The sequence below is a fragment of the Osmerus mordax genome, chromosome 19 (assembly GCF_038355195.1).
Source record: "Osmerus mordax isolate fOsmMor3 chromosome 19, fOsmMor3.pri, whole genome shotgun sequence".
In the NCBI taxonomy this organism is placed as follows: Eukaryota; Metazoa; Chordata; class Actinopteri; order Osmeriformes; family Osmeridae; genus Osmerus; species Osmerus mordax.
In genome coordinates, this window is record NC_090068.1 from 6,962,075 (window position 1) to 7,034,163 (window position 72,089).

General features: G+C 43.3%; 1 protein-coding gene across 1 annotated transcript; it reads left to right on the forward strand.

Moving 5' to 3' along the window:
• Positions 1-14,363: 14,363 nt before the first annotated feature.
• Positions 14,364-46,459, forward strand: gabrg2 (gamma-aminobutyric acid type A receptor subunit gamma2). Its single transcript, XM_067257762.1, has 10 exons — positions 14,364-14,718; positions 19,053-19,195; positions 21,388-21,455; positions 24,319-24,539; positions 25,331-25,413; positions 27,053-27,190; positions 35,998-36,150; positions 38,209-38,414; positions 40,174-40,197; positions 42,586-46,459. Exons 1-10 carry the CDS (start codon positions 14,603-14,605, stop codon positions 42,862-42,864), a joined length of 1,431 nt encoding a protein of 476 aa, XP_067113863.1. The 5' UTR covers positions 14,364-14,602; the 3' UTR covers positions 42,865-46,459.
• The last annotated feature ends 25,630 nt before the right edge of the window (positions 46,460-72,089 follow it).

A 72,089-nucleotide genomic window follows, 5' to 3' on the forward strand; every position in this document is an offset into this window, starting at 1 on the left:
CAGATATGCTTAACACATAGAACTATGCCATCAATGTGGCTTGTTAAAAGGCTGCCTTCTGGAACACATTTGGGTAGCTCATTTACGGAGGATACATACAGATTATTTGTTTTGATTTTTCAGTTAATAAGATATTGATTGAGAAGAAAGGATCTTAGATAAATCCCAGCTATTCAGCTTAGAAGATCCATTCTGTCTAAAGAAATAGGAGTAATTGTTTTGGACATGCTATGGTGAACCAGTTATGCCTCAGAAGCATGGACAGTACATCCACAGAACTATGATCGACAATATCCATTAGTTCTCTTTTAGTAGAAAGCTGCATATTTGGATAGATGAGTTGCATGCAGTGCATTGGTCCAAAATGCATATGGAAAGCTTTGAGTTATTCTACCTTTTAGTAGGTCAGAGATGGCTGAAGGACAGAGACAAGTGCTTGATCATCTCTGTGACTCTAGCCAGCAGTAACAAACCATTAACAGGAACATGTATTTTACATGCCATCCGTTCCCTTTGTCACATATTTAGGGAATCAAATAAATTGGTGACGATGTTGAATACTGACTTTCTGAAAAAGACACACAAATATAAGGCAGCCCCATCTGCTGTTTTGCAGCTATGTGACTTCATCCTTTGTTAGGTCTGCCTCCTCTGGCAGAATGAACATGGTTCCCTCACTATGTCACTTCACATCAGGGTCCTTAGAGAGCTTCTGCCAGAGCCTACCTGAACAGGCCTCGTGTCCCTCTGAGAGTCCTGGTCCAGCCCTGACTCCCTGCTGATCACATCCAAGCAGCCTGACAAGGACAAGCCGGGGGAAAGGAAACAAAGAAAAGGGGAAAAAGCGGGGAGGGAAACAGGCGAGTCAGTCACACACAGGTCAGGAGACGTTGGTCCTTTGTCCTTGGGTCACACAAATGCAAGTTAACCCCTTTGTGACGGGGTTAAGCTGGACGTACAGTACGGAGCCGAGCGCTGTGCTGCCATCTGGGTGCTTGGAGATCGCGGAGAGAGAGAGAGACAAAGGGCGAGAGAGGATGATCGTGGGGGGTGGAGTGGAGGGGGGGGGGGGGGGGGGGAAAGACACTGGAAAGAGAGGCTGAAAGAAGACAGGGAAAGATAGATACGTTTTTTACAGCAGGAACGACTGGGCAGAGACTGCAAGAGGGACATGAGCAGTTTGCTTAATCACCAGCATTTTCGTAAAGGACCTCCCCATCTGCATTACTCTCTGTGCAAACACATTAGCAGAATAAATGGGTTGAGACAGAGCACTTTTAGAGGAGAGCGGGCTAGTTTCCCAATCTGGGGGAAATCATTAGCTTTTGCCACATTTGTTCCTGCTTTAGTCTCCCTTTACTATCCCCTTTAAGATCAAAATGAGTTGGTTTAGAGACCAAGTGTCTTGTCTTTTTTTTTTGGGGGGGGGGGGGACGAATGTGTGCTATACTTGGTGACCTTCTACATGCTGTGGTTTCTACGGCCATATTGACTGTGTGCCGTGTTATTCAGTTGGAGTGGAGAATGTCTTGGGACACATCAGCGACCCCCTCGTGATGCAGGATCTCTGTGTTGACTTCCCCCTAGAAAGTGGAAGCTGCAACATGGTTCCCCTCTCCCCTTTAACCCTTTAGAGCTGCATACAAACGTGTCGAGAACTGAGAACTAATAATAGGAATTAAGATTTTTGTCCGGGAGCTTCTTTATAATCGGTAGACAAGGCGAGACTGTTACTGTGGCTCCTGGATCAAGATATTTCCCCTCTAGTACTGGGAGAAAGGCCAGCGAGCAGGCTTGGAAGTCATCAAAAGCACATAAAAGAGACAGTTCCACAGGATTACCAAGGAGATGGGTTCGACGTGATAAAAGCCTCATAGTTTAGGGATAGAGAGAGTGATAATCTTCACAGTAATTAAAAGAATATGACAGAATTTGAAACAGTGCAAGTTCCACGGTATTATGTACCCATTAAACATGTGTGCCCAGCCTCCACGCTGCATACACCAGCTGTATGTACTAGAAACACTCACTTACTGTGATTCAGCCCCCATCTGTTCCTAGATGGAGCATCTTGTGTGAGTTGGGTTATGTCCGGATGTGGTTGATTAGCCCTGATGCCGGCCTCAACCTATAATAACAGAGCCTCTTCTCTGGTCCCCTCCTCCTTCTCCTCCGGGCCGACGGTAAAGATGGTCAGGAGTGGGAGGGAAAACTCTGAGTCAGCCAGAATCCCCACAGCTCCCTCTCTCCCCCGCTCCACCCTTCCACATCCTTCCTCTGACAGACTAATAAGGCCGTAATTAACACCTGGACACTGACAAACCTGATAAACGGTAAACAAAAAAAAGAGATTGCTTTGGGAAAATAGGGGCTTGTTTTCCTCTCCGCTGACTAACACCTGCATATTAAGAGCTGTCGTTGTGTGAAAAAGAAAGAGAGATACATACGATACATTCAGAAAGGAGAAGTGTCCCCGTCTCTTAATTCTCCCAGTCTCGCGGCTTTGTGTCAGAGACAGAAACTAGAGGACAGGAATACTTCTGGCACAGGCACAGATATTTTGAGAAAGCGTTAACGGTTGTTCATCCCTGGCACAAGTAGAACAAAGTCTTGAATGTTGCATGTGAGCCTGACTTCTCCCCAGTAACTTTCCTCAGTCTTTGTATTTTTTCTGCATTAAGGCATCTATCTACATGTATATCCATAATTGGTCAGATTATTATAATATGAGTATGGGAGAGAGGGCCTCCTGTCCTCTGTTTCAGGGCGTCGGGAACCACTAATTGCCCTGTGTGTCCTTTAGCAAATGTCTTCAATGTTGAAGCTGTCTACCGCTTGATCTTGTCTTTTTAAATTTGCACATCTGCGACAAGTGTGCTCATCAGTGCTCTGATTGTTCTGTGAAGAACCATCTCTCCTCAACGAGTTCAAAGGAATCGGGGAGAAATACCAAAATAAGGAGATGTATAAAACATGGGGGACCGGGTTTGGGATTAATATGGGCTTTCCAAAGGCTAGCCTGGAACATGCTGATGAAGAGGGAGATATCGAACAGGGACGAAATCCTCAGTTTAATCTGCCGTCTTGGGTGGCTTTTTGCAAGGCTTGAATGGATGTACTTCTAGGGCTCATTGAGGTGTCCAATCGGAAGACATTGATCAGACCTTCACTTTCTGATTGGCACCTTGCCCTTCCTGTTTGCTGATGGACAATAGCCATACCATGGGCATCCAGGTCTTCGCGGCCTTGACGCAGTCCACCAAGTTACAAGGCTTTTCACTTATCCTGCTTGTGAAGTCCTGAAGCTTGAGAATCTGTCAACACTTAGGGTGACCCTCCTGAATGCGTCTTGATCTAGCCGCTCTGCCCCCAGGCTCAGAAGGGTCCTTCGGTAGGGTCGGGAGACCAGTTCCTCAGGGTAGACGCCACGCCACCCCTCGCTGGTCGTCCCGATTCGGCTCATCGACTCGTTCCGAGTTTCGCCATCTTTTGAGTAGAAAAGGGAGAGTATTGCTTTTCTGCCTTCGGGGCCTCAGATGGAGAGGTGCGTAGAAACTGTTCCATTATCCTCGATCTTCTTTGTTTCCACTATGTGTAGCTGCTGCCAGTTGAAGCATGAATTTGATTGTTGTGGACAGGCTCACCTACAGTAGGACAGGCCATGGAGGATGTGTGGTGCAGTAGGGGTCTGAGTAGTGATACAAGACCTCAGGTCACAGTATCATTAGTGTCTGCAATGTTAAGAATTTCACCGATTTACATAGCGGACGTAAACAGGATACCGCAGGCAAAAGAGCTTAGCCCGCAGGCTGTTTTACATAACCAGCAACTCAAATACTCCATGGGAGACACATAGTGAAATGCTTCTCTAAATGGACTTCCCACAACATTCCTGAACTTTCCATGGAATCAAAATTGGCTAATGAGGGTAAAATGTGCCGACAGCGGGACTCCTCAGTGGACAGAAGAGGGGTGGAAAAAGCCGAGAGGCCGGAATGATGTCATCAGCAAATTGTCTGTCCTTGCTGCTTCTCATTACGGCACACTACAGGCCTGTCTTTGCATCTTTCTCTCTGTCGCCCTCTTTTTTGCTGGCTCGCTTTTTACTTGGCCACAGATTTGCTCTCTGAAGATCCCCCTTAAGTTTGTCCAGTCAGTGAACCATTGATCTCTGGCGGTTATGGCGTTAGTCATTGACTTTTGCTTCCTTGGAGAGAAGGGCTGTGCTACGGGAGGGGTGGGGGGGGGGGGGGGGGGTAGAAGGGGTAAAGAGCCAAGAAAGGCTTAGTGAGAAGCACTTGATGTCCTTGGTAAAACATGGATGAGTCCCATGGGACTGATCTTTGACCTCGGTTCAACCTTCTGTGGTTGAAAATGTATATAGATTACATGTGTCTCCACAACAACATGCATGTGAGTGTAGGAGGGAGAACGAGAGTAGGTTGTCATGTTTTCCCTGTAGTGTGTGTGTGTGTGTGTGTGTTGCTAATCATCGTCAGTTGTTTTGTTGTCCCTCCTTGTGTGTGGGATCGTGCTGGCAGAGATGTCGCCATTTTCATAAGCCTTTGCCTTTGTGCCTTTATAAATGGGTAAGGTGAGAATGGCGACGAGTGATTTGGCTGTCGGGAGTACAGGAGCGCACTGAGAGGGATAGACTGGTGGTGGGGGACCTTCACTTTGGTGCTGCTTCCATCTCCTTTGTGTCTCCAGCAGATCTTCCAGGCGTCTGTCCCCGGGAGACCATATGACACATCACAGCGGAGGAGGAACACGGACGCGCTTCTGTGATTAGAGACGGGAAAATTCAGTTATCCAGGCTCACCAGCTCCTCCCCTTGTCTGCTCTCTCTCCTTCTCAATCCCCGTTTTATATCTCCTCTGGCTTTCTTATCTTTTTCGCTCACTCTCTCTCTAGTTTCTCTTGTCTCTCGTTCTACATTTATCTCTCTCTTTTTTTCTCTCTCTCTCTCTCTCTCTCTCTCTCTCTCTCTCTCTCTCTCTCTCTCTCTCTCTCTCTCTCTCTCTCTCTCTCTCTCTCTCTCTCTCTCTCTCTCTCTCTCGCTCTCTCTCTGATATATAAATTTCATTGAATTAATTAAACACCCTGCTGTCATCGTACATAAAGCAACTTTAATGAGCAACACCTACACCTTTTTTGCTGGCTGGCTTATATAACAGACTTATGTAACATAATTAAAAGTTGCTATTTTCGAACCTTGCAATAAATATATTTACTTTTCTGTTGCCAACTGTGAGTCTCAATTCAGACGTCTTAAGCCTCTTTTATTGCTTGACTATCAGCATGGTGAGGATAATTTTTAGTTGACATCACAGAAACACCCCCTTCTTTAAATTGGGAGTGAGGCCTTATCAAGGGAAGAAACATGTTTTCTTCCGTTTACAAAACCCTTAATTTTGTTCAATAGTTTTTGGAGTGTTGTGTAGGTATGGAGTGGCACTATTTACAGTCCGACAGACAGCACTGTGTAACATAATTACAAATTGCAGATGTGTGCCTTAATTGGGTGCATACCTGACTGTCTTAGTCCCTGGGGAAGTTTACCCTCAGGGGAGAAACCCTGAGAGCGGCCCCTGCTTCAGACAGGGTTCAACAGTGGACACAGAGACCAACACCTGGGCAGTGGTCCAACCCAGAGTCTGGCATGGTTAACTTGGCTTCACCTTGGCCAGTGCACGGTACCAGCACAGCTGAGGGCTGTGTATCTATCGCTCTGCTGTAAATCACCATGCTAAGCTACAAGCACTGCGATCTAACCTTACCCTCACCTGGCTTATTCCCTCTCACAAGGTTTTTAACACATAAACAATATATCACTCCCACTAGGGGCTTTTCCAGGTTTGATTCACGTTCAGCCTTCTTGGACTCTCTGGATCGTCAAATGCAGGATTGTGAAAATGCTCCCTTCTGCTTACCCACATATCTCAATGCCCCCAGAATGATGGCATGTTATTTAACTAAGCTTCTCTGTTATAAGCTTGCTCTATTATGAGAAAAAGCTGCTTGTTAAGGCAAAATCTGTAATGTGATCATCAGAGCATAGCATTCACCCTCTGTTTAACCCTGAGTTATGTATTACAACAACAAGGACACATCTGCATTTTCAGCTGGAACAACATGTTTTTTATATTATATTAGTATTATATTATGCTGACATACAGTAATGGTTATACATTGTAGTTCAATTGTTTTAAATGACTGTAACATCCGATCTAAAATTTGCTTTGCATCAGATCATATTGGGTTGAGTCATGTGGTGGGCTTTTCAATTAGCAATCATCATCGCAGATTCCGACTTCCTAGAGTACCAGCCAATACAAGGAGAGCAAAAGCATAACCTGGTGATCAATTGGTGGCAGACTTGTGTCACGATTTGTTTTGTTTTTCTCTTCAGGTAAAGTATCACACAGGAAAAGCATATATTTTTCAAGTCAAGTGTGATGAGGTGCAGCCCATTTGACGGCAGATGAACATGGAACGATCGCCTGGTGAGAAACAGAGAGCGCAGACATCAGTCTGTGGCAGCATGAGGTCAGCTGATTAGCTTATCTGCATGCAGATTAAATCACTCCTGCTGTTGTTCTGAACTTCCTCCGGTCCTCTCGGCACATGCCTATCTCAAAAACATTAGTGGAAGCACTTGTAAACTGCTGTATATAACATCATAGAATATGAAAGGAATCGAAAAAACTATATATAGACATGGTGAAGCCAACAATGGACAAACTGGTAAAACAATAGATTTGGGGGAAACGAAAAAGTGATAGAAAAGGAAGTGTCTGAGAGAAAAGGGACAGAGAGAGAGAGAAGAGAGAGGAGAGAGAGAGAGAGAGAGAGAGAGGAGAGAGAGAGAGAGAGAGAGAGAGAGAGAGAGAGAGAGAGAGAGAGAGAGAGAGAGAGAGAGAGAGAGAGAGAGAGAGAGAGAGAGAGAGAGAGAGAGAGAGAGAGAGAGAGAGAGAGAGAGAGAGAGAGAGAGAGAGAGAGAGGAGGAAGCCGACTTTAGAGAGAAGGAGGGACAAGTTGAACAGAAAGGAGAACCTCAGCATCCTTTCCATAATTCATCAGCTCATCTCACTGCAGAGCCCAACAGGGGGAGATGTTGCGATGTTTGGCTGTGTTGCACACGTACCACACATAAGGTACACATACCAGCTAATACTGTCACACCAGCCAGGGCAGCAGAGGATGGTAAAAGACTGCAAAGCATGTGAACTCCCAAGGTGGCGGACGAACAAAGCCTCTGTTTCTGCCTCTGCCTTAGTCTCTGCCTCTGCCTGCACCCCCCCCCCCCCCCCCCCCCCCCCACCCACCCCCCACCCCCACCCTTCACTGTATCGGATTGGACACAGATAGAGCTGTTCCGCCCCTTGAAATGCCTCCTTCTCTGGGACTGCCTGACATTTAGGTGCTTCTAGCCTGGATTGAGGTTTGTTCTTCGGTTCTGGCCATGGGTGTCTGAGATTTCCTTTGAAACTGGATATTCATATTTCAAAAAAACACAACAAAACCATTAAGTTCGAAGGAGATATTTAATAAATAAATACTGCATTCAGTAATGAAAAACAAATGTTTTTTTTTTTTTTCGAATCATGAAAAACTAATCATGTCTGGGAGAGGGGTTATTGTGAGGTGATATGAAGTCTTATTTTCTGTTAAATTATTAACACGCGACCGGTTGCCATGCACCAAGGGAGTCAACTATTACTCATTGGCACTGCAGTGTTAAACCTCTCAGCATAGAATGATCATGCTGTACATCAACAATGTGGTTGACCAGTGATATATTTTAGGGAGTCAGGTGGCTGAGCGGTGAGGGAATCGGGCTAGTAATCCGAAGGTTGCCAGTTCAATTCCCGGTCATGCCAACTGATGTTGTGTCCCTGGGCAAGGCACTTCACCCTACTTGCCTCAGGGGAATGTCCCTGTACTTACTGTAAGTCACTCTGGATAAGAGCGTCTGCTAAATGACTAAATGTAAATGAATATACTAAATAATGTAATACTTAATTTGGCTAAAATGCATTACCTCTATTTTGGTGCCATGTTAGTTATTTGTTAACATGGACTCCTTTGGGATTTTTTCCATGCTGCAATGACTGGTAGGAATTGAGGAAAAGCTAAATTGTGTGAGTGAAAGATAACGATTTACACAATAATGGTTTGGGACCCTGCCTTTAACACCGGCACAGTATAGCGTTTAAGGTCAAAGACTTCAGCCAAAGGGAAAGGGACTATTCTATTCCGTTTTCTACTTCTGTATTATGTTCCTTTGTGTACATTGGGATACAGTTGGAGTGTGTTCTCAGGCTGTGGGTCTGTTGGGGCTAAGGCTACGGCAGGTTGACCTGTGATTGACAGCAGATCAGATAGGAGGCTGACAGGGAAGGCGAGGGGCATTGCTATCTCCTGGCTTCTTCACCGCCAACTCTGACTCTCCGCCTGGCCCTGTCCGGCCTACTGAGAGGTGCACACTCACCCCTCACGCGCCCCAGTGGGTGGGGAGAGGTGGGGTAATCCAATATGGCTTTGAACGCTGTCCAGAAAAGACATTAGAAAGTTCTTACCTAAATCTATTACGCTTTATCGAGACTGTTAGCTTTCCGCCCCAATTGAATAAAAGGAGCGGGTAATTGTTCTCACGTAAGATAAACAGCCATCCTACCTGTCTGAGATGGAAAATGGTTGAGAGGATGACTTAAGCTAAGGCGTGGATCCATTATGGGGGGGGGGGGGGGGGGGGGGGTTATCTAATGTGGAGGGGAAGCTACATCTTCCACAACCAGCCACACTTTTCAGCCAGACAGAGACATAGTAAATTGGACCTGATGCATATTTGATCAACTCTGACAGACAAATCACAATCTAATATACACTGCAACCTGCCTGCTTTATTTCTCATTCGACACAAGTGTGAAAAATGACTGTACAGTTCAGACATATTACTCAAGCTACGGTGAAATTGACCTCTACATGCTAGCGAAGGAGCGATGTGTAATCGAAAAGATCCCTTAATGAACAATTTTCCTTTGTGATAGGTCTCTCAGGCGTGATATTATACTGCATGTGGTTTATGGAACTGTTACAGACCAACCGAGTCATAAAACACTAGAGCAACATCATCTGCAATTTACTTGTTAAAAGGCTTGTTCTCACACTGAATGGTATAAGGAACTTGGGTCTATGAAGTCTGAATCTGTAGGCCTGCCTCACGCTGAGCTCACGACTGAATTAGACTCACAACACCAGAGTGGATTTGCCAAAACAGACAGTCAGTCGTGTCTTGCACAACATAACACGGTTTGTCATCAACCTTTTGATGTGAGGCCATTCAGTAGACATTGTGACCGTTTTTTTTGCTGGCTGTCTTGCCATTAGGGCTGAATACGGCATAATAACCGCCTTCACTTTGACTCTGGTCTCCCTGCCGGTGACAGGACTGTTGGTGGAGGTGTCGACTCGGAGCCTTTACCTACGTGTGGCTGTCTTCGCCCCAGCACTGCAGCCCCGCCACAGCGTTGGCCCAGCTGGCAGGCTGTGTGGAGCCCAGGGGATGCCGCCCCTCGACAAGCCTCCTCCGGCTGCATCTCTCACGGGGTCTTTGATGGTCGCTGAGTGTGGGAGCGAAGCCTAACCTTTCCCCCAGCTCCTGTGCACATGGTGGGAAAGAGCCAGAGCATATTTACCAAGCATGACACATACACACGTTAGCACCTACCCCAGTGGAACTGTGCTGGTTAACACTTGATATTGTTCATTCTCACTCTTTTCAAAAAGGGCCCAAGTGTGATATTCTTATGTTCCAGCTGATGGTTGAGACATGGAAAGGCTTGCTATTGAACTGTATTTAACGGTTGTAATTCATGGGGCCGCCGTTGCTATTGCCTACGGACGATTTATAGAATGCACAGTTTGTACAATTACCAATAATAGTCATATCGATAAGTTTACATGCCGTAATCATTTATTCATTGTCATTCAGGCGTTCCAAATCAATATTACATTACTCACATTGCAGCATGTTATGAACAAAGCCCTAACCTTCACATTAGACATAACAGAACTTTCACTCTTGCACTCCTACCGCAATTTACCGTATCATGTAAATACTTTTGAAAATGATGTTTATAATAAAATGTATTCATTTAAGTACATTGGGTATCATGTGCTTTATGGAGTCAGGGAGCTGAGCGGTTAGGGGATCGGGCTGGTAATCAGAAGGTTGCTGGTTCGATTCCCAGCCGTGCAAATTATGTTGTGTCCTTGTGCAAGGCACTTCACCCTACTTGCCTTGGGGGATTGTCCCTATACTTACTGTAAGTCACTCTGGATAAGAGTGTCTGCTAAATGTAAATGTCTAAATGTATTCACCATTCACAACTTTCTTTGGGCTACGGAGAAGTCCTGGCCAGCTGTTCTGATGTCCATTTGAATAACACACTCCCTACTGAGGGCATATGAGGCCTTGGAAGAATATCTAAGCTGAAAGGAGAAATTCCCCGTGATCTACCTTTGGGAAGGGAGATTATACCTGCTTAACATCAAGCAGTCAAACACTGTATGAGAGCAGCAATGAAATCAGCCTGCTGACGTTTCCTATAATCACAAGTGAGAGGTTAGGAGCAGAAGAACACCATTGCTCACTCACAAAGCATAGGAGAAAGTTGCAAGCCTGGCAGAAACAGACAGGCTGAAGCAATAACATTGGCACAGTCAGAAGTGGACATGCACTGAGAGGGTGTACATTGACTTTTATTGTATCAAGGTATACTGGCTCACAACAGTATTGTCCAGTGGCTTGATGACAAGTTCTATTTCCACACTGGTGTGCAGTTTTCTTATTGCTTTGAGGTAAACCATGGCTGACAGATTGGACATGGTCCAGTGACTCTTGGACCACAGACCCATGTACAGGAAGAAGAACTGGGGAGGCTTACTGGTTTATGTGGACATTTCATTATCGAGGCCTTCACTGGTGACACTGGGCTTCCTCCACCCCTCGGTACCTGCGAGGAGAACATATGGGTTATGTCACCCCACCCCTTATCTGTCCCTCTTCAAACTGAGGAACTAAAGACATTTATCTGTGTTTCAGGTGACAACCGTCATTTCCGGATTATACATGTAATGTCATTCACTTGTCAAAGGACAAGTGAATGACAAGGGGCAATAAATCCCAAACTGGAATGGGAGGTGTGCAGTACTTGGCAGGTAGAGTGAGTCTCGTATCAGCTGCCGTGGAGGAGTCTGTGGAGAGGCAGAGCAGCAGGTGCATGCGTGAGGAGAGCACAGGTGCACACCCTCCAAGGGAAGAGTTTACAGCCACCTCCTGATGAAAACCTCTCTGACAGCATGCGACACACGTTCCAACCCCCCTTGTTCTTGTTGTTGCTTTATTTGATTGAGTGGCTTGTGGGACATTTGTTCTCATTACATTAATTTGAATACTTTATTCATTTTAATACTATATTAGTTTCTAATTTTCTGAAAATAGCGTATCTTTTATGGCACTGGTAATGACAACATGCATGTTGTGTCGGATTTGTACAGGTGACCTACACCTCTGTAGAATATTTACTGTACAATATTTAAGCTGGAATCTTGTGGGACTTCACACACAGAATCCAAATATAAATCATAAATAGAATTCTTAAATAAGAACTCCAAATTGTGAGCACTCAGTCAGCATAATGTTAACCTATTAGCATATCGAGAACTGATCTATACGTTAATGATGACTGAAATGGGTTACCCTATAATAAGCTGTTTGGTTGCATGGCCAATGAAAATGCTTTTGGAAGCAAGTCTGTTCTATGGAGTTTGACTGAAAAATGATGTCCCTGTCATAACTGCTGACTCTCTGTTTCTCTCAAAGCTCTTTGTTCCTCATGTCAATCTACCAGGGAAAAATTAGTGGTTAATGTAAGGTTGAGATAATGGCCAAAATCCCATCTTTAATCTCCAAAGAAACTGATAAATCCATTAAATGGATTTGCAATCTGTCTTTAACTTAAGAGGCAGGCCTTCAAAGGAATGGATCTTACACAATTCAAGTAGAACACTACCGTACATAGTTTGATTGAAATTGTATTATCTTAGTACCGGATTTATGTCACTGTACTACACTCCAGTGTTGATTTAACCATTTGTTGCAATGGAAACAGATTTGTCTTCGGCAGTGTGGTTGTATCTAAGGGGAAACTCCCTGCCTTAGAGCAGCTAGCATAGCACAAGCACATACAATAACAAGGCAGGGAATATAGAATAAAATACCCCCCGGAAGACAGGAATAATTAAAAACTTAAATTGATCTGCAGTATGTCATAGTTATACACCTCATTTGTTTGCAATACTTTTTACACTTCCACTATTTTCATAAATACATTTAATTGAATTATTACATTGTTGACGTTGACAAAAAGAAAATCTGCATACCCTAACCTTGCCATCATAGTTGGAAAGGTAAAAAAATGTTTGATATTATATATTTTGTGTGATTTGGAAGTGACTACTCTTACTGACCTTATGAAACAATCTGAGTCATACCTACTGGCATAATCAGTATAATACAATTATTTGCCTGCATGTACAAATACACTTAAAAAGATATACTGTGTGTGCGCATGAAAAATGAATTAAAGTGTAATCTGATTTGACTACAAGCATTGCCTGAGACTATTTTTGAATTTAGTGATGAAATTGCAATGATTTTCCAGGTCAGTGATCAAGTAAAAGTTTTGTTTCTACATATACACACAGTGTGATGTTTTTGTTATGATTAACCTGAACATAGCCACTAGACATCCGTGTGGATGTCAGACCGCTGAAACATAATATAAAACTCTTTAACATCTCACATGTTGCGTACTTAGTGGAAATGACATTGTGGACAGCGCTCAAGGCAATACAGGGAAATTGTGTTAAAACCATTTATTGGGCCAAAATAATTTTGAAAAAAGACTGATTTAATCTAAGGGGCTTCCTGGAAATGATATTTTATGCCCCAATAGTTTCTGCATAATCTTTCATTTTCCTGGAGTGGTTGTATACCTTTCAGCATCACTAGTTCTGACATTGTTGACAAACAAAATCACTCAATCTTTCATGAATGCAGGGCTGACAGCTTTGGATAGGACATCCCATTGTATTTACTCAGAACAAATACTAATGGTTAAAGCTTGATACCCACATCTCTCTCAACCTTTGGTCTGAATTACCTTATTTATGAAATAGGTATTTGGTTCTTTGTAATTCTTGTATTATTGGGGAAAAACCTCACAACATTTAAGCTGCTTGTAGCTAAATTTGATACAGTTCCTTATAACTACACATAAATGTGGGAAAAATACCTCCCAGTTCAACGTATAGGCAGCAGGACATTAGAGAGTAAACCAAACCCCAAGGGATATCAAAGAATTCATCACATCCTTCAAAGCATTGTAGTAAATCAGTGAAGTTGGGGGCACGTGACACCCTGATGACATCACGAACATGCATATTCTTTTGTGTGTGTGTTTTTTTCTCGGGATTTGCGTTTTTATGTATGAATGTGTCCCAGTTAGGAATTACTGAGATGGTAAACCATGTTAAAGAAAAACACACTTGCCCGTAAATTACTTAAATGCGCAGCATTAATAACAAGTAGACTTGCGAGGATTTCAAGAACACTTGCGAGGATCTTAAGGAACAAATAGAAAACAGTAAGTGCGGTGCCAGAAGACAACAAACTTAACTAGGTTTTTTAAAGATAATTTTTCAGAAAGTGATAGTTTTCTTTATAACTGTCTGATGACTGAGATTAAATGTAACCTATGCGTGAACCAGCGTCCATTTTTGACATGAACACATTTTCGTCATACCGAAGCCTCCGACGCAGTTCCTGACGAGACCACCGTTACCACAGGCTAAAAATCTGGGGGAGCTGTCCTGTGTGCTGAACAGACGTGCTACATTGTGGGTGCTGTCCGTGGTGCTGACGAGTAGCCTACGCTCTGCCGCATCACTCATTTGAGTAAAGATGACATTTGCCGCCTATCATGTGCAATAGCCTACAAGCCTGTCAAATAATTAAAACCGGTTAGAGTGCAACTAAATCAGTAGCCTATAAACCCCATAGGACCTTGGCATACATCTTATCGATTACCTTCAATCAGGACATCACACATGACACTCACTTCAGAGTGATTTTATAAAAAAAAAAAACATAAACCTGAACTTTATATGTTTCCTTAGCTATGCTTCCGCTTGGTGAAACCACGCATGTGTTGCTCCGTGCTGCAGCAACGTGCATCAGTTCCTCTTTGACCCCAGAGTTAATCTGCATTCAGACTGGGCACCAATGTATTTGTCAATTGTTGGATTTTATATTATTCGGGGGCTTCAGTGCCCATTTAGTTTAATTGGATGATAAAATCTGAAAGTCGTTTTTGTCAGTAATAGCGATATTGTGTCATTTTCCTCAGTACCACCGCAGGTCTACATTTTCCAAAGCGAATGCTAACGGGACCCGCTATGCTATGTGCGTATCGTAGGGAGGATACAGAGTAAATAGAGAGACACGTCCGTCTGCAATAAAGAAGAAAAGAAGATGGTGATCACTGCTTCTCTAAATTTAGCATATATATGCTCGACAGTGATGGCGAAGCCTTCGTTCCCTGTTAAACTCTTTCTTTGGGTGTTTTTACTCGCCAATCTCCCTACAAGGTAAGTGGAAAATGTTCAAGATATATTTTATTCCTGTCACTACATTGTCAAAATCCAGCGTTTTGGCACACTTGCTACTTCAAAGAAAACAGGCAATATTCTAAATAATTTTCTACATATAGGTACAATGTTTAATAATAATAATTGTCCTGTTTGTACTCGCTAGTCTTTGAGTTAAAATAAATCTGCTTGTTGGGTTGGCGCGTAACAGAACCGAGTCTCGATTTGGCTACGTGTAATGGAATGCATTTCACACATCTATCAGTTGACAGGTTGAATATGTGATGCTGTCTTAATCTCCAAGTCTGTTTTGTTGATTATAACTCCACATATCTCTTTTCATTTATATTTTGTAAGAGTATCACAGAAAGCAGTGGATCCCTTGCAGCTAAAGATGACGTTCAGATGGCTAATGATTAGGTTATAGCATAGCTAATTACATGGCTGGAAAAGGAAATTATATGTAGTCTTGTTTCAATGAAATTTGTGTTTATGGTAGCTGATGCCCATACGGGTTTTGTAATTATGTTTACTATGTGCATGCGTTATTCGACAAGCGAAGGCTTTCCTTAGATACAAAGCCTCTTAGGCTACCTAACGGTTTGCGAGTGTTTGATGTTGGTGTAGGACTACATCATGTAGAATTTAAACGATAACGGTTTATCTTTATTAAGCCATCCTTAAACCCATTATAGTTGGTTTAAGATATTTTCATCCCGATAGCTAATGTGAAGCACAATGTTTCAAAATGGCAGACACCGAAATTTAGTCACACAGAAACAGTTCAATTGTCACAAAAAAAAACACACACAATAAGGTAACACATGGACACGTTCTCTAGAATACCCATGGTGAATCATTTACATCGTTTGAGCTAATCAAACCGATGCTTGATTTTCTAGCTACTCAAATCTGTGGAGAGAACATTTTCAATAATACGCTTGTCACGAAAAGGCAGCCATTGCACCAAGAAAATATGAATACTTGAGAAGGAAGCGGATGGTTTAAGGGCTCCCATCGTTTCCGTCTTGTGCTGCCTAAGGGTGAAAAATGGAGGCTGATAAATCAGACTTCATTCAATCAGCATCGTATAGAACACGGCCAAGGAGTGCTCTGGCCTACATTGAAATATCTGCATGGTACTTGCTGCTGCATTCACACAAGTGTCAGTCTTCTTAGCTGCGTACAGCTTGTTTGTTAAGAGTTGTACTGAGAATCATGCGCGGTGCTTCTGAAACCTCTCAGGTTTCAGAAGCACCTCAGCTTGTGTGTCTGGTCAATTTCCTGTTAGACTATGGCCATTTTTATGATACAAGCCAACATTAATTATTTACACAATGACAGCTGGGAATGTTTTCCTCCTGAGTAATTGTCATATTGTCATGTTTATGACCCAAAGGCATCAAAAACATTCCTAGTTCTGGGAGAGGACTACCACTGGGACAGAGCTATACGAATGGTCCTGATAAGGCATGTTACATGGACCCCCGAGTTAGTTTTACAATAATTCCGAAGTTGGACCTGAGGGATTGGCATACATCATGATATTACATTCCACGTCCACGGGGCATAAGATACTTGCTATCAGATATCTCAGTATAGCTATGCCTGTGTTAGCCTGTAGGTAACATGTTAATCCTGACAGATTCACCGGCTATAGAAGAGCCTCAAGAGTTTCCTATATTCAAACAGCAAGACAATTTTTTTTAAGGCCAGCTCACCATCATGTTTAGGTGATAGTCAGGTGGCTGAGCAATGAGGGAATCGGATTAGTAATCCGAAGGTTGTCAGTTCGATTCCCGGTCATGCCAACTGACGTTGTGTCCTTGGGCAAGGCACTTCACCCCACTTGCCTCGGGGGAATGTCCCTGTACTTACTGTAAGTCGCTCTGGATAAGAGCGTCTGCTAAATGACTAAAATGTAAAATGTAGGTGAACTGAGGATACATAAGATCAGACTCCCATTGCCTTGCCTAAAGACCTCAGATGAAGTAAACAGCTTTGTTGTTGTGAGTATTAGTTCACTTCCTCATCAGTTACAGGTATGTTTCCATATATATTATCCCACAATGTGCAAATTAGCTGTCGGTGCTTGTTATCCATTGGCAGAATGGTACATTATTTTTAGATCTGGTTCTATCAGGCCAGATCCTATTTAGCACCTTAAGCCTCAACACTTCCTAAATAGAGCTGTTTTTCAGCTGCTAACAAGAATGGACTAATTAAGAACACACACCAACACAGGTCAGGTGATCTATCACTAATCGTTCAGCCTGAGGCTTAGTGACGTGGAGAAGGAGGCAGCCATTTCACAAAACATCAGCGACCCTGCGCCATCTCTCTCTCGATATGAGGCAGAACAAACAGTGAGGCAATTTCCAGCGGAGTTTAGTCTCATTTCTATGGTAACAGGTGAAACGTATGAGGCCCGCCATGCGCACGAACACCCATGAACATTCGCTGGGTGTTGGGCTTGTCCAGATGAATGCCTTGTGAGATGTTTATATTTGTATTACCAGGGCCCTGCATATGTAGGAGTAGGAAAGGGGAGGTTGGAGGACTGGGTTTTCATTTGCCAGAACTGCACACACAGGGAAAGGATAGCTCATGGGAACGTGACATGATAACTGGAAGAACACAACCAATCACAATCTCCACCGTCATTATCCTCAGTGAAGAACCAGTCAGGGGGAATATATAAAACGGTATGGTCGCCCTTTTTAGCCGGATTGAGAAGACTAACAAAACACTGTGTATAAGGTTCACAGTGATGGTTTAAGCGACAGAGCCATCGATACATAATTACAAATGTACGGCGTGAGAGACAGATGTCGAAATGGGTCCGGTCCACTTGTGGTCTTGTGAGACCTTCCAGCTGGAGTATCTCCTCAATGGAGACGCGACGATGCTCCTGCTCTTCAGTGCTCTCCAGCATCAGACTCCAGCATGGACTCTCTCCACAGGCCCTACTCAGACTCAAATAGCAGCTGAAACCTCAGCTAGGACAGCTCCATATTTCTCTAAAGAGAATGGATCCACACAGAAAGAAAACCATGTGCAGTACTGGGATACGAAGCACCCTGAATGCAACACCCTTTATAGGTTCTGCAATCAGTAGACTACATCAGAGGGTCCATACACATTGTTTCAAGGCATCATAGAGATTCTAAAGAGATCCACCTGAATTGTATGATAAAGTTTTAATGTGGGGGTGGGTGGTAACGTGAAGCATTGCAGCCTAGAGCACTTACTGCACAGCCTGAGGAAAATGGATGGCCCAAACACAGTGTCCTGCACCATACCTAAGTGCATGGAAAACCCATTAGGAAGGCACTGGCTGTTGTCTTTTGTTTTTGCACCATAGACATATATCTCTCTCTTTACCCACTCAATATGTATACTCTCTCTCTCTCTCTCTCTCTCGCCCTCTCTCTCTCCCTCTCTCTGTCTTTCATTCTATCTCTGTTGAAAAGATGTTCCAATAGCTGGCTCCTCTCAAGGTTGCGCTTTTATACATGTTTCTGGTTCCATGGTTACTGAACTCTGCAGGCTTCCAAACTGTGAGCATGTGAGTTCAGACACAATCATTCAGTCATGCAGCATTCTATTTCCTCTGGCCTTTAACGGCATCGTTGACACGGAATATACTCTAATATTGTTTATATCCTCACATGGTTTGTTTTGTTGCCACCAGCCCTTTTCACATAAAGATCCCCATATACAGAAATGCCCCATTATTGAGGAGTCCTGCCTCCCAGTCCCATTGCAGGAAAATATATATAATTTTTACTTGAGTATTATTGACTTGTATTGCTTTGGAGTTGTGGTAAAGATATGTATCGCTGTAAGATGCTCCTAATGCGTTTAAACGTTTTCCTTAGGTACTGTCAGACAGATCATGGAGACCCAATTCTCCAAAACACATTACAGACCAGGTCTACCTCGAGCAGCTGTTATGATCTCCTCATTGGCATATCATAATGGTCAGGCCCAATGTTATTCTCCCAACCTGGGTCTAAGAGGGTAAATCCTCTTTGGTAGTTGTTGCTCCGGTGTTAGACAGTGATAATGTCCCAAATGTCATCTCTGTTCAGGGCTTCACATAGAAATAGGTCCCTCCCTGCTGGAGGTCTGCCCTTTATCCAGTTCCTCTCTTTCTCTTTGATTTCTAACAGCAGGCAACATACATTAAGAATGGAGCCAAATGTGTCACTTGGTTTCCCTAGAATGGCCTGGATGTCTTTACTCCATGTCTTCTATATTTGTGATCCGCAAAGTCAGGCTCAGATGGTTCAAATGTCCTCAGTTTGTTTTGATTTTTTTTTTTTTCTCAGCTCCTTCCAAACCGAAAACGATGACGACGAGGTGGCGAACAAAACGTGGGTGTTGACTCCTAAAGTGTACGAGAGTGACGTCACCCACATCCTAAACAGCCTACTGGACGGCTACGACAACAAACTGCGGCCAGACATAGGCGGTAGGTGTCATCCCAACTCTCACCCATTGGCCTTCTGCTGCTCACACACACCAAGCCGTCGATCTCGTCACGACATCGTCGCGATCTACATCGACATGCGAAACAGGCTCACCACCGAACACCGTCATTTCAAACAGGCTGTTCAGACTGGAATACTGAAATGAAGCTTGCCTCATAGATGTATAGGGCCAACATAAACTGCATCTTGCCATTGTTGTAGCCGGGCAGCAACAGTAGTACTGTGGGAACAGCAATGAAACCTTGACTAGACTGGTAATCCATCATGGGTCTATTTGCCCTGTCCGTCAGAGTGCTGCTGTGAGCCAACTATACAGCTAGCAGAGCAGCTTTTTCCCTCCACATTGACTGGCAGCTGGGCTGGGCACCCACGGTCATGATGACAGTAGGAGCCGGGAAAGCTGGTAGATCTACCACCAGCTGTAGATCTGCAGAGGAGAAGAGGATCAAGTTGCCTTATCGATATTGGTCTCAGATCAGATTGGACTTGGAATGGTTCAGGTGCAGTTCTTTGAGGGGTGGAACTCAGCGTGTCTCTCTTTACCTTAGCACTTAGCAGCTGCCTTCTTCTGACCACTGTTCTGTCTTCTGTTGCACTCTTGCCGTCTTCCCAGTGGTTGCCAAGTCACAAAGATACTGAAAGTCTACATTTAGCTGGGTGTAGCAGCTAACTAGTAGTCGTTGTAACTGGGACGTTTTCCTCCAAGTACTGAAAGTAGGTTCTAGCACAGATATTTCGACACATTTCATTTGAAGTCGGTTGTGCAGCTCATTCAACTTTAATGCAGCTGCAGTGTAGAGTAAGTGAGGGAGCACACACAAGGGAAAGACATTGCCTTTCTTTGATTTATGGAAACTCAAAAACCAAGGCTGCGTATTTGTTCTGTTGTCATGTAGGTAAAAGGGAGTGTTGTGCTTCTTTGCAAGTGTGGATAAGATGCAGTATAGAAAGTGAAATGAGATGAGGGAATCAATTCATATTCTGTCAGATTTTATTTCATGGTTTACAAGTCATTGCATCTTTGATGAGTGTCTTCATCATAGTAATAGTTTTTGTTTTATGCAACTGTATTATGAAACACTCCCCCCCCCAAAATTGTGGACAGTTTCTGTGGAAAGGTTTTATTAATGTATTTTGTTTGATAAAAAATGCTTTTACCATCTGGCATTATAGAAAGGGCCTCGCTCTAAGTAGTTATTTTTGGAATGCCAAGTTTGAATTTAAAAATAGTGAATTTGGTGATGTGTCCTGATGTGTTGTGATTTGGTAACGTGTCACACATTTTGATGTTTTATATCATGTATTATCTTTTAATCTATGCTTTAGGATATATTATTCATGGACTAATATAGTTTATGCATTTAATGCCGTGTCATGGGATCCTCTCTAGGAAAAAAAGGGCTTTAATTGACAGAGAGAGTTTTGTGATGACAGATCAAGCATAAGCCAGTTGGACTGTTGTGTATCTCTTTGCGATGACATGCAAAGAGGATGTAAACCCATTCACCCTTGACATCCTGCATAGACAGAGACCGGATCATCTCTGTGAGGTCCCAACCTGTCTTTAGGCACACTGTAACACATACTTTAGGCACACTGTAACACATACAGCACACAGCCCAGAACCACACCGAACTCTGGACTTTGACACTGAACTCGCATGACTGAAAGGACGTGACAGAGTGTGGCGTCGTCCTTCTGACACCAAGCTGTCTACCTTTTAGGCTATATTTCTCCTGACATCCACCCCCATCATCACAGGGCTGCTCAAGAGGACTGGCCTAGTGTGGGACATGAATAGATGGCTAGACTACGTTTCCCAGGAGCCCTTTTGCTCCATGCTCAAGCATCTTCAGTCTGAGGGGATTTCTTTTTTATTACCTGACTGGTATCAAGTTTTCTTGCTCTCAGAAAGACCTCTGTCTACACCACATGACTAATTACCAAAAGGCTATTCGAAAACAACCAAAGTCCAGAAATGCATTGACTCCAACTTTAATTGGATTAGTGAACGTGACTCACAGTAACAGGCATTATGTGATGAACAAATATGCCAATAAATGAGTTTGAATGTCATGGTTCACGTTTAATTACAGTTCAATTAAAAGTTAATTTGGTTATACCCCACCAAACGTGTCATGACACTGTTATGTTTTTTATCTTTATTCTCCAGTCAAACCGACAGTGATCCACACAGACATGTTTGTGAACAGCATTGGGCCTGTAAATGCCATCAACATGGTAAGTATCATACAGTCCATCACAATCCTTATTTCATTTTTCCAGTTGCAACAAGTTGAAACAAATGAACTTTTCCTTTGTTATCATCAGTCACCCGACTGTCAGAATATTTTCTTCCAGACATTTAAAGTCTAATGGTGTGAAACAATACTACCCAGAGTGGATGATCAGCTTCATTACAAATGACATGTGCATTATTGATAAATGACTTGGTGCAATGCATGACATAATCACATTAGCTCTCCCAAAGACTAGATTGTTGAGTAAATCGAACAATTTTCAAAAATAATTAAATCCTTAGTGTCCTTAAAGGCTAAATCATGCTTTTTTGCTGTATTCCCATGGCTACTGTTGTTGGACAAGCCTCCAAATTGTACTGTGATGCAATCGAGGACTATACAGACTGAATAAGCCATTCGAAGATGGTTGTTTCTATTTGTAGACAGAGTACAGGAGTTAAGCTGTACAGGCTGTAAAAATAGGACAGGATGGGTAGAGTGAGATTAGTGGACTGGATTGCTTAGAGAGCCTGCAGCCACTGTGCCCCATTGTACTACTGCTAAAATCCCTGCTGAGGTTCCAATGCCATGGTAATTCAGTCCAACAATCTGCATCTCCATCATGGGAGGACACCAGAGCACAGAGAGAGACAAAGTATCAACTCTGTGTCTGTCATCGCGGGGGGAAGAGACAGTCAGTATTTTGATCTGCTTGGGAATAATTACCTTGGGCTTCTATGGCAACCAGCACTGATCTGTATTTACGTGTGTGTGCGTGTGTATGCGTGCGTGCGTGCATGCGTGTTTGTTTGTGTGAATGTGTAGGGGTTTATTGATTGCTTTCATTCAAATGTAATCAGTGCCGTGGATACAGTACAGTTTTCTTTAAGATAAATCACAGTAGGTGTCTGTCGTGTCGTTCAGTCAAGACAATCACGTATTAGATATGAGCATTTATTCATAACCATGACATGGCAAATAGGTTTGACTTTGGCGGAGTGGATGATCGAAGAGAACCGCACCATGCCTCCTTGAATGCGCAAATACATACATGACATATGAAGTAGGGAGCAATAGAGATATCATCCCCCTGATGGATAGAACATACAGACAACATGGGGGAGAAGGGGATGGTGGAGGGCGGCAGCAGCACCGATCATACAACAACCGGGGTGAGTGTGTGCGTATCCGCACGGCCTTTCAATGCCGTCTTATCGGACGTGGCCCAATGGGCTTGTGCTGCTCACACAGGTGTGGTAATGAGCGGATGACACGCGCTGCCCGATTGTCCTCCCTGAACTAGCGTCGCTCATGAAGGGTGCACAAGAGGATTATGGGAATGGACTAGTGATATGGGGGACACAAGTACACACCGTTGTGAATAGTGATCTATTCTATTCTAATATTCATATTCTAACTTTCATGATCATGGTATCATACTTTTGCTTTAAGATCTTAGACATGGACAGCTCTCTTACTATACTGTTGTTAAGTTGACATAAAGTTATGCTAAAAGATGCACTGTCAAACAGTACATAATAACATCATGTCATTAAATATTCATAGTAAAGTGTTTCTGAAGGTACTGCAGTGATATGAGTATTTTGCCATTCATGTCAGTATCGGTAAAATAAGGTAAGCTTCATTTATAAGCTTTCTGTGAAAAGAACAGAGAGAGAAAGAGAGATTAAAGAGGGACATGAGTTGAATTGGACATTTGATTTGGTAAGGCTCCCTGAGAGGAAAAGGCACGGGTGCTAATTTGTTTGGCTGCCCAAGGGAAACATGTGCCCGTTGAATTGGCATAAATGTGCTGGATGGCAGTGTTGTTGTTTTATCTCACTTATGACTCTTAGGTACGGATTTGGGCTTCATTGTAGGGCTAAGCTTTGTCGAAAAGTTAATGCCTCAGTGCCCTCTCACACACAAATCCCCAGATTTCTCTCTTCCCTTGCTTCACAATCAACCTCAGGCTCTCGTGGCTCCAGAAAGCAGAACGAAATAAAGAAAGTCAAGCTCAAATCACCAAACACCTCTCTTCTTCTGCTGTCCTGTCTTTCTTTCGATGTCTCTCTTCCCGTTTTTGTTCGTTCTGTCTGTTATTTCTCCCTCTTCGCCATCTGTCTCTCCATTCTTTTTCGAACTCCCCCATACTTCAACGCAGCCTCGCTTTTGATCGCAGTGGTCCCTCTCTCCTCCCAGTCCTCTCCTGCGTAGGTCTTCCTTCCCCTGGGTATTCCTCATCCTGTCTGTCGGATCAGGAGTAGTGGATAGTGGGCTTTTGTTAAGAGTGAGGATGAGGCCCCTCCGTGCGAGGTTAAGAGGTCAGATAATGCTTCTGCTAAACACCATTTTCAGGGTGAGGGCCTCAATATTGTCTAGTTCCACTGGGCTATTTCATGGATACAAAGGATTCACAGCATGGGAGACGTTCATTTTGCTTTGAGGAAGTGCCTTGCCAACATACCCAGCATTTTGTTTCAGCATAGCAATAAAACTGCACTCAGAACGAAGAGTTTCCATAAAACCACCAGAGTGATTTATATTCATGGCTCTGAAGCCCAACCTTTTCAGTTTCAACGGTCTCAGGGCACTAAGATTTGATGAAGGCTACTCTGCGTTAGTGTTTCGCATTGTTACATTTCCATGCATGTCGGAAGCGACTGGCGAGATTAGCATAGCACATGGACGTCCCCTGCCTGAGTTCGAACGTATGCTTTCCAGACATGGAAAGCCTTTACCGCTCTGTCAAAACAGTGGCGCTTTGGTGACATGGCTTCAGATCTGGGCCCACCTTTCTACTAAATCACGTGATCAAATGTTGATCAGGTTGTCAACACAAAGCCTCTTCTCTCTTTCTGCAGGAGTACACCATTGACATCTTCTTTGCGCAGACCTGGTATGACCGGAGGTTGAAGTTCAACAGCACCATGAAGGTGCTGCGCCTCAACAGCAACATGGTGGGCAAGATCTGGATCCCAGACACGTTCTTCCGCAATTCCAAGAAAGCAGACGCCCACTGGATCACCACACCCAACCGCATGCTGCGCATCTGGAACGATGGACGGATATTGTACACACTGAGGTGAGACCAGCGAGGAAAGGGAGTCAGGTGGCTGAGTGGTTAGAGAATCGGGCTAGCAAACAGAAGGTCGCCGGTTCGATTCCGGCCGTGTCAAAATGACGTGGTGTCCTTGGGCAAGGTATTTCACCCTACTTACCTCGGGGGGAATGTCCCTGTACTTACTGTAAGTTGCTCTGGGTAAGAGCGTTTGCTAAATGACTAAATGTAAAGGGACAGTCATTGAATGGCTCGGTTGAACAGGTATTGAACATTGGACGTTCAATGGTGATAAGATACATATCGACCGATAATGTAAATGTGTCCTGACCTGACCTCACTTAGGAAATACAGCTGGGTCTAGCTTGTTAATTTGCCTTTCTTTTCCCCTCTTGGTTAGGAGTTTTAGTCAGGCAGGATGACGTGGTGGTCTCTACCACAGCGGGACATCCAGGATGAGCCCTAGTTAGCTCTCACTCGTCTCAACTAATGAGAGGTTGAACTCTGTTGGACTCAATCAAACAGTGATTGATGTTCTCCCAGAATGCTGCTACACTTCATTAATTCAATGCAAAACTCCAACCAAACCCTGGGCTAATTGCGGCACTGCGATGCTAAGTGGAACGATACATGACAATAGGAAGAGCATAGATGGGTAATGTTATTGTACTCCGTTTGCCGTTAATTAAGGATGTTTAATGACTTTGACTTGAAATCCAGTGAACGGTTAAGATAAGACCACTGAAAACGAAGCCACACGGGTTTTGATCCACGGTGACGAGCACAGTAGATGTAAATGGGTTTTCTTTCTGCAGGTTGACTATTGATGCAGAGTGCCAGCTTAAACTGAACAACTTTCCAATGGATGAGCACTCCTGTCCCCTGGAGTTTTCAAGCTGTAAGTCTAGCCATATGCTCTCCCTACCCCACTATCTTCATCATTCTGTCTGTCACACTCTCACACAACCGCACGCTTTCACACCTACACACGCTCACACGCCCGCACACACACACACACACAGGCGCCGATTTCGCACTTTGCTCCACCGTCACTGCTTCCATCGAGAACAAGCACCTCATGGCGATGAAGACATCATGCAAAGCATACACGCTTTCCCCTCTGCTTCTCCTCCAGTCCTAATTTCAACAGGCAAAACGACAGTTAGAATAATATAATGGTTCTTTTTTTCTCAAGCGACCCACAGAACAGACCACAGCCGGAGAAATCAATAGGCCAATAGGCTATTATGCTAATGAGCGCTACCAGAGAGATCACAGATGTATCATGGGATATTCTCCAGAGAAAAGTTCCTAAATAGCTCCCGAGAAACAATAAAAGAAAGAAAGAGGTTATAAAGGTCTAAAACAGAAGGGACCAAAAAAATAAACACATTTAATATTGATGAAAGCCACAGATGCTTCCAGCGCTCGGAAACCAGTTGATGTGCTTGAGCTTCCCTAAGTAGGAACAGATGACATGGCGGATTTCTCAGCACATGCAGAGCATTTCTGAGCCATTATTTTGCAATGGTTGCAAAATCTACAAATGCAATGTCCACCCATTGAATCTCTTTGTCTGATAACAGTCAGATTCACAAAATCTGACATTTAATCCATTGCGAGTATGAGTTTGAGAAAACAAGCCAAAGGCCAAATAAATGTATCTTGTCAGTAAAGAATAATGACAATATTTGAACATCCTTACTGAGGATTTTCTACGTAACTGGAATCCGCAACTGGTTCTGTGACACTTAACACTTCTAATTAAAAAACTAAGCTCACATGCCCTAGATCTGATAGCGGCACAAAACTAGCAGATGCTAGGTCTGAAATCAATTTGAAATGCAAGACTACAAACATTTCCCTCTGACACGGAAAATCTGAATCAACTCTGTTTCCTGATATTATAACCACCATAAGAAACAGCTGGCCTTAATGTGTACAGTATATAAAGACAAGAACCTTCCACCCAATGTGCTTCAGGCAGTTTCGATTTGCCAAATGTCCCAAAATAATTAAAAATAATATTCAAGTTACAGTAGACAGTGCTGAGGAAAGTTCAAGCACATCAGACTCTCCACTTAACACCCATGCACGGCTGAGCTCTTCTCTGGACACAAATCAAGAGAGACTGGACTCAGTGTTGTTCATTATTACCATTATATCAAGCTTCCAATCCCCCTTCATATTCCAGTCCACTTAAACTTCCCTTGCCCTAATCCATTGCCATTTGACTGATAATGAAGTGCAAAATATTACACATCACCTGTAGGACACTTTATTATCGTATGGCTTCAAAACGGAAGGGTATTTGTGGCAGAACAGCAAATATGCTTTGCAGATAGTCATCATTCAGACACTGGATGCATAGTGGATTAAAGCCGACAAATGAGAACAGCGTATAGATGCTTCACGACATTCCCAGCAGATTTAGTGTGAGCCAAACGGTTGACCGAAAGAACCCTCTCTCCTAGTTCGGACTCGTTCTCTGTCCCCTTCTCAGTCTGATCTCCACCTGTGACCCTCTCCCTCTGCAGACGGCTATCCCAAGGAGGAGATCATCTACAAGTGGAAGAGGAGCTCTGTGGAGGTCGGGGACATCCGCTCCTGGAGGCTCTACCAGTTCTCCTTCGTCGGCCTGAGGAACACATCTGAGGTTGTGAGGACCGTGTCAGGTAGGCTTGCTCCGCTCGTCCGCTCGTCAAAAAGGCTTTTTGGATGCACCACCTCCTCCAGCAGTTAACTGCATATTAGATTAGTCCGCTGTGGTTTTATCCCAAGTATAATGTGTATTGTAATACCACATTATATTGATATATAAAAATTAAATTATGTGTCATTGTAGTCTCTTTTCTAGGACAGAAAACACACCCCGGTGATTTTTTATAATTGTGGCAAATCGATTTCAGAAACACAATACAAATGCATGCAAGCACTATATGGTGTCTACAGTACCATTGAGTAAAGAAAGGAAGGGAACTGAGCTCCTTAGGAAACTGCTTAGCTTGTTTAACACTGTTGAACATTAAACATCAACTGTGTTTTGAGTAGTGCAAATGTGTGGTGGCATGAAAACGCCACGTGAAAAGCAATATATGGGAGTCAGGTGGCTGAGCGGTGAGGGAGTCGGGCTAGTAATCCGAAGGTCATGCCAACTGACGTTGTGTCCTTGGGCAAGGTACTTCACCCTACTTGCCTCGGGGGAATGTCCCTGTACTTACTGTAAGTCGCTCTGGATAAGAGTGTCTGCTAAATGACTAAATGTAAATGTAAATATATGGTTTGTGAGTAACACCCAATAGAACTGCATTGATCACAGAGCTTGCCAGTGGGTTCCTAGTTATACTGTGCTTACTGTTTCTCTGAGCCTGTGCCGAGTGCCAGGTTGTACTGAGGGGGCAAGTGATATCAAAGTGAGCTATGGTGTTGCTGTGGTATTTAGATAATGCCGGTGCGCAGTCTGGGATCTCTTGTTGGGTTTGTCGGTAGGTTTTGGCCAAAATAAGATACAGTTCCATCTCATATGTTGGCTTTGCCAGGTGTGTGGTTAAAATCTTCAAACAAAACAAAATGTATCCTTGAAAATAAGAAGGTTGTGTCATATATCTTACTTCATGGTTTTTAAAATACATGAAACATTTAGTATGCTAGTATTGTATTTGAATTGACAGCGTCAGTGGATAAGTGCTTATTAGAGAAAACACTCAACTTTACCATCATCATTAATATGGCAATGTTCTCTTTGGCTCCTGAAAAGATAAGAACATTTAATACAATTTATAGAGATATCCGATTCATTTTCATTACCCAGTTAAACAGATATTGATCGAAGAGAAAGGATCTTGGATAAATCCCAGCCACTTAGCAGATTCATCCAGTGTAAAGAAACGTAGGTAATTCTAGGAGACAATTATTGTATTACCGGTAATTATTTAACAAATAAAATATTTTAATGCAAGACTATATTGCAAAGAAAGCATTATTCACATTGCAATGTAAAAATTCCCCCATAAGTACCTATTCAAAAAAGTTTTTTTCTTATTTCTTTTTTTCCCTTGGTATAATGTCTCATTGCTGTAGCTTACTGTAATAAATAGATTTTATGTAACACCACTACATGCATTTTGATGTCATAAGACTTAAACATAGATCTTATATACAGTACATCTTCAAAGCAGAACAGATTTAAGCCAGTATTCTTTTATTTTTCTCCACATCAGAGTAGAGCTATTTCATGGTATCATTTGAACGCACTAAGCTGGCCTGAAATCTTTGAGGTGGAGGTTCTTCACAGCTGGCATTCTAACCCTGTGTCATGTCACTAAAGGCATACAGTCATACAAAAAGAGTCTTTGATTTGCCATTTTGTGGTTTTCTTGCTCGAGTTCAAATACTGACAGCATGACACTGTTTATTTTGGTAGCCAGTTAACAAACTAGAGCTGGATCGCTTTTGCACGCACCACTGCTCCAACATCTGTTTGGTTATTACTGCTTACACACTAGCCTCAGATCCCAATGGTTAGCACAGATTTGAAGTTAGTGGAGCCCAACCGGGGTAAGATTGAACAACATGACACACAGAACAGCAATAACCCTCCACAGAAAGATAGGAAACGGGACTGGACTACAGTGTGGTGTCACAGAAACAAAAAAAACAAAGCAAGTGACGCTTCACTTTTGTCATTGGACTGCTACAAATTGGCATTGTACGTGGTGGTGTATTACGTGCGGAAAAACTCGTATCGATGGTAAAACTTCTGAGGAATCTGACTTGGAATGGTTAGCCTGCATACTGTACTTACTGGGTCCTGACGTGTTATATTTAAATGTACTCTGCATTACACCAATTCACTTTGTGATTTCTTCTAAATTGGACTGAATTGGGCCGATGAATAGTGACTGAAAGAAGAAAAAAAATTGAGTGAAAGAATAATGCTGCGCCATCTGTTCTGTCGCTGTAATGCCGCTTTTCACAGAGAGCGCACGTCTGCTTGTATTGGATGTTCCTCCTCTGGCAACGTGAACAAGATTAGTTCCTCACTATGTCACTTCACATCAGGGTCCTTAGAGAGCTTCTGCCAGAGCCTACCTGAACAGGCCTCGTGTCCCTCTGAGAGTCCTGGTCCAGCCCTGACTCCCTGCTGATCACATCCAAGCAGCCTGACAAGGACAAGCCGGGGGAAAGGAAACAAAGAAAAGGGGAAAAAGGGGGGAGGGAAACAGGCGAGTCAGTCACACACAGGTCAGGAGACGTTGGTCCTTTGTCCTTGGGTCACACGAATGCAAGTTAACCCCTTTGTGACGGGGTTAAGCTGGACGTACAGTACGGAGCCGAGCGCTGTGCTGCCATCTGGGTGCTCGGAGATCGCGGAGAGAGAGAGAGAATGAAAGAAAGGATAAGAGATAGGGAGAGAATGAGAGAGAGGATAGAGAGAGAGAGAGAGAGAGAGAGAGAGAGAGAGAGAGAGAGAGAGAGAGAGAGAGAGAGAGAGAGAGAGAGAGAGAGAGAGAGAGAGAGAGAGATGAAAAAGTGAAGTACGGTAGCGGAAGAACAGAATACACTTAGGATCCTGGTCATATACAGACAAGAGGTTCATTTTTGAAGGACCTCCCCAATTTCATGACCCTCCATCTGAGCACATCAGCGTAATTAATGATTCAATAAAGAATAATCTAGAGGAGCACAGACTATCCTCTCAACCGTAAGAGGAATCGTTCGCATTGCCACATTCGTATTTGCCAGACTCCCCATCCCCTCGCTTTAAGATGAATCACAGCTCTCGCTCGAGAATATGGAAGTGTGTGTGTGTGTGTGTTTGCGCCTGGGTCTTTGCCAGTGTAGGCATGCGTATGCGTGTTTGTGTATATGCGTGTCTTGGTTTTTGTAGTGAGGGGTTATTCTTAGAGTGACCTTCTAGATGCTGTGGCGTACAGCCCTGTTGTCTGTGTGCTGTGGTCTGTGTGATTCGGTCCGAGTCGAGAAAGCCCCGGGACACATCAGCGTCCCTCTCCCTATTATGGAGCTTCTCGGTTTGCAGACAACTCGTCGACAGAGGGAATCTGCCGGCATTGTGGAGGGAAAGGCACCGGGCCCGGCCAGCGAGAGAGCGTGCGTCGCATGCATTCGGTGACGTCCCCGTAGAAAAAGTGGGAGCTGGAGCACATGCTCGTCTCTGTCTTCTGGAACCCCTCAGAGCTGGGTGCGAAGGCCCCAAGATCCGAGACCACCACCACCACAGCTACTCTGAGGCGATCCATTCCCCTCCCCCATAAACGCTCCATTGAGCACACAGCTCTTTAATCTCCTGACCGTTCCTTAGGAGTGAGACTACCAACAAATGGGATGATGAATGACGTGGGACAGGGATTCGTGGATGTTGCGGTTGTTGGCTTATCTTTGCAAGGGTCGTTTGGCCGTGTTTTTCCATGGATAGATGAAAGGCTTTGGCCCCCCTCGACGTGTGTCTCTTGGCGCTGTGATACTAACGAGGGTGTTTGTCCTGGAGAAACCACTTAGGGAGGCAATATTGTGACCGTGTTGCTGGAAGGAATGGGAGATTTCCCCTGCAGCACTGTCATAAGAGGCCAGCAGGTTTGATAGAAGTAATCAAAAGCACATTAAGGGAAGCACCGTGAGACAGACCCACAGGGTGACCGAGGAGAGGGGCCGGCTCAAAGTCTTTCTGTCAACTTGTCATAAAAGCAGTACAGGCTTGACAAAGAACTGTTGGGTGAAAGAACCGAGTGATTCTGTTCACGACAATGAAACAATATCACAAAACATATAAAACACGATACACCTATGACATACACATATCTAATGTTGAAGTACCCACAAGACTGGCCTCGTGGGATAAAAATGTGGACAAGTCTATTTACTGTATAAAAAACTGTGATTCAGAAGGTATGACATTGCACTGCTGTCAGTAATCACCCTCCATTTGTCAGTCAAGTGAGCTTTTTGAAGTCTTCAGTGAACAGGGTTACGGTGCCCCAATTAGCCCTGATGCAAGTATACTCCTGTAATAACAGAGCCCCTTCTCTGGTCCCCTCCTCCTTCTCCTCCGGGCCGACGGTAAAGATGGTCAGGAGTGGGAGGGAAAACTCTGAGTCAGCCAGAATCCCCACAGCTCCCTCTCTCCCCCGCTCCACCCTTCCACATCCTTCCTCTGACAGACTAATAAGGCCGTAATTAACACCTGGACACTGACAAAACTGATAAGGGCAAAAAAAAAAGAAGAAAAAAAAAAAAGAAGATATTGCTTTGGGAAAATGGGCTCTTGTTTTCCTCTCCGCTGACTACCACCTGCATATTAGGAGCTCTCCTCGTGTGTGAAAGGGAGGGAGGAAGGAAGAGAAATACAGACACCAAGAAAGGATGAATGAAAACGAACGAAAGATGTAAGGAAAAGAAGAGGAAGGGCGACGAACAGAAGAAAACAAGGGGTTGTGTCCCCGCCCTTATGGCTTTGAATCCCCACCTAGGTTTGAGTAGAGAGTATGCGAGTCTATTTTCAGAGAAAGGCAACATCGCTGACTCTCCTATGATTCTCCGAGTCATCCTAACGACTACAGCTGCAGAAGCCCTGCCACAGGATCGTGTCAGAGGCGTAAACTAGGACACAGGAATACATTGAGCGCAAGATGGAAATAAGCCCATTTATACATAGACATGAGCGTGACAGTGGTTCGTTTCTGGCGTGGCTACTGCAAGGTTTGGGTGCTGCGAGGCTAGGCTACTTTATCGAACAGGCCTTGCATGTCATCACTGAATGTTTGGGACAATCCCCAGCGATAATAGTGTGAGAATGTGGCATATTAACACATCCTTCTTGTCGGTTTATCAGTCTACCTGCCTGACTGTTTACAGCATCTATCTAGCTGTTGAAGCGTGTGGTATTCCGACACGATTGCAGAGTGTATTTGAACAGGCCGGCTCTCTTCTGTTCCACGCTAACTGTAGAGAACACGAAAATGTCTTCACTGTTGAAGCTGCAGGTCTACGGTTTGCCTACGCTAATTAGATCTTGTCGTTTTTGAATTGCGGATTATTTTCATATTTTTTTTCCCAGCCACATCCAAGATTAGACTGTGTTCATCAGTGCTCTGATTGCTCTGAAAATATGAGTCTTTCCTAAACCACTTCAAAAAGATAAGGGAAGATACCAAAATAAGGTGTATTAAACATGGACTGGACATGCAATCGGTGTTGACGAGCCCAGTAATAGGTTAGAGTGACCAGGACACCCTGATTGCCCCCATGATTGTCACTGTTGCCAAGGATGTCCTTAAAATGGGAATGCCAGCTCTGTCCGGAACCGTTACTCGAAATCTACCATTAGACTGAGTCACAAATGACCCCTGACAGGTCGGAGCAGAGCCGGTCTGTCAGCCTGTCAGCACATCCACCCTGACCATTGGATGGCCAGCATGTGCCTCCACATTCTAGCCCGCCTGTCTCCATGGCGTTTTTCTTCTGCCAGAGGTGCTGTGGAGCTTTCCTCTTGGTCAGCAGCCTAAACCACCATTACCATATTTCCTTTAACAAACTCAGCCCTTGGCGATATGCAGCAACATTCCTGGGAATGATGTTTCAGCAGTTCTCGCCCCACCCTATAAACCCTCCTTTTTTCATTTAAAAATGGAAAAATGGAAAGACATATTTACTCCTGTAATCTTGTTTTGGTGGGTTGGAATGAGCACGGGTCTGTTTCATGTGTGTAATTCGGTTCGGCAGTCTCTGAGGCCTCAATGGTGTGCTCTGATGAATGATCTTCCCCCACCAAGTTATTATTGCATTCCAGCATTCCTCTATGGAGAGAGAGACGAGATTACATCTGTGAGGTGTTTACTAAATTGCCTGCACCCGGAAAATGTGGAATACTAATAAAAATACTGGAAATAATATCTCAACATAAACAATGGCTTCAATTTTCTGTTTTAGTTTGCACGGCATATTTCCCATTCCACCCCGTACTGAATTTGCCATGCAATGGCAAGTCACTCTCATATGTTGTCTTATTGTAGAAAACATCAAAGCTAGACACACCTGCGCAACATGAAAACAAATTAGAAAAATCACTGGAAAAAATACTTGGGAAACAGGCTTCATTAACAACCCAACTGCATTCAAGCTTAGCTTAAGCCTGAGCTAGAGAGCCCATATTTGACCACCTTTCATATTCTCTCTCACGTCGGAGAGCTTTGTACTTTCTGTCAAAGAGAAATAGATATATAAATATATCACGAGAAATGGTAACCCACCCCCCAAGCGCTCCCCCAGTAGAGAAGCAAGTCATGAGCTCATTCCCATGGTGGAAAGATAAAAGGAGCCCAGGCGTGTTCACACCTACGCCATTTGTTCCATTATCTGTCTGGGCTGACAGATGAGAACTCCTGGCAGAGCACAGCAGAGCTAGGCAGCTTTGAGGCCTACGTATGCTGGGCTCTCATTAGGAGGAACCAAGCACCAGGCATCAGGCGCAGGACCCTTTGATGTCCTCCAGCCTGGAGAGAGATGCGCGGGGAGCCAGTCTGCCGCTGCTGGAGCTAGCAGGCTGCTCTCACTCCCGCATCCGTCGAGGGAGCGTGAAGTGGCGGGGTTCTGAAGGTCGTTTCGGTTGCGGTGCGTTGTTGTGAAATGCATTTGCAAATTCACTCAGGACGAATGAGAACAACGTGGTGTTAAGGTGGCTCTGTGCTTCTCAATGGCATCACATCTATTCTGTGTATTAGTCCTTGAGAATAATGTGGAATTGACACCTGATAAATTGACATATTTTAGACTTTGCTTTTGCGCCAACCTGCGTCTATCTACTGAACTACTGAAGTTTGGAATGATATGGAATTAAGGGTTATGCTGTGAACACGTTTATTATTAGTATTATTTATGAGGACTAATACCGTGTTGTGGTCAGCAGGCAACAGGCTAGCCAAACAACAAGAAAAAAGTTAAGCTCAGTCTACTGCTGTACTACAATTCGTTATGAAAGCTGAAACAGCTCATTACTCCAGGAGGTGAAATAAGGGGGTCTGCGTTTGTATGTGTTGGGGAGGTCTCTATCTAGAGAGCAATGTTCCCTGTAATGACTCTCACAGACAAATTGACAGAGCCATGCAGCGTAGGTGTCTTGCAGCCTATATGAGGCCCTATGGCAACAACCCATCATTATTAATAGAACGAGGTAATGGTATGTAGCAATTGCCATGCTGACCATGCTGAAGTAAGTGTATTAATTGGCTGTTTCTCAGCTGCCTCTGGGCAAGTTTCAGGTCTCGGCTAATGTAATGTTAATAAAAACAAATATTCGACCACAGACCCCTGAGAAGCGAACTTAATGTGTCTCCTACACCTATTACTGAGCAGGCCTGCCGCGTCAGCGGAACAGAGCAGACACAGGAACGTTGTTCACTGTCGCTCGGAGTTCGTTATTTCAGGATGCTCTTGGTGGTGAGGCGATCAGATAATCAGTGTGAGATCCCTCTCTCAGACCTGTTATCTCGACAACAACCCGACTGTGTGCAGACACGCACGCATGCACGCCAATGGTGGACAATTTGGGATTGTTGCGAGGTAAACAACCAGGTTGCCAAAATAGCTTAGTACTTCATGAACACACCCCAGCTGTTCCGCTCTCAGCTAAGCTGTTCTTCACATTGGCAGAATGGAGAAGGTACACACAAGCTGTGTACCTTCCAGGCTACCAGTCTCAAACAGTGATGGACGGGGGATTCAACGCAGCTACTCCTGACATGGTGTGAAACAGCGCTTTGGCTGTACGGTCGCTGCATGCTAGTGTGCAACACTGTAAACCGACACAGGCCCACAGGAACGAATCAGGCAGGCAGGGAGAGAGAGAGACCTCTCTCTGTCAGGCTGGCCAGAAATATCGGTTCTATAGGAAAGAGGTTGTGCTCTTGTTTTACTAGTAGTGGTCTGGATGTTGTACAAGGAGACTCCAATGTGTTTGAACAGAGGTAGACCCAGGGGAACCTGGGTCTACCCAGGGGAACCTGGACATGTCAGGTCTTGGCCAGAGGATCATCCACCTCCTAACACTTGCCATCTGGCTGGGTCAGCAGGGCGAGGAGCTGCTTGGGGGGATTGTTGACAGGAGTGGATAGAGGTGTTTGATTGATGAGGAGGGTCGAGTCAGTCTTCCTTGTCCACCGTGAAATTAGGGAGCAATGACTGCACCTGACGCATGTGTGTCTGGCGGCAGATGACGTTGTTTGGGTGTTAATACGCAACGCTCGTTTCAAATGCATGTTTGCCCTAGTGTTTTGCGTCTTTTCCGCAATCCTCCTTTTATCCACGCGTCCTCCATTTTTCCGACTCTTTCTAATCATTCCATATGCTCGCCTTTTCAAATGCACATTTGTCCTGACAGTTTGCCTCGCTTCGGGAATCGATGCTTCAGACGCACTGCATCGTTAACCGTGGCTAATGTTTCCCTGCGCTTGTCCTCCCTCTCTGGCAGGAGACTACGTGGTGCTGACGGTGTTCTTTGACCTGAGTAGGAGGATGGGCTACTTCACCATCCAGACCTACATCCCCTGCACCCTCATTGTTGTCCTCTCCTGGGTCTCCTTCTGGATCAACAAGGACGCCGTGCCCGCTAGGACTTCCTTAGGTGAGGAGACATCCCTTTATAATACCTCAGTGATTGTGGCGGTTGAGACGGTAAGTCATGGTAAATATGTATGAGGCTCTGCAGCTGTTTCGACGCGCCGCATGTCTGTGGCTTTTAAGTAAAGGGTTTGCCTTGAGCAAACACATGATGGGTATGTTTTTGCAGAAATACACACAAACAGAGAACAAATAATGATGGGTACTATTATTATCTGTTTTATATTTAATCAGTGGGGGTTCTGCCAAGGCATTCATTTCCCTAATCCCATCCAACCTAGCCAAAACCCTAACATACGTTGCAGGATCACAGTGGTGTTCATTAGCAATCTTGCCCCTAATTAATCCCTCTCTCATCACTACAGTACATAAGACCTGTGGTGAATCAGGCCAGCCTCTCTCCTCTCAGAGACTGCAGCTGCTTCAGAATATAGTCTGTCTTCATTATATGAGGCCATCCCGGCACATATGTATGTTATGCATGTCTTAATGAGTGTTAAATTAAATATCACAGCAAGAAAGATGCCAGCTTGGCAATTTTTTTTGCAGGTGCCAGCTTTGCTTAAGGTAAAAGCAAGTGGTTAAGACAATTTGAATGGAGTTTGTTGGCATTTTAACCCCTGCTTGGTTTCTAAAGTGGAAGATGGCCGGAGAGAATTTTCTCATCCAATCACAACGTAGTTCCTTAGTCAGCTTCTTGAAAGCCTGGGATGATCTCAGTCTTGACCTTACAAGCACTGCTGAATGTAAAGCAACCGTGTTGTAACATATCCAAAGTTAATCTTATCACATTTATCTATGTACTGCGCCAAAATGTCGTCATGACATTATAAATGTGACTGAACATGGTCACACTCATTGTGATCTGCAACAAACTGCACACATGTTCAAATATTTTACTTTCCTCATGGAAGATAGCAGAAAGGTAGACATTGCTGGGGATTAATGGCTGTGACATAATTCTTAATCCTTCAGCGCCATCCAGTAAAATATCACAATCACTCCCCAACCACCCCCTGTTGGGAATGCTGCAACATTAATCTGGGGCCAGGAAGATGAGTCTCATGTCAAGTGAAAAAATAAATAAAATTACAAACAAATTATTATGTGATTAGCTCCCTCGAGATCTATTTCAAGAACCCCCATGTTGATAAGATGTGTTGGTTTTATATCTATTCGCTGGCTGCAGTCAGCACTGTCGGTGTACGTTTCCACAAACGTTTTCATGGCCCTGTGCCTCCCCCTTATCCTCTGCAATGGTGACAAAGAGCACAGCAGATGGTTGATGGGTAGACTATTGACAAGACTGGATAAGGGCGAGCGCACAACAGTTGGCCGCTGTTCCTCGCGGGGAAACCGTACGTCACATTGCGTCAAGTGTTGGCAATTAACCCGACTCTGTATTTCATAAGCCTCTGGTTTGTGTAATCCAGCACTTTAACACTCTCTGTGCCTTCATGGAAATAAATCCGTTATTGTGACTGAGGTGGCCTGTTTCCTTGTCATCCTTCTATGAGGTGACAAATTGTGCCCTTCATGGATTATACATATGTTATTCACCATAGGGAGCGTCCTTCCAAGTTTCCCCCAAGTTTTCTCCCGGTCAGAATACATTTGGTATTGAAAAGCGGCGAGCGCGCGATGGTGGCTCTCATCTAAATGTAAAACTATTCCACCATTTGTGTACTGTACAGTTTTTTATTCCATTCTTATTCAGGTCAGCCGGTCTGAAAATCCTCTTGGTGAATAATCACAGGAAAAAATATTTTTAGGTAGAGGGGAACTGTTGGGGGTTGTCGTTGGCTCCCTCCCACATCTGTGGGAAACTAGGAGTAGTTAGGCAGGTACTGAACAGAGCGGTATGTGCATACAGTACAGAATAACAAAGGACATTCATTGCCCTTTCCATTACATTCTCCCGCACACCAACGCTGTTCAAAGTCCTACGCTACATCAAGTCCCTTGAATTCGAAACAAGAACGTGTTCACCGCATCTGGTGTCACCTTTGCCCCCACCTCGTGTGACTTTGGGGACCATCTGTTTCCTCTGTGTCACTGACAGGCATCACCACAGTGCTGACCATGACCACCCTCAGTACCATTGCCAGGAAGTCCCTCCCGAAGGTGTCCTACGTAACCGCCATGGATCTCTTTGTCTCCGTGTGTTTCATCTTCGTCTTCGCCGCCCTGATAGAGTACGGCACGCTGCATTACTTTGTGAGCAACAGGAAGCCCAGCAAAAACAAGGACAAGAAGAAGAAAAACCCGGTGAGTGACTTTTCTAGAACCTTCCAGGCCTAGACTAGAAACCGCTAGTCTGCCTTTAACTACGTTTACTGTCTGAAAAAGCACACAAGCTGTGACACTTAGGGAAAATAATGATGGTGCCTACATAGAGAACATTCTGATATCCCAATGTCACATTTTGACAGATATGCACTAAAGAAGAATTCCTATGTTTGGTCTGCCGAGAGCAGTATTTTCCTCCGAAGCATTCTGACCCAATTTTAGAGAAGCAACTTTCAACAGCCTTAACATCTTTCTTCGACCGCAGAGATACATTACATCAATATCTCTCCCATGGAAGTCCCACCATGTGTGTTGACCCAAGCTCCACCTTTTACTGATTGTATTGCACGATGGTAAGCCAGCGTAATGCAGGCTGTCAGACAGCTTGGTGAGGTGGTATTTTCTCTGAAGCAGATACAACAGAACACTCTTGAGGCGACCATGCAGATGCAGTAGGCCCGAGGCTGTCCTTAATCCACACCACATCTGTTACGGCTGGTGTTTAGACCCTTTTACATGGACCTGGGAATGTCTTGTGCGCTCAACAGTCCACTCAGCATAATAGCTTTTAGTTTGTGATGTTCAAAGGCAATGGTAGGTTTCCCCTACAAGCAAAGATCTAGGATTATCTTAACTAACTGAAGTTCATTAGGAAATTGAACTTGAATCAATAAAACTGACTTCTCATCCCCAAACTTAACTAAATAAAAACATTCTGACCCAATTACTACTACTATTATTACAAGTAGCTGCTACTATTCACTAAGATGGGAATTGCACTAGTCCATAACTTTAGATTTGCTTTGTGATGTAAATGAAAGAAGGATTACTGAATAACTGTGGGACTCTAATGCTTAGTTTCCATCTCTAAGGGAACGTTCTTGATGAGGTTGATTTACATGGTCTGCCAAAGATGCAGATGCCTTGACGCAGGTCCTTTTGATCTAGATTAATAGTTCAGAAAGTATTCTCCTTTCATTTCTTTTAGGTTTGTCCAGTACAAAATGTCCACCATAGCAAACAGTAGCGCCCTATTTTAATGTGGTGGAGTTCAGAGATTTATATTATGCATGAACACAACTGTTTATTCATGATCTTTCTGGTAAATGTATGCATACTGGAACTTATAAAGCATTCCATTTGGACTAATTGCTTCATAAACAACATCATGAAAAGAAAGACATAATTTAATAAATCCTAAACAGGTCTTGCAAAAAACTATCTACAAAAAATATATGTTGTCAAAAATGTATCTTTCTATATCTTTTCCCTGTTTCTTAACAGTATGTGTGTCTGGTCCTACAGTATGTATTTAAATTGTATTCTCTTTTTACTGCCACAAATGACCTAAAGTTGACGACATGATGTACTATGAAAATGTTTTCATAACACATTAGCAAAGAGTCCCTTTGTCTTGCATTAGTACAGTATTATAATTGACCAACAACAACATGTCTAGGATAAAAATAACCTTTCAGTAATTTATTTCAAGTTTGTATCATGTATGTTGTGCATAGCGCGTAGACTACAGTCTGATAAATATGCTGTTGAATGTGATGTAGCCCCACCATGCATATTCCTCCTGTGTGCCTGTGTGTCAAAGTATGATATTCTCTCGCCACTTTCAGTTCAGCAGTACTGCTGTTGTTTTGACATTCTCTTTGTGTGTTTGTTTCTTTTACATGTGTTCCTTTTTTTGTTTATTCTCTTTCAATTCCATGTCCTGTTTGGACAAAAGCTCCTCCGGCTCTTTTCCTCAAAGGTATATTGCCTGTGTCTGCGTTTCAACTGTTGACTGCATGTGTCTGTTGCATTTTGCCTCTCCGGCCTAGCGCACATCACTGCTAACTGCCTGTTCTGGATTGCCCCTTTTCTCAAACAAAACTTTTAGCTCAGAATCTCTTCACACTATCAGAAAACCAGGGGCTGCGTAGTGTGGAGGCAGCCAGACGGACTTGTGTGTAGTGATAGCAATTTCTGCTCTCTCAGATAAACATCCCACACATGTCCAGAGCAAAGGAACAGACCAGCCCACAGTATATAGTATATATATATATTTTCTCCTCCATTTTATTTTGCCTTTATCTGTCTCACTGCTGCTGTTGTAAACCCAGTAATATAGTGGTGGCTTTTTCTCTCCCTGTCACTGTAACCTCTACCTGTGTGTTTGTGGGGCTTTTCAACCTGACACTTCCTATAGTCAGCAGAGCCTTAACAGACTGAAATAGACAACCCCTTTTAAACTTTGTGTTTAAGTCTAATTAACGTCTTAATGACTACTCTCAGCAGATTTAGCTGGGGTAATCTTTACCCTCGATCCAACTGGGTAGAAAGGAGTTATATTACTGCTGTAGTTAGGAGAATGTTGCACTTCCAAACACCTCCTGCATCCATGTGGAATGCCAAATTTGGCAAGAATGAGTTTCGACTGGACTATCTACTTTTAGGTTAGTGACACACATCTGCCTTAGTGCAGTTTTGATGAGGTCATCAGGATCCACCATGGGATCCTCTGTGTTTCCAAACGTTGAGAGGTTGTCTACTTTCACCCGGTTAAAGCTGCGTTGCCACTGTGTTGTCATGCCAACCCCCCTGGCCGGCTGTGCAGCAGGATCTGTGTGTGCTCCTTCTGCTTGAGCTGCCACGCGCTTCCACTGCAATCTGAGAACAGAGTCACATGGCCTGCTTTGCTAATCCCCCTCGCTGCTGTCAATCATTCGGACTATAAAGTGAAAGACAACCAATCCGTCTTTTACATGTGGTTATGTATCGTTTATAAAGGGATGACAAGCACCCTTGTGTACTAGTGCTGGGCAAAATTGTGCTGCTGGGAATGAATTAGTGTTCAATCAGCGTTTACAGCTTGTTAAGGAACACATGCTCTGAGCAATCATTCCTTATGGTCAGGATGAATCTGTGTGTGATATTATTGAGATAAACACTACAGTTATCTTGTATTTTATCCTCTAACAACAGTGGCATTTAGTTCGTGTAGTGTACTGTATTATGAGCCTTACGTGTTTTTTTTTTATGTTTCTGTTGAAATCTGCAAGGTCAGCCAAACTTACACACCCAAAAGTTAGCAGAGGGAGAATTAATCTTTCAAAGAGCCGGAATTCCAATTTGTGCAAAGGTTGCATGGCCTTCTGAGATAAAAGCCCATGAAAACGCTCAATTTGAATACTAATTGTCTCTCCTTTGACTGACAGAGCAAAAGACATGCTGCTGTCACTGTCCTATTTCAAAAAGTTGCTTTAAATTTAAGACCGTGCCCTCCAGTGGTGTGCTGGTTAGGAAGGGAAATGTATAATAACAAGAAGAGTAGAAATAAGGAACATAAGCCTTTCAAAGAATGTCTCATCCTAAAGCATGCAATAGGTGCGTCATAAACCATAATGGCATCTCAAATTATGTCATAAATGTGTGTAATTCACATAAAAGAGATGATGTTCATCTAGGGGCCCGGGATACACTCCTAGTGCGTTCCTGTGACGCAAAGCAGCAGAGTTGAAAATGGGTTGCCCAGCACTAGCATCATTGAAATGCTAAAGAAAGCACAAGAAGCTACTAACTCCTAATGCTGCTCCGAAACTGGAGTGACCACTGTAATGTGCATCAAGAATGTGGTGTGTATATAAAGCTCAGATATCAGATATGAGAATGGATGGACTTCACAGAGTCATTCCGACAGTCTGGAGCACATTAGTTATGTCAAAGTTACACTGACTCACACGGATACCTAGCCTAAACAGTCACTTGACAGGGTGAGACAGAGTTGAGTCATCCTAACATATGTCGCTCAAATCTCCTTCATTCATCATGTTCAACCGTGTGGTCAGAGAATTTGAATAGGCTACATGCCATTCTCATGCCTGATACCTCAGTCTGATGATGTACTAATATGGAGAGAGAAATCAGACCAGTGTCTGTTATAAGCTGCATGAATTCAAATAACAGGGTTGCGTTATTTGTTTGGGGTATTCTTTCTTCCTGACATGTCATTGGCAAGCTAAGGTGCAAATGACCATTTCCTGCTGACTAACCAAAATGGAAAAACAAAAAAGCCCCAAAGCAAGAGTAGGTCCCCTGGGGTGGGGAAAATCCCCAGTCGTAGGCTGCGATGGATCACTGTTCTCTCTGTCCAAAGCAGACCCCGACGGTGGACATCCGTCCTCGCTCGGCCACGGCCATCCAGATGAACAACGCCACGCACATGCAGGAGGGCGACGAGGAGTACGGCTACGAATGCCTGGACGGAAAGGACTGCACCAGCTTCTTCTGCTGTTTCGAGGACTGCCGTTCCGGGGCGTGGCGACACGGGCGGTTGCACATCCGCGTGGCCAAGATAGACTCGTACGCACGCATCTTCTTCCCCACCGCGTTCGGTCTCTTCAACCTGGTATACTGGGTCTCCTATCTCTATCTTTAGGTCCAGGGGTGTAGCCAGCCTTAGAACATACCATACATACACTTTGCTCCAGCAAGACAGTTCATGAGAAAGGGGGGGGGGGCCACTGAGTTTTTGTCCGTTCTTTCTTTGATTTTTGATATCATCGTTTAGTTACTATGTTTTCTCTGAATCATCTGTTCCTGGGGATGAAGCAAAAGTTGTAGCAAAACCAACCAAGGCATGATGGGGTCTGGAGTTTGATAGTGTAAAACATAATTCTGCTTGGGGTAAGCAAGACTCTGAGTTCAGTTTTTCTGCATGACTGTAGTTCCCAGATTCCTTATGCATTGTCATGGTTTCTTCAATTCACCAAGATATTATAATTTGTCCACTTCGAACCTTCATTGCTTAGTTTTTGTTTTTGTATTACATTTTTTGCATGGAAAGTGACTTCATTCCTAAAGCTCTGAAAACAGGTGTTTTCTGAGGATGCGTGTGCTTATTGGATGAGAAATGGTCACTTCCGGATTTTTCTTTATCTTTTGTTCCCATATTTGACAGTACTAGTTATTGCTCTCAATTCTAATTTATGGCTGTATTATGTTAACCCATTACATACCAGGATAGAACATGACAAAAAATCGAATGCACTTTAACAGATATATTTTAAACAGTAAATATGATTTTTGACGTTTACTCATTAAGTTTGCTTCAACTATATGATTAGCACACTTAAAAATAATTATATTTCACGTGTGGTCAGAGCGATGGAAAGTTTGGTTTATGTTTAATGGTCAACTGTACAAACATTGTATATATTTTATTATTATGTAGTGGTTTATATTTATTGCATGCACCTTTCAGGCCAAAAATTGACCAATGTGTTAAGGTCTTCTACCGTTGGCTATGGATACAAAATGAGCACTGTTGGTCATGACTCCAGATTAAATTGTAAATTTTTTAGGGAAAGTAGAAAATGAGATGATCCAAATGCTCTCAGCTTTTGTCTTATAAAGTTGAGCATTATCTCTACATATGTATGTGAGATGATAGTTACCACACTTTTACATAGTTTCATTTTAATGAATATTATGATCTAATAGACTGCACTGAGAACATCAGATTTTTTTTAAACCATCTTGCTATATTGGCAACCATCTCCACAAGGCACAACAGATGTTCAGATTTTTAGTACTGATGGCATGGGGAAAATACCAACATTGTTTTTTGTTTGTTTGTAACAGCTATCCGTCCCCCTGTTTAATTTGATCAAAGGGATTTTTTTAATCAAATAGATTAGTAAAACATAATTGCTTGTTTCTCTCACCTAACCTATTTGCCCCCAGTAGAAGAGGACACACAGTCCAGTCGTTATATCGATGCCTATATCATTTAGGCTTTCGTGGATGTCAAATGTAACCCAGGATCAATTAGACCGTCATGGTCATCCTTACATCATCAAAAAACGGCAACCTTTTCACACACTTCCTTTCTCCCGCATTAGTAATCCATCTACAACAGGAATATTGATGCACTCGGCCTCGTCAGTGAGATGAAAGCATCTGCTTGTAACCAGACCAGATGCACAAGCCTTACTTCTTAGAGAATCACTGTGGAAACGGAAGTGATCTGATCAGGAAAGGGGTCCAGGCTCCAATTTTAGGAATCTTGCTTTGCATTTGATATGCATCATTGCAATATAGTTATATCTTCAACAATTTGAATGTCAACGTAAAGTACAGTGCAGACCAAAATACAGCCTCCTACTCAAAACAAAATTAAGGAGATGTAAAACATGCACCAAGACTACATTATGTACATATATCACAAATGAAAAGCAGCAGGTATACATTTCATGATAGTTTAAGACACATATTGGTCAATAATTATAATTTCACATTTCATGTGGGATATTGTTTGTTTTTCTATTAAGTATTTCCCTGGTTAGGAGGATACTAAGAACAAGAGATGGAGAATGTCTTGTGTGAGCAAACTGATAAACACTTTTGTTCTACGTGTAGTGAGTATGTTTATCTTGTTAATCTTGTGTTTACTATGTTGTGGTCTACATACAGTAGTATCTTATGGCCTATTCAACTCGTTGATTGAATGAATGGCTACAAAAGTAGGTAGCAGAAAGTACCTGCAAAGCCTTTAGTGACACATTACTTTCAGAGATCCTACTGTGATGTTAAGCTAACTGTACCTGAGACACCGAACATATCGGCTCATCTGAGTGAATTTGCCATCCTCAATGCATCTGGTGTTTCTTATAGGGTTGAAAGAGTGAGGCCAGCAACCTGAAATGTGCCAGGCCATGGTCAGTGTTGACAGTGAGTCATATTCAGGTCTCTTAGCTCTGTGAGCTGCAGTACCTTAGCTAAAGCTCATTTCCTATGTTGTATTCAGTTGTACTCTTAATTGTATTCTATTTATGGCTTATGTCGAAAAGCTGTCGCTCGGTACCTAGTCTTGTCTTAAGTGTGTATGTATTTATATTACATTTATTTTGTATTCATTTAGGTATTTATTTATTTATTTGTTAATTTATTCTTTTCTAGAACCTTGGGAAATACATGGGTCGATAGTTTATTGGTTTGCATTACTGTATAGTAGTGTAGGAGAATGTACGGTGTGGAAAATAACTTTAAGTGCCAAACTTAACACACGTTTGAATACAGCATATCCTTTTGGAGACAAGTTAGGTGTTCTTTATGTATTTCTATTTAATTTATTGTTTGGGTGGTGATGGAAGTTAATAGAGGAAAGGTACTTTGTGGGATTACAGAGCATACAGTCTCCAACTATTCAAGCACTCATCACACAGATAAATCACCTGAATATATGTAACATGCAGATAAATATCAAAGCACAGGTTCACTACCGTAACCAGTGAAGAATGAATAGGCATATCCATAGGCATATCTAAGTATCATTATGTGTTTTGTTGAGCACAGTATGGTGATTAAACTACATTTTAACTTGGTTTATAAAGCCCCAACAACAACCAGTCATCCAAGCTAGAACGCCCATTCAGTATTATTGATTGTGTTGGATTTACATCAGATTTACATTACTAATGTCTCTTTACCTGGTTTTCATGAAGATGCAAACGTTGTATATTCCCTAGAATTGAAACATACATGTCATGTCACACGACACACATGTCACACACACGTCATACGTGATGGCCTACTGATAGAACCTAGAGCTCACAGAGAGTTCTGGAACGTTAGGATGGTGTTGGTAATCCGAATGTCTTGGTTTGATTTTTATTAATTTTACTTGGTCCCTGCTTTTGCCCATAGCTGCATCTTGTGCACTTCATCCAGTTTTAGATTTCATTATTTTACTTGGAGGGAAATACAAAATAAGTACTATGTGAAGAGCACATGTAAATAATTTCTATTGTTATATATTTTGTCAGGCTGGAGAAAAAAGACAATATATCACACCGTCATTGCAGTACTGGGTAACAGGCATCCAAAAGAAAAATACATCCAATCTGAACTCCATTATAATGTTAATTGTTTGCCATCTATGTATATTTCTTGAGTATTGTACAAAAGGGACACTGTTAGGGTCTGCATAATATACTATATGTACTGAAAAAATATCCTTTTCATGAGGGAATTGCACACAGCTGTGGAATTTTACAATAAAATGATTGCATTCATCAGGGTGTGTGGTTTGTATTCCTTAAGTGATGTACATAGGTCAACATAAGGCATTAGGCAGTTTTACATCCAAATATGACACAGAGTTTCAACTAGCTTGAGATGGGTTTGGATTTGAAACCAACTCTGAATTGGAGGTGCTCCAAGTCTACCAGAACTTTAACAAACAACAGATGACACAGCATATTGTGAGTCATGTGAGGTCGCTCTTTGTGGTGTGGTTGATTGGTCAGTGATGAGGACAGGGTAGTTTGATGTGTTCCAAGAAACAGGGCTGTCTGACATGAACCCCTGCCCTGGCACCTGGCCCTCCCCTGAGTGAAGTCACAGCTGCTTGGAGATGGCACTCAATCCCCCTGGTTATTACACAATGAATGAGCCATTAAAGTAGCCTTTCATCTGTTCTGCTCGAGGACCCTGGAGCCACGGTATCAGGACCCCTTGTAAATAATGCATCTCCTACTGTTTATGCTGTAACTGCACTCCTCAAATACTATCATAGAAATCACTCCAGTCGGAATCATGTCATGTGCATCCAACACAAGGTGAGTGAGTTGGGAGTAGGAGAACTCTCTTTGAATACAAGTAATACCTGAGCCAACTGTCCATTAGGAATTTGGTCCCAACCCAAAAATATAGGTGGCCTAGCAAACTGTATGACAGAGAATCTCTTTTTATTGTATTGTTTTTCATCGTATACAATATCTAAGGAGAGCACAACTAAATCCCTGGCCAGTATTAGAGTTATCATAATAGTTACTAATTGTACTCTATACTAGTATAGAGTGCAATTCAAATCATTAACCTTTATAAGGTAGATAAACTATCTCATGATGCAATGTTCGAAAACCTATTGGTTTTGATGATTGAATTTTCCTGTACTTCAGGAGTACTGACTGAATTTTGAAGTGTTTGACCAGCAAGGGACATGACTTGTCACACTTAACAAACCTGTGTGTGTGTGCATGTGTAGGCTATGTGTGTGTGTTTTTTGCTTACAGTGGTTAACCCAGAATGATTTAGCTGTAGCAAGAGGGTCTACAATAAACTGTCCTCACTCACACAGTAACACCATCACATACAGCTTGGATTTGAGCTAGAAAAAGAAAGGTATGAAACAAAGCAGAAAGATGACGACTGCTACACACACTCACTCACTCACACACACACACACAAGCCCTCACGACATGCACACTCAATCCATGAACACACACACGTTTGGTCATTTCATCATTTGAATCAGTGCTCGACTTTAGCTTTAGTGTACTACTTCAGTTTTCCTGTATTACTTTAGTGAATCTCTCCACTGCATTCATGTTCCACATCCACACCATCCCCACCCATCACACACACACATCAACCAAATCTCATAATAAACTTTAATTTCCAAGCCTTCAAAAGGCCAGCGTGAACAAATAGAGGGATTGAAGAGAGGAAAGGACAATTTAGGAGAGATTTGAGCTTTGACTTGAGTAATTAGCCAGGACTAAAAGCCTCTAGAGATCACTGACATTAAAAGCTATTAATTTGGCATCAGGCTTTTCTCTTACTCCTTACTTAGTCTCCTTCATTCGGATAAGCTTTAATTTCTCTTGGCCGATTAACGATCCAGTTGATAAATGGCAAAATTACACATCCATACATCAAACGTTTCCTACGTGGTGATGATGGATGGGTATTCTCGCACAGTTGACTTGCTGTGATGCATCACTGTTAAAGTTAGTCAGTCTGTACCGCACGGAGGAGTTTTATTCCGGCGACAAAGTTTCGATCAGACCTCTGCTTCTCTGAGGAATCCACCCCACCTTTACATCGCGAACCGTGGAGCACTCGCCACATGCCCCTTCGGTTTCTTTGCCTGAATTCGCATTTTTTTGTCAGCAAACAAATTGAGGAGTTCAAAGAGAAACCCTGTGGTGCTCTCCAGTTTAAAAGGCTTTCATTTTTCAGATACTAATTGAACCTCTGGCGACTTTCAGGTTTGGGGAAAAACAAAATGTGTTGATGTTGGAGATAAGGCCGGTGCACCAGCTCATCTTGCAGTCAATATGCTACGATGACTTCGGTGGGAGATCTTATCTAACACGCATTATGGATGCAATGTGTGTGTGTGTTGGAGCATGTTTGTGGTGGGGGGATGGGCACCTGGGATGTGTCATACAGTGTCAGAGCCGTCAACATCTGTAGTGCTTTTAACATTGATGTATTTTTAGTCTGACCCAAATCCACACAGTAGAATTCTCTTCTAATGGTCCAGCCTTCATGTTATACCTCTCCAGCAAGATACGGTTCTCAGCCTTCAACATAACACCCCATGGGCCTGCAACGGTTCAATAAATCTTGTATGTTCCTTTGGGTGTTTCGGTGAATTCACTTTCTCACTTTTATCTGACCTTGTCAGTGCCCAGTGAATACAGTCTTATTTCAGAACGGGTTCTTGTTAACATGTTTTTTACCACTCATTTTAAAATCATTTTACTGTACTTTATCCATATTGATCCTCGTCCAGGGAGAGTGGTCCCGCTTCAGAACGATCGGCTAGGTTTTACACTCAAGCTTGTGTTAAAGACAAAGTGTCGAGATGCAAGTGGATGCAGACGTCATTTTACGTGTTAATGGCCCTTAAAGCAGCTTTAAAGAAATGCTGCATACGCTCTGCTCTGATTTAAATACCACATGACTGCCTCTGCTTCTGACCTAGATTATCCCCCTCTTCTTCTCTGGTAGCAGAAGGAAAGCCTCCATTGATAGTCTGGTGAAGTCCTGCTTAATCTGTATCCAGTGCTCACACCAGTCTGGTAGTTTCCCTGGCAACATCAATACATGATCTGCTACAGCGGACGCAGGAACAATCTCGTTGGTATTGATGGCATGAACTCAAGTCTTATTTCTCAACGTTTGTACAAAGGGTGACAGCCAAAACTATCTCTCCCTCCCCCCATGGCAGAATCATTTTCCTGATCTCGAGTTAGTCACCTTGAGCCAGAAGAGATACATCTGGGCTATTACATGGCTAGCACTTAGCTGTGAGAAATGTGCACGCCTCGATTGAGCTGGCTGTCAGCGTCAGCGCGATCTACTTCTGTTGATCTGCCTGCCTTTCAAACGTTTGGTGCGTTGTTTTTGGGAAAAGGGACATTCGTCATTTGAACAGGAACAGCTGATGAGGAATTTGTCCTCATCAGACTGAATGCATGGAGAGCTCAACCAAAGCCCTGCCTACCAAGCATCAGGTGTAGCTTGTTATGGAGAGACACAGGGGAGAGCCTGGGAGGCGGGCAGGCAGGCAGGCAGACTTTCCACCTCGTTTGGTTTGCAGTTGGGATGCCACACGTGAACATTTGGATAATTACATAAGTCAGTTGACTTGTGATGACGTATTGGCGTGTTCAATTGCTCGTCCATCTGCTATGCTGATGATCAAAGTATTTGTCAACACTGTGGGATCTAAGGTAACAATAACACCCCAAAACACAGCACAAACAGTTGACAGAATGGGTTCCGTGTCTTCAGGTGCGGGACAGTGTCTTTTCAATGTGTGAAACCATATGGGACATGGGTTGCGCTATTTATTATTAGATGCCACAACCGTAAGTAAGGCACATTATCACAAGGGTAGTTTCAGAGGTTATGGTTTAACTTTGAAAGTGTGATGGTGCCAGAACTTCCTCGGGGGGAAAATCTGATCTTGTCGTCGCCCCTGACATGAAGTGGCTGTGATGCATTTGATCTGTCGGGTGATTAGTATGCAACCCCCACAGGGATGGCCCCGGGTATGCAAATTATTTCATCTTTAATCTCTCAGACAGACTGTTGTGTGTTCCTAAAGCATGACTAAACCGATGAAATGTACATCTTCCCTGGTGCTACACAGTCAGGCATGGGCCTCAGCCTGTACATCTTCCCTGGTGCTATACACTCAGTTATGGGTCTCAGCCTGTACATCTTCCCTGGTGCTATACACTCAGTTATGGGTCTCAGCCTGTACATCTTCCCTGGTGCTATACACTCAGTTATGGGTCTCAGCCTGTACATCTTCCCTGGTGCTACACAGTCAGGAATGGGTCTCAGCCTGTACATCTTCCCTGGTGCTACACAGTCAGGCATGGGCCTCAGCCTGTACATCTTCCCTGGTGCTACACAGTCAGGAATGGGCCTCAGCCTGTACATCTTCCCTGGTGCTATACACTCAGTTATGGGTCTCAGCCTGTACATCTTCCCTGGTGCTACATAGTCAGACATGGGACTCAGCCTGTACATCTTCCCTGGTGCTATACACTCAGTTATGGGTCTCAGCCTGTACATCTTCCCTGGTGCTACACAGTCAGACATGGGCCTCAGCCTGTACATCTTCCCTGGTGCTACATAGTCAGACATGGGCCTCAGCCTGTACATCTTCCCTGGTGCTACATAGTCAGATATGGGCCTCAGCCTGTACATCTTCCCTGGTGCTACACAGTCAGGAATGGGTCTCTCTCTGGTCTTTTCCTATCTGCGTGGGACAACTTGTGTTCCTGTTATTTATTACTTATGAAATCAGAATCTCACAACCAGGGTCTGGTCCCTGATATCATTTTACGCTTGGCTTAGGACGACTGTTAAAGATAATCACGAGGTTTGATAAGGTAAGCCGACACAAATACCGACCCATTCACAGGTTGGGCTTCCAGAGGAACCGCAGCAACGAGCTTTGGCAAGATTGATGAAGCGTGAGGCCAGGAGTGACAGAGTACTTTATACCTTCAAGCAAGGCAGACATGACATGGCCACGCACCATGGAGGGAAATCAAATCGACAGCGTGTGACATCAGGCAATACCGTGGCGTACTCATAGCCATGCACTGGGAATCCTAAGCCTTCTTAAGGTTCTTGACGTGGTGTTGTCCAGTGTCATTATAAGCAGATCAATACAATAGGAAAGTCCCTCATAGTGAGTATACTGTATGCTAAGCAGCTACGGTAAATGATGTAAAGCACGGTGTAGGAAGCAAAGCAAACACAGGTCGAACAACAGATATACTTGCTAGCTATTCTTGGCCAATAGAATAGTATGGAACAATATATATGTTGTGTACACCATGATGGCCTCTAGAGTATAAACTTCATTTATGTTTTATAAACCTGTGAACAGAAATAGACAGCACAGATTATGAATAGCCTTCTTATAAAAACTTCTGAATGTCACGAGGTGTATAGAAGTTTTGAAATTTAACACCGTGAAATTGCATCTCTCACTCTTTTCTTGGAATGTCAAAACATTTGTAAATGCGAGTGTGTAAATGTTTGTTTTATTCATTGAGGTAAATAAGATGAAAGGGTTGTGATACTGTACTTTGATGGTGTTGGATTGGTTGAGGTTGAAAAGCATTGTCACTGGGTTGTCCTCACTCCCATCAACTGTCACTCTCTTCTATCTTTGATCCTTCACTAACTCATAATGTGTACGGTGAGGAGACAGACTGTGAAATTCAAATCAACTAGTGTGCCCCTAAGTTTTTACATTTTTGCCAAGCTATTTGTACAGGACAGAATGAGGCAAGTACTATGTAATATAATACTATTACTATATTATATGCTCAGACTGGGCCTCCCTGCTTAGGTTGCTGCCCCCGTGACCCGACCCCCGGAAAAGCGGCAGATGATGGATGGATATTATATGCTACTGTATTTAATTTGAAGTGATACAGTGATGATCACATGAAAGCAATTATTATTTCAAATATTGACTTTTGTTTTAGATAAAACATACCAGACATGGGTCAGTGTCACAGGATGAGTAATTCACCCAAGGACATTTCATCTGAGTTGATGACAGAACTCTTCCATGCGGGTGACTCATAATTCAAGAAACCAAATGAAGTTCCACATATTCGTTTATTGTGCAATTTCCCCAGAGGATTAATAAAGAACTATTTCACTGCACTTACTATACAGTACTGCACAGGAGTACACTATACAGTCATCTATTATACTTTACTCTTCTCTATTCCATAATTTCTCTCATTTCCATCCTGCACACACAAACAACACACACACAACTACACACATACCCATACTCTGTCCTACCTCACCCCACCTTGGGCTAGTGACCACCCCAATCTGTCAGTCAGAGTGGCCGGGTCCAAACCCTGGTTGTGGAACTCCCAGCTGACCGATAGGCTGCTCACACCCCAGTCCTGTCAGATGTCGGGCCACAGTACCTCCGAACAGAGGGGTCTGGACCTGGCATGGCTCCAAAGTGTACCGACATAACGCTCAGAGTTTCCTGCGACTGTCCTCCAGGGAGTTGCACCGTTGTTCAAATGTGCCGGTTGTCCACAGTACTGGCCGCTGCCCTGGCTGCTAACCTGCACTGCTTGAAGGCCCCCATAGGCCTTGTCACTCAAGCGTCAAGTCTGTTTGGTTGTGCTGGGCTGAAACTTTCCCCTGGGGATAGGACCCATGGTTGGGTGCTTGCGTGTCTCCTCCACTGCCCGTCCACAACCCTCACCCCCACCACCACCACACACCCACACACACATGCATGCACACACGCACACAGTCACACATATATATACACACCATGGGCCCCCTGAGTCATCCAGCTGACAGCTGAGTCACTTCTGCAGGGTCTAAATGGTCTCTGAGGAAGGGAGGGGTCTTTGTGTGTGTGGGTGCGTGTGTGTGTGACACCAATATTCCTGCACCCAATAAAACCTTTCTTTGGTACTTTACATCTATTTTCATCTCATTTACTCCCTGAAAGCCTACAATTCCTACAGTATTAGCAATGATCCACAGTAGCTCCAGTGGGTTGTGTTCCTGAACCTCTGCGTTTCCCTGGAGAATGAAAGTGACTAAGTGTTTCTTTCAGCAGTGGGGGTAGGATGGGACTGCTGGCTGGCACTTACGCAAGGCCGTTCTTCCAGATGTCTCCCCCTTCTCTGTCTTTGTCAGGGCAAATACCAGACTGGCTCAGTTCTGGAAGACAAACAAACGATCTGTGAGTGTTACTTTAGATTGGATGTCGCTGTTTTGTTTTCCTAGGTAATGATTGGCTTGCTTTCTTAAATGTGTGTGTACCGTATGGTGCATACTGCATGTGTGCGTGAGGGAGGGAGTGTCTGTATGTATGTGTATGTGTGTGTGTGTGTGTGTGTGTGTGTGTGTGTGTGTGTGTGTTTATGTGCCTGTGACCTGAGCTTTTTGTCATGAGGGAAGCTAAGCAGGTCATGAGTTGTGTCTCCCAAGTGACATGACTCAAAACCATTGTCTAACAGTAAACAGAGATGAGCGATGGGGATGTTAATTTGCCATAAACATTAGATATCATTGTCAAGCTCTATTATAGGAACACACCATCATTGGAATGACGTTAAGGGATGTCGAAAGAGAAATGTATTCCATCGACCAAAGGTCATAGGTGTCAAGACACATGTATTCTGTCCACGTCACTTTTGATCAAATAATATCCCACTCGATGATGTGAGGTTTATATTTATTGAATCAACCTTCATTGTGTTGACATTGATTCTCCTTTTTGATTTGATTTCCTTTGATTCTGCACTTGATGATCCAAGCTGAAAAGACAGCGACCTTCGAAGTCTCCTTACAAAACATATATGAGCGTTACGCCATAACTCAACTAAAGTTGCGTCATTTTTTCACTTGATAACTTTACACTGAATGTCAAACCATGTTTGAAGTGTACGTTTTAAACATCACCCCCCCCCCAAAAGAAATGAACCACTGCCAGTTTCATAATATAGAAAACAGAGACTAATTTAAAACGGTTGTCTGTGAGACGTCGTAATTCAGTTACTTGCATCAGATCACTGCCCTTTTTCCTGTTTATGGTCCCTGTGAAATGGTATGGATTGACTGGAGCACATAAACAAAACCAAGCGGTGGAAGCTCTGTATCCTGACCTATCTGCACAGCTGTCTCATTCATACTGCATCTCTGTCTGATTTGGACCAATGATTGCTTACAGCTGCTTGACGCTCAGGGATGTCTGCACGCCTGTGTGGTTTAATGCAGATGTACTCAGCCACCCGACAGTGGACGGGAGTCTGAGAGGAAGTAATCGTAATTCAACATGATACAGCTTGATGTATAAATGTTTGATGCCACCTTTACCCCTCCAGACATGAACCTTTAGATCTGCTTTTATGGGCTCCCCACTCACAAAGGCCAAGACAAGGAAACTTTCACCCAAGCAATGAAATAAAGGTACAAAAACTGTTTTTTTTTACTTCTTCCGAGACATAAACCACAGCGGAAGAAGAGAGTGTTGAAACTTTTAGCGAGCCAGCTGTTCATGCATGGTTTAGTCACTCACAACTCAACAGCAACACCCTTTTGCAACTCAAATTTGCATTGCAAAGCACAACTGACACACTACATATTTTAGTCAACAGATTGTAAGCTGGATGTTTTTGTATTCCAATGTACAAACAAGGCTTTCTGCACAGTAGTTCAAAGGTGAACCTTCCTTTTGAAAGGTCCGTATACAACTCCCTTTGTACCACCTGCAAATGCAGGTATAAACGTAAAGGTAATTAACCTTTGGCAGCGCACCACAATATCAGGTCCAATATGACCTACTTTGTTTACTAGTTTGTGTGTCTACTCGCTTTATCTTCTTGTTCGACATCATGAGGTAAGGGCAGTGAGATCTATATACTGTGTTTGTGATCTTATTTGGGAGCGGTGAAAGAACCTTGGCCATGACACCACTATGATGGAAAGCTTACTGGAGCGTTAAGGTGCTTCTTTTTCTGTCTGTCTCTCCCCCTCTTTCACTCTCTCACCCCCTCTCTTGGCCTCTGCTTCTCTCTCTATCTTTCTCACTCTCTTGCTCTCTCTTTCTTGCTCCCTCCCCCTCTCTCTTTCTCTCTCTCCTTGTGTTCCTCTCTTTCTTTCTCCATCTCATTTCGCTCTCTTTAACGCTCTCTCTCTTTCTCTTTCCTCTACTTCCGTTGTTTTCTTCTTCCCATGAGCATGTGCTGCTGCTTTCTCATGCCTTTCCCCTGGCCCTCGGGTGTGGGGCTGATTGACACCGAAGAGTGAAGAGCACATTTTAATCTTCTCAGCATTGTCCTCCACCTTTGTCTGGCCCACTTAACCTCTCTCTGTGAGTCTAAAAGGAATGGATATTTTTTTTTCTCTTTTTTTGTTGAGTATGTTAACGGTTCTTTCAGTCTGCAAGGTTGTATCTCTGAAGCTGTCCTTTCGGTCTCCTGTAACAAAACAGGATCAGCTCAAAGCCTACTAGATGTATTCTCTTCCGGTGGGTTATCGTGAGGAAATTTGTCTGGATGCACTTGTATGTCCCTGAGTGTGTCTCTGGCTACACACATTTAAGTATTTTATCAATAGTCGTGGAGAAGAATATCCGAGAATATTTCTCCCCCTCAACAGCACCCAAGACAGCCAACTATGCCTGTTTTCTCTAAACCTTTAAATCTTAGCATCTAAGCCATTCGTGCCCGTTGTGTAAATGACTGCTAAGAGGCACTTGATCCTCCTTATTTTACCCAATTCCAGTCTTGAAGTTAAGTAAAAAGTGAATGGGGAGGAGAAGGAGATGGGTGGCCTATTTTGTTTCCTTAGACAAATCCCAGAAGCCTTTGTCTGCACTGGGAGCGTGATTGATGTGTAAGAAAGCCAGACAGTGATTAAAGAACTATGGACTCCTTCTTCTCTCTCTGTCTCGCTCTCTCTCCTTCCCTCTTCAGAACTTTATTTTGATGATATGCATTCACTTACATAGGGACAGAGAGGAATACTCAATTGTTTCGTTATTTTCTCCCTCCTTCGAAAAGCAAACAACATCAGATGCTCCATTAAGTTTGTGTGTAAGTGAGTTTGAAGGTCTTTCCCTGTGGTGAATACTAAGATGGCTGCCTCTAATTGATTCGCAACGTTCTCCAGCGGCTGATGAACCATCCAGGTTGGTGTTTAACCTACACTGACTCCGTTTGTTATCTCAGTAATCTAAGGTCTGCAATAAAAAATACAGACTACAATCACCTTTGTCTTTGACATAGTTTATGCCTAATTAAGCCCAAGATTAACTAAATGTGTTCAGGCTACTGCAAGTAAGCTTCCTAGCATAGGCCTACTGCGCATCTGGCAGCATTATCGATTCAGACCTCTTTTCTCTCCAGCTTTCATCCATGTTCTTCTCCAGTCCTTCTCATTATATAATCCTCACCTGTTCTACGTAACTTGTCCTAATGTAGCCCTTTTGCTTTTTGATATTTAATTACATCTGGTTTTATTCTGTCTCTGTCTGATGCCTTGGCTGCAGTTCAGACAAAGTGATGTGAAATAGGAAGGTGTATTCACCTTCAGCCTTGTAGCTAGGGCTAGTCACCCTGTGGGACTGTCAGCTGACCCTGATCGCGGCAGATAGCGCTAGCCTGTCTGAATACTAATTTGTTTGCTTGACTGTCAGAGTGGCGCCCAGCTGCTAATATGTGGGAGCTAGGTAGCAGCAGAACGATTCATAATTCAGCCCGTGTCGTATGCCCAGAGGCAAGATGTGCAACCAGAAGAATGATAATTAGCCAAGGTCAGCCATCGTCAGATTCTGATGATCCAAGAAGGAAGAGGGGCCGCTATTAATACGAGTCGAGGAGAAACAAAACATATCATTGGCTCAACATGCTTGTTTATAGATTCTTCTTCTGAAATGCATTGCCGCTGAACAGTCTGGTCCCTTTGCATGTTGTGCTGAATAACAATTCTCCAGGAAAAGCCTCACTCTGCCAACAAAATGAGGGTGAGGGAATCATTTGAAATGGCTCTGCCGGAACATTCAAGCATGTCTGTTTGGATGGTTTTCACACAGAAGGACAATGTTTTATAGACGGTGGACCACATGAAGGATCCTGTTACAAGGCTAAGCTCCCTGAATCTGGATTTCTAACCATAATCAGCTGTATTATGTAGGTGGCAAAGCTAGTAACGTCATCACTTTTCTGTACATCATGAACATGAACAACATCAAGGAAATGCAACAAGCCAACACTGTCATCATCCCAGAGTGTTAGTACTGAACTATTCAGCGCCTCAGAGAGACTGCTTCTTTGATACCTCTTTCGTACAAAAAGGTTTTCATTATGAGAACATTGGCCTGACATGAGGTATACTCATGTCAGGCCAGAACACTGTAGATTGTAACTACAGTACTACAAACACACACATTTAAAAATGTGTACATATTCGTGTCAGCTAAGATTCTCTGGTTAGGTTAGGAGTAGGCATTACGTTTGCATGCTTAGGGTTTGGTGTTATACTTGTGTGTTTAGGGTTACGTTTTGGTGCTACACTTGTATGCTTAGGGATGGTGATAGCTCAGGATAGGTTTACTCCAACTACAAGCATTACTACGGCAAAAATGTTGTACGCTCCATGGCAATATCAAACGTGAGCATGCTTACACAGTCCTCCACACCCAGTGTATATTTTCCATTACACACACTTCATTACATCAACTCCAAAGATACACTTTTTGGTTTGACATGCATGTGACACGATGCCTGCATTTGAAGTGCTTCCATGGAGCACTTTCAAAACAGAAAGCAGACTGAGGGCGAGTGGAATGCACCAGTATTGGCCCACAGCAGGGTGGAAGCAGAGCAAGGCTGTCTTCGGTGGGAGTGACGGGATCTGCGCTCCGCCCTACAGATGGGTAGGTGGGTTTATCCGCTGGGCAGGAAGAACAGAGGGGGAAGTTCAATCGCGTCACAGAGATCAAAGATGGGCCCCGTTAACGAGCTGCCTGCTGCCTCCACTGCTGACCTAGCTAAAAGTTCCTCGTGGCCAAGATAGATGGCCTTATTTATCTATCCTGGACCAGAGGGCAGGCATGTTAGCAAACAGGACATCAATGGTGGAGCTAACGGTGCATTCAGCTATGGCGTCTCAATATCACAAGCAATTGACTTTTAGCGTCTCCAAACCACAACAGACAAGGGTAACGTGCCCCAGTTTTCAAGTTGCCTTCGAGGAGACTGTTTTCAGAACCCTGAAACTGCACTTGCATGTGAAGTCATATTATTAATAGAGCATGTAATGCAAAATTAATTAAATGGATGGAAATTCAATAACAAGTAACAGTTTGACATCCCAAAATGTGATTAGGGGATTTTGATGTGCCAAATAAACAATAGCTGGAATGAAATGTTTCAGGCCATATTCATCCTTCAGTTCCATTATTTGCATAAAGGATTTTTTTTTTGTCTGTTTTGATCACTGTCACCTTACTATTCATTAATTCTCAAAATAAAGAGAAAATAATTGATGTCTTCTCATATATGTCTTGAAATAATACCAGCAGATATTCTGTACTGTGTATGAACAGCTTGTACATTTTACACTGGATGGAGCAAAACTACTCTGATTAGATGGAAATTCTCTATCAGATTCAACCGATCTATGAACTTGTAACTCATGTTCCGTTAGAGAGAAAGGGCTTGTATTCCCTAACCACACGCCCAAATAATTGAACTGTTTTCATATTACACAAATGGCCATTGATTTTGGAAAGGATCAGATAAACATTGAATAATTAATAAGAGTGAGGGGGGAGCTCCAACTCTCCACGAGTACCATGGGGCCGTATCTGATATCAACAGAGGGGACACTATTGAACACAGGATTGGCCTCTAGGCCAGTTTATTCACTGGGGATTGGAAACATTTATTGCATTTGTTGTGCGGCATTGTATTTTTCTGAGTGACATAGCAAAGAAGAAAAAGAGGATACTTCCTGCTAAGTCAATGCTCGGAATGTCCTTTAAAAACAATCTATTCCTCTGGGGTCAAGTGGCTTACATTCTACCCATAAAAACTCGACAAGGCTCGGACATTACGTTTAAAGGTCTTTACGTGAGCTTGCACATATTTATTTTCTGGGTGCAAAAATTCAGTGATCCAAAGCAAATCCTTTTTGTGCAGATAACTGCAACAAAATTCAATGTTTACAATTAGTAAAGTCCACGTACACTTGTGTGAATGGATACATGCTTGTCTTTTTATTATTACATAATTGGCTTTCATCATCAGAGAAGCATCTTCTGGACCAGACAGGGACATAATTTAAGAAACAGCAGTGTACTGACAACATTCTAATACTAAGCATTAGAAAAAAATGATTAAATTCCCTTCAAAATACAATTTGGGGCTACAATTAACTGCCACAAAAGAAATAACTAGAGTTTGTGGAAACCTGTATATTGATCTATATTTTTTGGGGGGATGGAAACTAGACAAAGCCACAAATGTGAACTGACTTCATACACTATTCCTTATGCATACAGAACAGTGTGTTCTGCGACAGCAGGCCTGTGTATATCCAATAAGCAGTGTGAAAGAGTCTGTACTTTCATGTGAAAAGTAGAGGTGATAATTTAACTCAGATGTGGTCCTCCACTCTCAATGGGCTGCTGTTAGCTGTGAGTGTAATATAAGTAACGTCACATACAAGACAAGGATCCTAAAAAGGCCGCTGTGTCTCTCCAGTCTAACAGAGAAGGAATGTATTCAAATGGAATGTTAGTTAAACCTATCTAATCCCACACCATATACAGTGTGCCGGGGGGCACGAAGACAAAGGGATTCAGGATGTAAGGCTACAATCTAGGATAGATTAGCATGCTCTGGAGTAGGTATCGTCCTCTCTGTCTGACTGCCTAATGGATATCTGTCCACCAGGCCCTCTCTGAGGTGCTGCCCTCTAGAGACCAGGCCCTCTCTGAGGTGCTGCCCTCTAGAGACCAGGCCCTCTCTGAGGTGCTGCCCTCTAGAGACCAGGCCCTCTCTGAGGTGCTGCCCTCTAGAGACCAGGCCCTCTCTGAGGTGCTGCCCTCTAGAGACCAGGCCCTCTCTGAGGTGCTGCCCTCTAGAGACCAGGCCCTCTCTGAGGTGCTGCCCTCTAGAGACCAGGCCCTCTCTGAGGTGCTGCCCTCTAGAGACCAGGCCCTCTCTGAGGTGCTGCCCTCTAGAGAACAGGCCCTCTCTGAGGTGCTGCCCTCTAGAGACCAGGCCCTCTCTGAGGTGCTGCCCTCTAGAGACCAGGCCCTCTCTGAGGTGCTGCCCTCTAGAGACCAGGCCCTCTCTGAGGTGCTGCCCTCTAGAGACCAGGCCCTCTCTGAGGTGCTGCCCTCTAGAGACCAGGCACCATTCTGAGAGGGAGCTAATAGCTATCAAGGCCCGTCAGTCAAACAATGAAGCAGATCCTGGGCCATCTCCGCCTGTTTACTGACAAACACACAAGTCATAGCAACAAGCCTTGAAGTGGATTCAGGCACACACATATGCAGTCAAAATTGTACACTGAATAGTGTCCTGTTGCAGAATTTAGTCCCAAACAGTGATTATGCAATCTCAAGACAATTTGAATCAAAGTTAAGATGGTTGATTTGCAAAATTCATGTAAATTGGATTTTGGCACAAATAAGTAAAGGGTCCCCTGATGTCCTTTTCAGCGGCAATAACATTCATGCAAGTTAAGTGCTCTACCAGCCAATCGGAATAGAACATTTTGGCTGACAGCACCAGTATCCCCCGCTGGTAATACACGGCAAGATGCTGTAATGTTTATATCATGACTGTGATGGTGGTATGTAGTTGCTGTCCCTCCCCCCTTGCCTCCAGTACTGAATCCTCCTCCATGAACGATGGCAGTTTGATCAACACTCCAGAAGTGCTATCCCTCACGAAGACTCGCACAGAGATCTCAGACGTCTTGGCATTACACCAGGAACATTTCCTCCACTGCTCAGGCACACCACAATAGCGCAAGAGTTCTGCTTTGCCTGCGTCACACTAAAACGTGCTCTATGAATCATGCTGAGATTTCTAATGTGCCATAAAAGAGAGCATTCCCCGCCAGTAAGAGTGATGGAGTAGAATATAAAGGGGCTTTCGGGGCAGTACAGTCGTTTTAGACTGAAACTAAGCCGGGGCACTGTCACAAGGCGGCCATATCCTGTCAACTCACCATGAATCATGCAGAGCCATATTGTTGAAACTATTTCCCTGTGGGATTGTATCAAGGCTACCAGTAACATAAAATACAGCATGAACTAGGACCTCATATTCTTGTGGTGCCCGTGGCCTATGTTTCATTGGTTCTCAGGTCTCCCAAAGTGCTTGGGCTCATGTGGCTTTAGAGATGGAGAAATCAGGCGACTGTGTGCTGAGCAAGAGTGCCTCTAGTGGCAGCAGGAATAAACCTTGAGGAGCTCCATGAGGTGCTTCATGACAGTTAGTTACATGAAAAAAACACCAGTTTATTGTCAAGAAACATCTGACTGTGTTTTTATTTTACAGTAAGAAATTATGTTTTGTTGGTGTTTTTTTACTGTTAGCAACTCCTGTAAAAAAGTATTTACTTATAAGACACATACTCACAAACACACATTCAGAACATATTCACACCATCCACGTTTCATGCATCACAATCGGAACTTTTCTTTTTACTTCACTGAAACTGTGAAGCTCTCGGAGAATAGAACTTTACATAAATGATACATTATTCAACAGCTCTCTAATTCCATGTTACAGGCATAATCAAGAAACACTCTTACTCTTACTTGTGTTTCAAATTTATATTCCATCTCTATTTTTGTCAGGATGACTGAATTCATTAAATCACGCTCAGCTAACAATACATCCTTTAAATATATAAATAAACCTCTTGAATTTAGAACTATTTTCCCATAATCAACCGCGAGTCACCACATTAAGCGAGGAAAAAACAAAAAATACATTTATGCATTTCTTCACACCAAAACAAAAAGATTTCTGAAACTTCCTTGTATGCAGCAGTGTGCAGAAGAAGAAAGTCTCTGGGGCCATGTGTGCTTTCCGTCAGCGTTTGAGACTTGACAGGGAGCCGTCTGCCTGGTGTCCGGTTGAGGCCTGTCGTTGTTGTGACAAATACATTATCGAGAGCAAGGACGGAGCGGAGAGGGCGACAGGGAGGAAATAAAGGCTGTGTCTCTGCCGCGCGGCGTGTCGGAGGGCCTGAGAACCGCGACATCTAAGACAGCGACTTTCTGGACGCAGTGTCAGGGGAGGCAAGCTTTCATGCTAGAGCCGCCAATTATGGGAAACCTTGGCTAAGCAGGTAACGGATGGTGCTGTGCCCCTGGATGCTAATGAAGCCTCTAATTATTTCAGACAAAGCGTCCAGGTTGACACTGCAGTGGGGAGGATTGACTCCCTGCCGTGTCTTTAGTCTGAGGAGTTGAGGAGAAATCGTTGGGTAGTTTCCCACGGGAAGGCCATTTGTGTGTGTGTGTGTGTGTGTGTTTGTGTGTGTGTGAATGCGTGTGTATGTGTGTCTGTGTGTCACTAAGGAAACATGCAATTGTAGGTCATCTCTGTTGTCTTGCAATAGGTGTTCCCAATGGGAAATGTGTTTTGTGGTAATTCCCTTTTTCAATTGCTTACTGAAGAGAATGAGATCACTAGTTTGTGTATGTGTTTGCGTGTGTGTTTTTCTGTGTGTGTGTGTGTGTGTGTGTGTGTGTGTGTGTGTGTGAGTGTGGGTGTGTCGATGTGGGCGTGTATTCATCTGGATGTGCATGTTTATCTGTGCATTGTTTCGTGTTTTTCCACGTGTCTAGAGAAAGACGTTGTCTGTCGGACAGTCTTGGTCAGACAGTGTAATTAACTCTAGACCGTTAACCCCTGCATGTTCTGTCACAATCAGCCAGTGTGTGGTGCTAAACTGACTGTGACTCGTTGTCCTGGAGACTGGCTGCTCACACTGGCAGGGGTACAGTCTGCCTGATAGTTATCACAGCTTGTTTAGTGTCAGAACAAGCAGACACTCCAGACCACTACATTACGGGAGCTCCACAGCTCCCAGTCTCGCTGGGCCACTTACCACTTGACCTGGCCATTGTTAAGTGCTCATTATATGTACATTGAGTACATTACTGATTAATTAAAGTAACTCACTTTGCTCGCCAGCGAGGAATCAGTAGCTGTTAGAGTCATCAGTTGCAATTTAAGTTACTTTTTTTCGGCCGAGCACAAGAAAAGCAAAGTGGTTAAAACTCATTGTTATTTATGTTAGATGGATTTTTCACACATAACTTAGATTTTAAATTGTAACCGAGGCAATGTGTGTGAGCTTCAGTAAGTTCCACCCACTGAGGCACAGCCTGATTATCTTCTGCTTTTTTCATGGTGAAATCTTTTTTTAACACTTTCTAACCGGTTCCTCTGATTCTCCTATGAATTAGTGGACGAGGTTAACCGAGTTGAAAGCATCTTCATCCCCTTTGAACAGACACATTGTCTGGTGTGTCTACAGGCTCCAAAGTCCAAGGTTTCTTGTAAACAATCAGATTACACGTAAATGTTATTTCATACATTACTTTCAGCAGCAGGTAATGTTCCATTTTTGTACTTAGGGAAGATGTATTAGACCAGAGAGAAATGGGTGGAATACCGCATGTCCTTATTGTCTGCCAAGTCATCATCGCAAGTAGAACTATTCTTTACAGCGGGCTCCCATCCCTATCATCAATCCGTTCTCTTGTCGAACAGAAATTGCCTCAAGGACCAAAGTCAAACGTGTCATCTCTCTCGATGATGCTACATTTCATTTCAATCATTTAATTCACACCAAATGGCCCTAATGTAAATTACACTCAAAAGGGAATTCTCTGCACAATAAAGGGAAAGACAGGAGACTATGTTTTAGACTGATCATCTTTTGAAAGAACAAAAGCTCCCTTAGATCAAATTTTTTTTCGGAACATTTGTCATGACGCAAAGGGCTGAAAGGCCGAGATTTCACTTTTTAATGATCCACCCTGGGACCTGGACAAGTCCCTCTTCTGCCCCCTCTCTCTCAAACCATCGAAACACCCAGAGATGTGAAACGCCCATGGAGAATACGTGACCTCATTTTCATATGTCACTGCGGTCTAATGGGCTCGGACAATCCTTTGAGCAGAGGGTGCAAACTCTGGAAAATAAGGTCTTGTTACGTTTCCTGTCCATTCTGACCATTAAAAGTGTGGATAATGAGGTTCTGACGGTCAGTTAGTGGGGCCAGCGACTTTGAAGTTAGCCGTGCAACCTCCCTGAGGAGACCTGCTGACTGTCAGCTCCAAACTGAGGAGGTTAGATGACACAGCAGAACTTGTGACCTGAAAGACCAAATATGGCCGCTGTGTTTTTCAAGACACGAGTATGAAACAATACAAACATTTGCACCAAAGAGAGATTCATCAATATTAATACCGCATGAATCAATGCAAAAAAGCTGTTATCTAATGGATCTAGTATGCGGTAGATGTCGGAGAGAGCAATTTGGTTCCTGTTCGGAGGAATAAAATTAACACAAACACAAACCAGCCAAGACAGGAACTGGGAGACAGCATATTAAAATGTCTAACGTCCAGTATCCTCAGACACAGAGGCATTAAAGACCTACTATCAACAGATTGGACCAATTAAGCTGTGACTGATTCCAAGTTGACGTCCGATGCTGTGACATTCAAAGAATCTGTTCCACAGCCGCCCAATGAGAGCTCTTCACGCACCAGTTACTTCCTCTTAGCTAGTGGAGCTGTGAGGCATCTGACATGACAGGGTCACCTGGATTTCATTAGCATGGTTGAAGTCATCATCAGAGGCAAGCAGGGGATATGGAGAAGCCGTTTGAAGGAGAGGCTGTATTTAGCGTCGGCTTGTTAACAGCTTCTCGCTGCTTGTGGCTTCTGCCTTTTCAGAGTGTGCCTCCTATTCCAACTGGGAGGAGCCCCGACTCCATAGGATCACCGGCGCCAGGCCTCCATTTTCTTGCGAGCGTCCTTGGTCAATCAGAGAGCTTTGGGATCTCCGTGAGATTGATGGTCGCTGACCAGAGATCAGTTAAGAGACCTCCCTGATCTCTCTCTCTCTCTCTCTCGTATTTTCTCCCTCTCTTCCTTTCTTTCTCTAGCTCAGTGTCATGGGTAAAAACCCAATAGCCTACGCTTGCCAGGCAAGAGTCAGGGGACCCCCTGTCCACACAGAGGTAATATTAGCTGATAAATTGCCTTTCCTGGCATGGCTTTACACTGGAGGTCTCCCTTATTCTTAGGGCCCAGTGCTTGAAATTCGACTATGCTGCATTGTTTGAAAGAATGAAAGAAAAATATGGGGCAGTCTATTTTTGAGGAAAGACATGCGCTCTTAGTGTTACGTGGTGAGTTGTCTCGGTATCAAATCATGTTAGGCTATACCATGCTACAGAATGTACAGTAGAATACTGTGGGTCACTAAGTGGTGGATCCCTAGTGTTTTCCTGCTTTTAATATGAAGAGGGTTTTAAACCCTGAAGGTTCCAATTTGCACGCTGCAACGTTAAAGAAAGAGGGTGTTTGAGCAGAGCAGGTCCAGAGGGAAATGTCTTCTCCTAAAAGAGATAGAGAAAGAGAGAGCCTAGCGGGAGAGAGAGAGCGAGCGAAGAAAGAGAGAGAGAGAGAGAGAGAGAGAGAGAGAGAGAGAGAGAGAGAGAGAGAGAGAGAGAGAGAGGAAGAGAGAGGGAGACAGAAGGAGAGAGAGAAATGACCATTAAAATCGGTTCCAGAGTTGTAGTCATGTGCCCACATATCGTCCCAGTCTGCAACAGAGCTACACACCATTAAGCTCCAGTCGAGCCCTTCATCATGGTTCCAAAACAATTCAGAGGAGTCTATTTATGCAACTCCTCTACAGTATCCCTTCACTACACCAGATGATAAATAATAACAACTTTATTGCTGTCATTCCCAGAATGCTCATTAATTCCTCCTCAACAATATCCAGTTTCCACTTCTCAGTGGAGCAATGGAGGAGACCTTGATTGCCTCATCACGGCTCTCGCTATTATTACTTTTTAGCCTGAGGAAACTCCAGAAGCCACGTCACGCGGTACCCTATTCTTATCTGAGACATGACTAGAATAGGCATTTCAAAACTAGCAAAGCTGTCATACAACTTGTCCTCGTGTTTAATACTCCTGCTTGGGAATTTAGACCAGGTCTGCGTCGCACAGGCAAAGCCTGCTTAAAATGTTGGGTGCTATTAATTATAAATGGAGGTTGCATAACCTGCCCGACTGTCTGACATGATTCAGAAGTAATTAGAGGATTGCTATTTTAATTATAGATGAAAGGACACTGGAAAGATTGTACACAGATTCAATGGGACAAAGTTTAACAAGCCAGTGTACAGTATTTAACTAATCTTACAGGTGGTGCATGGTTTAGTATAGCCCTATTATGCTGATGTTTTTATTCAATATTCTTCATGTGGGCCACTTTTCCTGTGTCTGACTTCTCGTCTTCACAAGTGTGCACACCAAATGGAGAAACGCATGCTCACACTAGACACAGAGAGAGACAGAGGCCTGGGAGATTTGTTCAGATGAAAATAGGCAAAATATATATATATATATGTTTGACTGAGGGATGTGTTTAAAGGCTTTTGGAAATTTTTTAAAATGGTGTTGAATTATTCAGCATCTTTCATAGGGGTATCTGTTGTGCGTCCTCTCTGAAGAAAAGAGCACTAACACACACTTAAAAGACACGGTGCATGGGGACTTCTCTTTCATCCATATTAGTGCTTTGTCTGTTGCTCCTAGCCATGAATAATAATATTCAATCAGTTGCAGATACTAGCTTTGTATACTGCACTGCAGACATTTTACATAAGTGCTATGCCCAACATAGAGGGTTAGAAAGGGTTTACAAGGTAGTTGATTAAAAGGTGACCTATTTCATCTCAGTAAGATGGGGTATTCAGTTCATGCTCACCTGAATTTGCGTGTAGTTTGTTATACATAGTGAAGTGTCAAGTTGTTTGTGTTTTTCTTGTAATTACAGTGAACAAATTAGCAAATTTTGCACCTGAAAATTCCATTATAATGATTATGTGTTGACAAATGGGTATGCCTTTTCTCAGCAGATGAATTGGATGTAAACAACCCTAACCCTAACTTCTGTTGGAGTTTACTGCTTCGTATGTTATTACTGCATACATAATGCAGCACAAAATAGAAGCATACGATATAAATGCTTTTCAGCTTTTTCATTGTTGTCTACTTCCCCCGGCAACGGTGGGCATGTTAGACAAGTAAATAAAAACATCTATGAATAATTAGGAAATTGAAAGCAAAGGATCACCTTTCAAAGAGAGGTGCCCTATAGTACTGTACTGTACAGTATCTGCAGCAAATCAATCCCACGTTAAATTCACCCAAGTCATGTTTATTCTTTAATTAAAGGCGAGTGCAAAGATGCATACCCATCTACATGAATTAAAACCCTTTGATTATGCAGTCACTTATGTTTAATTTACAGAATTTTTCAGAGTCAAAAGATACATTGCACAGTCTTGAAATATTGAGAGGGCCCCAGGGGCAAAGCTAGCTTCCTCTCAGAAAGATCAAAATGAAAACACACGAGCACTCCAACAGGATACTTGTGTCTCTGCTTCATCCTAATCTCATGTCTGAAAATGAAATGGGCCAGTTGATTGAAAGGTTCAGTTCACTGTTTGAGTTTCAGTCCAATGTTTCCTTTTAATGTTGTGAAGCAGCAGATCTGCAGAAACCAGTTGACATTCACTCCATGATTGTTCTAGAAAAGTTCAACAATACTCTAAATGAAAAACAGTAGCAAAAAGGCCAGGTGAGGCTAATGTTCTCAGTACCAAATATACAAGATACTTTAAGTGATGTTTATGTAAATGTACATTTTTGCTATGAAAGCCCAATGGTTAGGTTTAGGGTTTAGCTAGGATTGGAAAACAGGTTTCTTTACCAATTCTATAGAGAACAGTTAGTTGAGTCATGAATAATGGTTGAGTTTAGGGTTAGGTTAAAGTGAGGATTAAAAAACTGGACAACCTGAAGTGAAAAGTCACATTTTGAGATACAATTAAACATGTTGCCAACAGCTAGCTGATCTGATGTCCCTATAAACAATTAAAGCAGTCCAATTTGCTAAATTTCCAAACAGCACATTACATTTAAAACAATACCATACAAAATATACAATACTCAAACTCCATGATGAAAACCAGGTGGTTCCATACAAAGGTTTAGGTCAGGGATCGCGTGATTGGTTTGTTTTAAGTTGTATAAATGCTCAACTTTGTGTACCTTCCTCAATATACTCCAAACATGGGCATTTATAAAGAAATCAAAGGCAAACCACCACAACTCTGAGTTCTCTGCGTGTCAGTGGAAAAAAACTAGACGTTTTGCGTGACTTGAAATGTACTGTTTATCTTGAAGAACAATTACTTGGCATTTGGGACAAATGTTGATGTAATTCCCAGCTTAAACTTGATCCTGAGAAATGACAATGCCATGTTTTCGTTATTTATGGAATGTGTTATCATGCCAAGGTTAAACCCTTTCAATTCTCGAGGCTTTGCGGAATCTGTTTTATTTACTATTTGTTTAATCCAGAATTAATAGCATTTCACTGTTTCTGGGACTAGAACTTCATCAGAGCGCACCAATGCATTTAGATGGACCAAGGAAGATGTTGAAAGCCAGGCTACCAAGCCCTATAAACTCTTGTTTTGTATGTCGTTCTAAGCCAATGCATATTTCTCCTCTGGCCTCACCTCATCAAAATTGAATATTTATGAATTCCATTTCACCTGCTTGAATAGAAATGAAATTGACCCTGCTGTGTGATCTATCTACAAGGATGGATAGTTTCTCAAGGGAATGTGTGTATGCTGTACGTAGACCTTTTTTTCTCCGGGACAATTTGGGGCCACTAAGTTAATGAAGTATACAAATGCTTCTCATTCATGATTAAAGTCCTTAGTGAATTGAAATGTTCGATTTCAAATATATAGTGCCGCACAGTCGACAGACCTGAGAGTATGGACTGCCACGACTTTGATTAGAAACTGTCATCGTTTCTTGAAAGAATGTTAAGCGTGACCCAGCAATGTCTGCCATCCTCTGAATGCCGACAGGTAAAGTACCCTTGAACTCAACCTCCAGTATACAACATAATTGGACGTTACCTAACTCTGTAGAGTCAGCTTATTGTTAGTACAGTTCTAAGTCTGCATGGCATCTTCCCCTTGGGACCTGACATAGATGGTCTGACTCAAAGGCCAGGAACAGGTGATGAGATGTGGACTGCATTAGGCGATGACTTGGGGGCCTGATCACCTGGGCTGAGCCAGATCCAGGCTGAGGGGGAAGGACGAAGCCGCCCTGAGGTTCCAGACCAGAGCATCAGCAAGCGGTCCGCTCACAACAGTACCTGGGGAACGGTCACATGGTATCTCATCACAAATAGTGCAAAAGCATCCTCGATTCAGGTTGCTGTTTCCAAACGATGTGGACTGCTACAATGAAACAGGCCATGTTTCGGCGCATTTCTGGAAAGTTTTGTTTTAAAAGGCCATTCAGATGACGTGTGTAATTGTATGTGTTCCTATGTAGGTGGAACTTGCTTGTCTTGCACAAATTAATTTAATTACCCACCTGCTAAAAATGACTACCGGTAAATGTAAATGCAATAACAGTTGACGGTTACTAATAACAGTTGAGCAGTTCTAGAATCTGAATTTGTTTTTTTTCTTCTAAATCTGAATTCATTGAAATGTGCAAACTTTAATGAATGCAAAACTAGCTGTGGCCCCACAGCCATCGACAAACAGTGGTCTGGAGCAGCAAAAACTAAATTGATTCTATACATTAACCATAATGCATTGCTACACTCTCATTTTCCGCTTCACGAGTAAAGCATGGGGACCTTGTGAAGAAGGTTACTGATCATTATTTACATTCTTAATAAAGCTTGTCTAATGGCCTACTTGACTGCAGCTTCTCAGCTGGGTGTAATCCATCATGGGGAGGTGGATGCCACACACACACACACACACACACCCTGAAACACACACACGCAGACATACATTTGCGTGTATCAACTGTCAGTATCACTCCTACTGTTACATGCAAAGCTGGATTTAATAACTCGGTTTGTGTTTGACAGTGGAGAAGACAGCTGATGAATGATGAGTTGTGGAATCTATTATTCTTTGATTATCTATTCAGCATTGGTTCCCCCCCAGAGTCACCGGACAAACTATCAACTTCAAAACCAACTATTGAGAGCAAATGTCCCACATACATAGAAACGTTTTTTATTTTATTTTTTGTTATTTTATGTAACCTTTATTTAACCAGGAAAGTCCCATTGAGATTAAAAATCTATTTTTCAAGGGAGACCTGGCCAATGGGAACATATGTATGACACTTCCCAATAATCAATGAAAATGTGCCACTAACATACCACTGTAAACCTATCCTCTTGACTGAAATGAAGCCCGGTCTTGTTATTGTGAAACTCCGCTGAAAGTTGAGAACTTTTTTAAACAACAAGAGCAGCATGAGAGCAATGCACGAGAAGAGAAAAGGAAACGCAGCCTTTGAAGACACAGTTTGATTGCGGAGCCACACACAACTCAGTGTAAATGCGCGCAAGGCGCGGCAGATTGCTCCATGACAGGGCTAAATCAATGGGAGATGCTGCCACGTTCATCTCGGGAACCGGGAACCAGTGCAGAGAGTGCCGAGACAAAAGGGGACGCGGAGAAAACGAGGAGTCTGACGAGCCTGGAATAAATGACTCGACATCAAAACCTCTCACATCTCTCTTATCCCCCTCAGACTCGACCCAGCGACGGAACAAAAACATTGCTGATGCTCTGGACGGCTGTTCATTAAGTTCCTCGCCTTGGATGTGTGTTTGCAGCTCTCCTCTGGCTCTTCAAAGCGAATGACTCCTTTTGCCATCAGTCCATTTAAAGAGGATGTGGGCAAAGGGGTTGGGGGGGGAGCGCAAAAGTTTTGGGGTAACAAGATGACTCGCCTTTGTAAATGGCGAGATGCTTTTTGTCTCAGAGATGCTTTCTAATCAAGTGCTGCCTTGAGAAGGATCACATGCTGTTCATGGATACTTAAACTGCCACTTCTTTATAGCAATGACAACCAGGAATGGAACAATGAAATCTAATGAGTTAGCTGAATGACTAGAGGGATTCTCTGAAGGAAGTTTGCTTTGTCCTTAGAAATCCTTTTAAAGCCATCCATTTTGACTTCAAGATGTCTTGTCTCTGACATTGAAAGCACAGAGCCCTCCCTACCAATAAGGCTGCCTGCAGGGGTTTGGGGGAGACAGTTACACCAGGTGGTGAGATAAATGGTTGCGCTATGCTGGCTTGAAGCAGTCAGTCGCTCAGAAGTGAATGACAAGTTCATTTGTCTTTTGGAAAGAAAGAGTAAAGAGAGTCGGAGCTCCCCTCTCCTAATTTGCAAGAAGTGACCTACTGTACAGGTAAACATGTGCTTTGCCCAAAACTGAACTAAAAGACAAACGAAGAAAAAACAAGGGTGCATTGTTGTTTGTCTTCCATGTTGATCCTGCTATGAGGGCCGCACAGCGTTATATTCATGCATGCTATTGATTCAAATTTCTACAGATCTTGCATTTGGGATTTAGCCCTGTTGGTTTACAGAAATGCTGAACGACACCAATTTCACAGAAGGGCAAAAAGAAAAACA

Bases quoted from the DNA above. Each gene is read 5' to 3' on its own strand.
- gabrg2 (XM_067257762.1), top strand. From the start codon at position 14,603: ATGGTGATCACTGCTTCTCTAAATTTAGCATATATATGCTCGACAGTG. The intron at 24,540-25,330 runs GTGAGACCAGCG...TTCTTTCTGCAG, and splicing joins CGGATATTGTACACACTGAG to GTTGACTATTGATGCAGAGT. The intron at 40,198-42,585 runs GTATATTGCCTG...TGTCCAAAGCAG, and splicing joins TCCGGCTCTTTTCCTCAAAG to ACCCCGACGGTGGACATCCG.